The 72,089-nt window shown below is 39.5% G+C and overlaps 2 protein-coding genes across 2 annotated transcripts; one reads left to right on the top strand and one right to left on the bottom strand.

Annotated features, from left to right (window-relative positions):
• The first annotated feature begins 22,071 nt into the window (after positions 1-22,071).
• Positions 22,072-23,677, top strand: LOC114299232 (uncharacterized). Its single transcript, XM_028243922.2, has 2 exons — positions 22,072-22,437; positions 22,933-23,677. The coding sequence occupies exons 1-2, from the start codon at positions 22,249-22,251 to the stop codon at positions 23,236-23,238; spliced, it is 495 nt and encodes a 164-aa protein (XP_028099723.2). The 5' UTR covers positions 22,072-22,248; the 3' UTR covers positions 23,239-23,677.
• A 20,502-nt stretch (positions 23,678-44,179) lies between these two features.
• Positions 44,180-44,521, bottom strand: LOC145802506 (transcription termination factor MTEF1, chloroplastic-like). The gene has a single exon (XM_082895229.1). The coding sequence runs from the start codon at positions 44,519-44,521 to the stop codon at positions 44,180-44,182; it is 342 nt and encodes a 113-aa protein (XP_082751355.1).
• Positions 44,522-72,089: the final 27,568 nt, after the last annotated feature.

The raw sequence follows: 72,089 nt of genomic DNA, 5'->3' as shown, positions 1-72,089 counted from the left end.
TCATAAAAAAATAAAAAATAGTAAGAGTTATTATCAATTGGACCAAATTGAGACAAAATTATAAATTTAAGATTAAAATTGAACTAACTAAAATTATAGAGATTAAAATTATAAAGTAGTTAAAATGTAAAGACTGCTGTCATAATTTGCCCAATATAAAAGGATTGCTGTTGTAATTTACCCAATGTAATAATATGGTATAAAAAATGTGGTAAGTACAGTGTTGGTCCAAACATGTGATATGAACCGATAGGCTGAAGGGTGCAAGTGTGGTCCAAACTAACCTTCAAGTGATCTGGCATCTATATATGCATCATACAATTGCTTATGTGGCTAGGCTCATGGAGCCTATCGCTGGATGCTAATATCCATAACATAATCATTTTGGAGTATTGGTTGCTACGTGGTCAATCGGTGCTTCTCATGGTGAATATTTGGACCGTTGGACCACGTAATATTGTCTTGGAAGGTTTACAAGCTCCACAAATGTCTTTGGAAGGACTCTTGTTACTGTTGGAAAAACACCCTTTGGTTATATGACATGGCATTTTTTAGGGCAATATGATATATTTATAATGTTAATAGTCATTCATCAAGCTAAAATTTGGCAAACTCCTATCATTCCAAATTTGACACAATTGATAGCACTACTGGAGATTTTTTGTACATATCATGCCAAATTTTAACAATAGCTTGATCAATAATGTAAATGTTGATTTTTGACCTCACAACCAAATTAGATCTCCTAATCAAAATCCATGGAACTCAGCCATAGAGTACACAAAAGAATAGAAAAGCCCAACACCTACACACAGGAAGAAAATAAACACTACGGTGACTCATTTACCCAGGATACTCTGACGATCAAGTTAGCCAACTTATCTCTCAAAGATATCAGAACAAGTAAACAATACACAAGCAAAAGCATCCCTTAGACCTACGGAGGTGTCTTACTTTTATAATCGGCAGTGCCCTCGTCCTATAGAAGTACCACTTGCGTAAGACTCTATCCCTTAAGATAACATCTATCTTGGACTCCTCTAATCCAAATTAGAATAAGCTCTTTTACGAGTCTCATCTCTATCCAAACAGAGTTCCTCAAACTATCTAGGACTCTTGTCATCTATTTGAATATCTCGGATTCAGATATGGTAGCACCATATCTTAGTATCTCGATTCATCCACATGGCACCTTGATCAATAACCTCAACAACGTGGACAACCCTAAAAATATGTCTCCACAACTGCCCCATGAGTTCTATCACCTCGGCAACCTAAGGTGACGAAACCTACATTGTCTAACCTCTCAATATGTCAGCTAAACGACATGATGAAAGATATCTCTCCAACCGAGATCAGGACTCATCGACGTCATAGAACAAGGACTCAAGTGTCCACTTATCATGAATCAAGAACCAACATGTTATGTCTCATCCAAGTACAACATCTCAAACGAGATCATGCTACTAGAAGAGGTCACAACCTGCTAGTTCAAGATTCTTGCCTTGGTCAATCAATGTCCTCCTTACTTGACACCCTCTAATCCTGAGGGTAATCACCAAAGCATCATTATGCAAATACTGAACGATTTCCAAGTCCTCATCTATAAAATAAATCATTGGTCCTCGACATCCCTTAGTTTGGGTTTCTTCTATTGAACCTGAAACACGTGCTGTAAATGTTTCACCCTCTGAGTCTCTCCCCTGATCTTGTTTGTGCTCACATTTGAGTGGATGACGTTAATAACTTGAGGTTCTTCAACCCGAGATGTTGTGGGTGGTGGGGGTGGTTCTCTTGCTTGTGCTTGAGCCAACTTGGCTTGTTTTTCTCTTGTTTTCTTTTTATCGATCAAATCTCTCATATGCCCCTATCTAACAAGGTATTCCAAGTGCTACTTCAAAGCCCGACATCCTTGGGTCATATGCCCCGTCTCGTCGTGATATGCATATGACCTAGTGCGAAACCTCCCCATTGATTCCTTTAGGACCCTTTACAGTGGTCTGTAATAGGGTTGGTTCTTGATCCTCTCCAAGATCCTATAAATCGGGATCTTAAAGATAGTGCTAACAGCCTACGTCACCTTTAATCTCAGCTCCCCATTGTCATTGTCAGCTCCATTCTGGTTTCTCTTAGGCGAGTTATTCCTCCTCTTTTTCTTAGATGTACTTCCTCGCTTTGATCTCTTATCCTTCTCTACTCTGGTATACTTCTCAATTCTCACCATAAGACTCTATGATTTTCAAGAGGGTCTTCGTTAAGGATTATTGAAGTAGGCAATCTTCTTCTAGGCCATTTTTGAAAGAAACGACGGTTAACTCCTCGTTAAATCCCAGAATTCAGTTGTAAATCTCGTAATATCTCTTGGCGTAGGCCCTAAGACTTTCGTCATCGTCTATCTTCAAAGCCAGTAGTGAATCCACCCTCTGTGGCTATATGTTATTGCTCACAAATAAAGCCATGAACGTCTCGGCCAAGCCTTCCTAGTTTTTGACTGACCCCTTAGGCAACTTTAGGAACCAGTCTAACGCTATTTGTTCTAACATCGATGGGAACACCTTGCACAACAGCGGGTCGTCCTCGCTCCGCAAAAACATTGCATTTAAATACAAGTTGATATGAAAATTAAAATCGGACTTGCCATCATATACTTGGAATCGCAGCATTGTAAACCTCTTCGGTGCTTTAAAAGCATCTAACTCCACTGAAAACGATGACTTCGGTTGTATAGTAGATGTCTCTTTGGCGGTATTCCACTTTCTCTGAAGATTGTAGCACAAGTCTTCTTTCGATCTCCTTGTTGCCCTATTACTCACCGATTTCAGTCTCTTTAGTGCACTACTCCTTGTACTTGGATGTGTCCTCTTAGACCTATTAAGATCCAACATCTTTTCCATATGGTAATCCTGCTCCTTCACCTGGCATGATCCTCTGATTTGGGATACTCCCATTCTTTGAGGCTCATCTCTCCCAACATATTGAGATCACCCTGGTGAGTTCACAGTCCTTCTCCCATTGTTTTACACCACGATCTTTCCTACTGACTAGGCACCAGTGTCTGTAGCAGTTGACAGTGCTGCCGGTAATGACAATGCTAGATGCATTACCTTGTTTGACATCATAAAGCTCACCATCGTCTGTAAATCCATCAATTTGGGTGCCAAATCTTTCACCTTGTTATCCTTTTATATGCACTAGTCCTTTCAAACCTGGAAATCACTTTCATTGTAGTACTCTTTTAGGGCTTGATCCTGCCTACCCTCGTTGCTCCCCCTCGGGCCTTTGCGGCCCTTGGCGGCATTATGCGCTTCTGGGTTCGCCTCCTATACTTCTTCATAATCTTTCTCATCTCCTCCACCATCAAGACTGGCATGCTTCTTTTCCTCACTATGCACATCGTCTCTGACTTGATCTCCTTATCCGACGTTGGCCATCTACTCTTGCTAAGTTCCCACAGACGGTACCAAATTGTGGGTGTTAATTTTTGACCTCACAACCAAACTAGATTTTCTAGCTGAGATCTAAGGAACTTAGCCGTAGAGCACACGAATGAATAAAAGTTGCACCTAATAAGACAATAAACACTACGGTGGCTCGTCCACCTAGGAGCACTCTAACGATCAAGTCAGTCAACTTATCTCTCAAAGATATTAGAATAAATAAACAATGCACAAGCAAAAGCATACCTTAGATTCATAGGAGTACCTTACTTTTATAGTCAGTAGTGCTCTCGTCCTCTAGAAGCACCACTTCGTAGGACTCTATCCCTTAGGATAGAGTCCTACGAATGACCTCTTTTAAGAGTCTCATCTCTATTTATCTTGGACTCTATCCTTTTATCTTGGACTCCTCTAATCCAGATTTGAATGACCTCTTTTAAGAGTCTCATCTCTATTTAAACAGAGAGCCTCAAACCATCTAAGACTGTTGTCCTCTATCCGAATATCTCGAATTTCGATATGTAGCACCATATCTCAGCATCTCGGTTCATCCACGTGGCACCTTGGCCAATAACCTCGGCCACGCGGACAACCTTAAAAATATGTCTCCACAGATAACGTTTTGCAGTTGATTTAAAGAATGTAAAGTAATAATAGAATATTAAAATGTACATAATGTATTCATCTTATAAGTATTTCAAAACATGTTTAGAGTGTATAAGTTACATTCCAAGGAATACAAAATATTGTTACTATGAGGACATTCATCGAATAGGTTATATTCAGAGGATTCAAGATATGTTTTTGAAGTGTCCACGAGGTGTTAAAAATTGTTCGATATTATGTATTCAAAATTTTAATTAAAAAAAGTGTGGCACAATTTTAGAAGTATTCACAAAATGTAAGTGCCCAACATAGAATGCCTCAAATCCATAGTAGTGTCCGTTCTTCTTGAGGGAAATAGCTATGTCAACGAAGCATCCACTGGAGATTTTTTTTTTTGGTAACAAAAAGAGGAAAATTCAAAGGAAAAAAAAAGAAGAAGAGTGCAAATAGACTTTAGATTGTGGTATAATCCCATGCTAATAAATTACCCACAATGATAGTAAAATGCTATATCTGTTTATTTTGATAAACCATATAAAGTTTAAGATAAATTATATTATTAATAGAAGTGATAGACTGAAGGGTGCAAGTGTTGGTCCAACTAACCTTCAAGTGATCTGACATTTATGCATCATACAATTGCTAATGTGGCTAGGTTGTGGGTAGGGGTGTAAATCTGGCCCGGCCCGACCCATGTCGGGCCTCATGGGCTACCACCAAAATTCAGGCCGGCCCGGCTTGGCCCACAGGCTAAAAAATTAAGCCCAAGCCCAACCCTAGGCCCAGGGGTATTCGGGCCTTAGCGGGCCAGCCTGATGGGCCTAGGTGTGGCCTTGGGCTGGCCAAACCTTTTTTTTTTTTTCTAAATTTTTTCTACTAGAATTTTATTATTTTTCACTAAAAAAAGACACTGGGCCTTGGGCGGGCCGGGCCTTCAGTGGGCCTTAAGCGGGCCGGGCATGGCCCATGGGACAGGTCGAGCTTCAAAATGATGGCTTGGGCCCAGAGGCTTGGGCCTAGGCTCAAACGGGCTGGGCCCATCCTGGGCTGCAGGCAGGTTTCAAGCCACCCATGGGCTGCGGGCCATTTTTACACTCCTAGCTGTGGGGCCTATCGCTGGATGCTAATGTCCATCCATAACATTAGGGATGGCAATTTGAAACCGACCCGACGGGGACCCGACCCCCCGACCCCGAATGGGGCGGTTTTTTCCCGAAAAAAACTCCCCACAAGCCGGGGAGGGTATTAAAAAATAAACTCCCGATCATTTTCGGGCCGGGAACGGGGATAGATTTCCCAACCCCGGCCCCGCCCTGGCCCCGACCCGAGTACACCCCGTATATATCCCCGAATATATATAGTATATGTGTTTAGGTTATTTCATTTTATTTCATTTCATTTCACTCCTCTCTCCCACTCACACTCTCTTCTCTAGGCAATGCTCTCCCTCTCTCTGTTGCGAATCTGCGATGCTCTCCCTCTCTCTGCTGCAATGCTCATGGCGATGGCGCCGGCGTCGGCGTCGGCCGCTCCTTCTCTCTCCCTCACGGCGTCACTCCTCCCTCTCTTCTCTCGGCCTCTCTCCCTCTCTCTGCTGCGATGCTCACGGGTGTGTTTAAATCTGAAGATCTGGGTGTGTTTAGGTATTTGTTATTTGTTATTAAATCTGAAGATCTGAAAATCTGAAGAAGAAGAACAAATCTGTATATATATCTGATGAAGAAGAACAGATCTGATTGTTGTGTATATATATATATCTGTATATATATATCTATGATTAATTTTTTTTGATGATTGTTATATATATATATATCTATGACAGATTTTTTTTTGTTTTTTTTTTTTTTTGATCTTCTTAATGTTGCTTTTTGAGCTCACTGAGATGTTGATGTTGTTGTTTTGGCTGGGGATTTTCGGGGTCGGGGAAACCCGATCCCCGTAGGGGGCGGGGGTGGGGGTGGTGGTGGGTTCCCCGTCGGGGATGGGGACGGGGACGAGAGGGAGTTCTGCCATCGGGGATCGGGGACGGGGAGGGTGATCCCCGGCCCCACCCTGCCCCGTTGCCATTCCTACATAACATGATCATTTTGGAGTGTTGGCTACCACGTGGTCAATCGGTGCATCATACGGTGAATATTTGGACCGTTGGGCCACATGATAGTCTTGGAAGGTTTACAAGCTCCACCAAATGTCTTTGTAAGGACTCTGGTTACAGTTGGAAAAACACCCCTTGGTTACATGATGTGGTATTTTTGGGGACAATATGATAAATTTTATAATGTTAATAATTATCCATCATGTTAAAATTTGACAAACTCCTTCTATCATTCCAAATTTGGCACGATTCAGAGCATGTTTTTGTACTTATCATGTCAAATTTTAACAATAGCATGATGGATAAGGTCTGCAGTAGATTTAAAGAATGTAAAATAATTATAAAATATTAAAATATACATAATGTATTCATCTTATAAATATTTCAAAATATATTTAGAGTGTATAAGTTATATTTCATTAATGATAAGTATAAAAAAAATTTCTTGAAAAGTTAAACACATACTACTATTACCAAAATATTAAACTTTAAAATAATATAACTTTTGATCTACATATTGATTTTTAATAAAATTAATATTTTTAGAATTCTCTCATCAAAATCTATCAAATAAGATCCATCTTGACTATGAAATTCTTAAAAAAAATATTATCGTCGAGATTAATGTAAATAGTAACATATTACTTTGTCTTATTGTAACATGTTATTCTGACAATATCGTCTAACAAAAAAAGGAGGATATTTTATTTTGTACTTATTCAATTATGTTCCTTCTTTTAAAGGAATTTATGAAACAAAATAAATTTGATTGTCCTTTTCACCAAATAAAGACCCAATGAAGAGATTTTGGCTAAATTTCTCTTACATTTCAAAGAACACAAAATATTATTACTATGAAGACATTCATCGAATAAGTTGTTTTGGGAGGGTTCAAGATATGATTTCAAAGTGTCCACAAGGTGTTAAAAATTGTTCAATATTATGAATTAAAAATTTTAATTAAAAAATTGTATGGCACGATTTTATGAGTATCCACAAAATTAATGTAGGTGTCCAACATGAAATGCCTCAAGTCCATAGACGTGTCCGTTCTTCTTGAGGGAAAGAGCTATGTCAACAAACCATCCACTGGAGAATTTTTTTTATTTGGAAACAAAAAAAGGAAAAATCAAAGGGAAAAAAATAGTACAAATAGCCTTTAGATTGTGGTATAATCCCATGCTAAATTACCCACAGTTATATTACTCTTAATTTAGTAAAATGGCGTATCTATTTATTTTGATAATGCATATAAATTTTAGAATAAATTATATTATTAGTCCATGTAATTTAACGGAAGTGCCACTTTAACCTTTATAGTTTTAATTTGAATAATTTGAATATCATATATTTAGTTTTATTGTAATGTCGCCCATGTATCATGTGTTGTTGATATTTTGAACGAAAAAAGGTTACATGCCAAACTAGAGGGGTCAAAGTAAAATTCAAAAGAAACTATAGGAACTACTAGAATAATTTATTCATTACACCAGTGACCCTTGTAGTTTCTTTTGAATTTCAATTTGGTTTCTCTAATTTTACATGTGCTCTTTTTCCATTCAAAATTGTAACAGTAAGTGACAGAGGAACTATATTACAACAAAATTGAATATATAAAGTTCAAATTGAAATTATGAAGAGCAAAGTGATATTTCAGTCAAATTAGAGTAACCAACAGTGTAATCTACCCTAAATTTCTACATAGAAATAGGTGTTCACACGTGGAATGATATATTTTTCAGTTCCGCTTCAAAAGGATCCTTTTGACTTCCAAAGTTTACCGAATGCTACAGAGGACACGGAGAACCCAGTTCAAAGTTCACATGCATCAACAATCCGTTCCTGGATTCAAGTCTCAAAAGACTACTTCTCTGGTTTGTCAGAATTGCTTATCTTCTTGTCTGCTTTTACTTATCGGGCTTGCAAGTATATATAAAGCTACACTCACTAACTTGATTCACAGTGAAATCTAAAGTTAAACAACTAACAAATGCTTCTCAAACTACACATCTTTAGTTTTTATTTTGGATAAAAGACAATTTTGGTTGTTAAAGCATGCGGTTTTTGTCATTTTAGCCCTTTAAGTTTTAATTTTGTCATTTTGGTTCTGAAAATTGTCAATTTGAGTTAATTTAGTTATGTCTCTAACATCCGTTTACATTAATAATGGGAAAAATATTTTATCCTTCGATAAAAGATTATTTTGGTTCCTAAAGTATGAGTTTCTTGTCATTTTAGTCTCTAAAATTTTAAATTTTATCATTTTAGTCTTCAACGTTGTCGATTTGGGATATCAAATTGACTTAAATTGATAATTTTGAGGACTAAAATAACCAAATTTAAAATTTGAGGGACTAAAATGACAATAAATACATACTTTATGGATCAAAATTGTCTTTTATCCATATTTTTGTTATCAATGTAGCATTAGACCTAAGACCAAATTGAATTAAATTGACAACTTTGAAGACCAAAATGATAAAATTAAAACTTAAGATACTAAAATATAAAATTAAAAGAAAAAAAAAAACAACGCATACTCTAGGGAATAAAACTGTCTTCTATCCTTTAGTTTTTTAGATTTGTCAATTTGGTGCCTACAGTGTAAAATGTGATTGTGGGGATATATTTTCTGAGTACCAACACGTGGCATGGTGACGCCGACGTGTCAGCCGAGATGCCACGTGTCGTGGTAGTTATGCCGAGATTATCTTGGCGAAGCTGAGGTTATCTCCGAAGATATCGGAATCCGAGATAAGCGGATAAGGGACAAGTGTCCTAGAGTAAAGAGAAGACTTAGCCAAGATAAGGATAAAACTCTTAGGGAGTTTATCTTTATCTCTTGAAGAGTCCAAAGTCAGTATTGAATTGGAATCCATAGAAGTCATGCTTCTAGTGGGACTTGGATTGAGTTAACTATAAAAGAGAGGCACCCCCGTGGGTCTAAGGTACGCAATTTATGTTTTGAGCAATAAGTTTAGCACTTGATTATCTTTGAGAGATATACTGACTTGATCGTCGGAGTGTCCCCGGGTGGAAGAACCACCGCCGGAGCCTTTTCTTTCTGTTACAGGTTAGTTGAAGCCATCTATTCTGCCGGTGCTCTCCAGTTGATTACTAAGCGGGCAGTGTGGTCGGAAAATCACCCACACAATTTGGCGCCATCTGTGGGAAGAAGGAAGAATAGATGGCCAGTAACGGACAGAAGGAAAAAATCGGGGACGACACTCCTACTGGGAATGGCAGACCAACTGACCTTGACATTGAAGGAGACAACCACAATGCAGAAACCCGTGACCAGGATCACAGAGAGAAAGACGTCGGCCATGAGGGCGACACTTCGAAGAAGGCAGGCTAAGGCTAGTACTACAATGAAGATAACCTCCAGGTATGGAGGGACAGGTGCCTACGGAGGGATGAGGAAGTAAAGGAATTGGCAAACAAGCTGGCAGACCTACAGTCGGTCGTCAACTTCATGATGCAGAACAATGTTATACAGCCACCATACCCGCTGCAAGATACGCCGATGCCAGCAATTAATACCCAGAAGGGAGGAAGGAAAACAATCTCCGAAGCCCCTCGGCACACCAGGAGCGGAAGACACACTCACCGACCTTCCAGGGAAGTCGGACGAGAGGAGCCAAGGCAAGAAGAGTCCCAAAGAACGCATCACACGAAGGATCCAGGGCCCAAAGAACATCGGCATGTTCGAGGGAAGGCATTATGCTTCGACACAACTCATGGGGAGAGATCGAAAAGGGCCCACCATGAGGCCGAGAGTAGTATGCCGAAGAAACTAAAGTCAGTAGATAGCCGAGCTCCTGGACGGAGCAAAGAAGACTTGAGAAACTACCTCAAGAGGAAGCAATAGAACGGAGAAGCCGAGGTTACCTCACCCGACAAGCCGAACACACCATTCTCGGTAGAACTGGACAAATTTGAAGCGCCAAAGAGATTCAGTATGCTGAGGCTTCAACTATACGATGGTAAGTCAGACCCTAACTTCCACGTTGGATTATTCTTGAACTCAATGGCATTATACAGTGGAAACGAGCCGTTGCTCTGCAAAGTGTTCCCCTCATCCTTTGGGGAGATTGCGTCAGATTGGTTCCACAAACTACCAAAGGGAAGCCTGAAGAACTGGGAAGGCCTGGCCGAGATGTTTGTGGCCAGGTTTGTGACGAACAAACTACAGCCCCTGAGGGTTGATGCTCTGATGGCTTTAACAATCACCAAGGATGAAGGCCTGAGGGCCTACGTGAAGAGGTACTACGAGGTATTCAATCGAATACCCGAATGCAACCAAGAAGTGGCGGTCGTATCTGTCAAGAACGGACTGAAAGATGACTGCCCACTACGAAAGTCTTTGGCAAAAACATTGCCAAAAAACATGGAAGAACTCATGGCGAGAATCGAGAAGTACACCAGAGCCGAGGAAGATACGTCGGGAAACAAAGAGATAAACACAGGAAAAGGGAAACGGCTCGCCGAAGCGAGGCTGAGGTAACAACGGGCCGACCAAACAAGAAACAGAATTGAGGGGTAAACAGGCAGTGACGACGGTGTTCCGAATCCCAATCCATAAAGTCCTGGATCAAATACGAAACAAACCCTATTTCAGGGCACCAGCAAGAGCACCAGGAGAATTTATGGGAAGAAACGTTGGTAGGCGCTGTGCTTACCACAATGAAGAAGGGCACCCAACTCAGGGTTGCAGAGCCTTAAAAGCACACCTAGAAGACTTGGTAAGGCAAGGCCTTCTGAGGGACCTGGTCGACGAAGCCAGGACAAGGGAAGAACATGCAAGATTGCCTCAAGCACCAGCAGCTCCACCACCCCCAGCACAGCAACCGCAGGCAGGAGGACCACAGGTGGTTAATGTGATCCATTCAAGGGTCAACGAGAACGAAGTCAGAGGAAAGACCCAGAGGGTAAGGCATTTACAGCATGTCTACTAACTCGGGGAAAAAAGACATCGGCCAGAAGAGTGCCAAGGAACGGTGATAGCCTTTACTGAAGCCGACCTGGAGTTGGTCCAACATCCGCATAATGATGCATTGGTAGTATCCCTCCAGGTTGGGGAGTGCCAAGTGAAACGCATCCTGATAGATCAAGGAAGCTCTTGTAACATCATGTATGTCAGATTACAAGGAATTGGGCTTTCACCCAGACGACATGGAGCAATCGAATGGCCCGATGGTCAGCTTCAACGGAACGCCGACGTGGCCAATTGGCGCAACAAGCTTGGAAGTTCAAGCCGGTACGAAGAAAATCAAGACGGAATTCATTGTGATTGATACACCCTCGCCATACAACATTATCCTGGGAAGGCCATGGTTGCATGCAATAGGGGCAGTTCCCTCAACGTTGCATCAACTACTACGGTTCCCAACAGAACATGGGATTGAAGAAGTCAGAGGAGATCAACTGCAGGCAAAGAATTGCTCCATGGCAGCAATGAAGTCCACCTGCAGCATACGAGAACCAGAGAAGGCAGAAATCGAAGATGAGGACGTAGAAGTCCTAGAAGACGTTGGCAAAGAACCAGCCGAGAAGAGCGAAGAGGCACTGAAGAAAATCCTCGTCCAGGATGGGGATGAAGAACGGTTCTTCCTTCTTGGCTCAGGCTTAGTCGAAGAAGAGGAGAAAGAGTTGGAAACTTTTCTAAGAACCAACATTGAGGTGTTCGCCTGGACACTTTACGAAATGCCTGGCATTGACCCTGAGGTCACTTGCCACAAACTGAATGTCGACAGGTCGGCAAAACTTGTGATTCAACGAGCCAGAAGACCGACGTTGATGCACGTCGAAGCAGTAGAAGAAGAGGTAGACAGACTTCTGGAGGCCAGGGCCATCCGAGAAGTTCACTACCCGACATGGCTGTCCAACACAGTAGTGGTGAAGAAGAAGAACGGCAAATGGAGGGTCTGTGTAGACTTTACCAGTCTCAACAAAGCCTTCCCCAAAGACAGCTTTCCTCTGCCCAAGATTGACCATCTAGTAGATGCTACTTCAGGGCATGAAATGATGAGTTTTCTGGATGCATACAGGGGGTACCACCAGATTGCCATGTACCCTCCAGACGAGGAGAAGACCGCGTTCATCACCCCTAAAGGCCTGTACTGTTACAAGGTAATGCCTTTTGGGTTGAAAAACGCAGGAGCAACTTATCAAAGGTTAGTAACAAAGATGTTCAAGCACCTGATTGGCAAAATGGTAGAAGTCTACATCGATGACATGGTCGTGAAGACCAAGGAATCTAAGGGTCACCTTGCCGACCTAAAAGAGGTCTTTGATATACTCAAAACATACCGGCTCCGACTCAACGCATCAAAGTGCGCGTTTGGAGTTTGATCAGGTAAGTTTTTAGGGTATCTGGTAACAAGAAAGGGCATTGAGGCCAGCCCAGACCAAATCAAAGCCATCCTAGAGCTAAAGAGCTCGATGTCGGCAAAACAAGTTCAGATGCTTACTGGAAGGGCAGCAGCCCTAAACAGATTCATCAGCAGAAGCTCAGATAAGTGCAGACCTTTCTTCAACCTGGTGAAAAAAGCCGCAGACTTCCTGTGGACAGAAGAATGCGAAGACGCTTTGACCGACCTAAAGAAGTACTTGACCACAACTTCGGTTCTTTCCAATCCAGAACTAGAGGAAGAACTGTTTTTGTACTTGGCAGTTTCAGAACACGCAGTCAGTGCAGTACTAATCCGAGAGGAAAAAGGGGAGCAAAAGGTTGTTTATTATGTAAGTAAAACCTTGGCCGATGCAGAAACAAGGTATCTACCACTGGAGAAATTAATGCTAGCCTTAGTAATGGCTTCAAAGAAGTTGAACCATTACTTTCAGGAGCACAAGATTGTGGTCCTAACAGAGCACCCAATGAAGTCCTTGTTGCAACAAGGAGACTTAACAGGAAGGATAGCAAGATGGGCAGTAGCCCTGGGCCAGTATGACCTGGAGTTCAGGCCGAGAAGAGCAATAAAGGGCCAAGTTTTGGCCGACTTCGTGGCAGAATTCACGCCTGAAATCGTCGAACATCGGGCTCCGTTGAGCCAGGATGAGCATTGTCCTAACAAGCAAGGAGAATCCCAGCCCAAGGCAAAAGAACAAATGAAGGAAAAACTCAGACCCTGCAGCATCTACATCGGCGATTCATTCAGACTGTTTGTCGATGGAAGTTCAAACCGACAAGGAGCGGGGGCAGGAGTACTGCTGATATCTCCAGATGGAGAAATAATAGAACAGTCCATCCGTTTGGGGTTCAAGGCCTCAAACAATGAAGCGGAATATGAAGCATTAATTGCAGGGCTAAACCTGGCAGCAGTAGCAGAAACAGATGAGGTAATAGTTTTTTGTGATTCACAACTTATTGTTAACCAGTCAATAGGAGAATTTGCAGCCAGGGACGAAAGGATGTCGGCATATGCAAAAGAGGTCATCAGATTGGCAGCCCTATTTCAGAACTGCCGACTACTCCAAGTTAGCCGAGATGACAACACCCACGCCGACGTGTTGGCTAACCTGGCAAGTTCAATGCAGACTGGAAAAACAAGGATAATTATGATCGACTATATGTCGGGCCCGAGCATAGAACCACAGAGCACCGAGCAAAAAGCAATGTGCGTGGACTTGGGACCAAGCTGGATGGATGCAATCGTTGCATTCCTAAAAGAGGGAAAGCTACCAGAAGACCATAAGGAGGCACATAAAATCAGATTGAAGTCGGCCAGATTCAGTTTGACAGCAGAGGGCCATCTCTACAGAAAGTCCTTCACTGGACCCCTTTTAAGGTGTGTACACCCTTTGCAGGTTGAAGATTTTCTATACGAGATTCATAAAGGGATTTGTGGAAGCCACATTGGGGGCAGATCATTAGCCCACAGGGCCATTACCCAGGGGAATTGGTGGCCCTACATGCAAAAAGACGCAGAAGCATATGTGAAGAAGTGCGAACAATGCCAAAGGTTTGCACCTTTGATACATCAGCCAGCTGCTGACCTAAATCCAGTATCCAGCCCCTGGCCGTTTGCCCAGTGGGGCATGGATCTTGTTGGACAACTTCCCCAGGCAACTGGGCAGAGAAAATACTTGCTGGTAGCAACAGACTACTTCACGAAGTGGATAGAGGCAGAATCTCTTGCCAAAATCCGAGATGTGGACGTCAAGAACTTTATATGGAGAAACATCATCACCAGATTTGGAATTTCAAGAGCAATAGTTGCCGACAACGGCACACAGTTTGACAGCAAACTCATCAAGAACTTTTGTGCAAAATTCAAGATCAAGAATTACTTTTCAACACCAAGTTTTCCCCAAAGTAATGGGCAAACAGAAGCATCCAACAAAGTAATTTTGGATGGAATAAAGAAGAGGCTGCAGGCAGCAAAAGGAAAGTGGGTAGACGAGTTACCCAACGTACTTTGGGCATATCGGACTACGCCGAGAAGATCAACAGGGGAATCCCCGTTTGCTATGGCTTATGGCACAGAAGCAGTCATCCCATTGGAGATCAGCATCCCAGGGATCAAAACCCAGGGAGTAGAGAATGGCACCAATGACATACTTTTAGCCCGAGATCTGGATCTTTTAGAAGAACGAAGAGAGAAAGCCGCAATTCAGCTTGCAGTATACCAGCAACGGCTTGCCAGAGCTTACAACAAGAAGGTCAATCCAAGAGATTTTCAAGTCGGCGACCTAGTCCTGAGAAAAGTCGTCGGCAACAAGAAGAATCCCAGAGAGGGCAAGCTTGGCCCAAACTGGGAAGGACCCTACAGAATTACTTCGGTATTAGGCAATGGAGCTTATCGGCTTGAAGATAACGAGGGCAAAGCACTCCTAAGACCTTGGAACGCTTGTAATTTGAAATTCTTCTATCATTAGATGTGCATTATTTTTGGCCGATGCCATCAATAAAATCTTATCCCTTTTCTTTAAAACGCATATGATTGATAAAGTTACATATTGGTGTTTTTGGAGACATGAACAATGAGAATCCAAGTAGAATTCAGGTTCACACTGGGGGGCAGTGAGAAGACAGAGACACTTAATTCACTTGTTGAAATTTGTAGCAATTTACAAGTTGGAGTTAAGCTGATTTCTTATCTTCACTTGTTGAAATTTGTAGCAATTTACAAGTTGAAGTTAAGCCGAGATTATTCTTTATCTTCACTTTTTGAAATTTGTAGCAATTTACAAGTCGAAGTTAAGCCGAGATTATTCCTTAATTCACTTGTTGAAATTTGTAGCAATTTACAAGTTGGAGTTAAGCTTATTCCTTATCTTCACTTGCTGAAATTTGTAGCAATTTACAAGTCGAAGTTAAGCCGAGATTATTCCTTAATTCACTTGTTGAAATTTGTAACAATTTACAAGTTGGAGTTAAGCTGATTCCTTATCTTCACTTGTTGAAATTTGTAGCAATTTACAAGTCGAAGTTAAGCCGAGATTACTGTTTCTCTTCACTTGTTGAAATTTATAGCAATTTACAAGTCGAAGTGAAGCTGAGGTTATAGTTTGCACACTTATAGCAATCTACAGGTTGGTCCAACCAAAGAAGATGCTTAACACTTGTTGAAATTTGTAGCAATTTACAAGATAATGTTAAGCTGACATGTGATCATCTGTTGAAATCTACAGCAATTTACAGGTTGAGTAAAAAGCTAAGTATGTTATTTAAACACTTGTTGAAACTTGAGAAAAAGTTTGCAAAGATAAACATTGAATAGTATATGTTTCACACTTGTTAGAATTTATGAAAAGTTTACAGGTCAGTATCATGCCGAAGTAAAAGTTTTGTTGCTATTATACCCGAGGTATGTAACCCCGAGAAGATTACACAAGGAAGGAAGAAGTATGTAAATCATGCAAAATATTCTAAGTATAGAAACCATGCAGAAGCAATCAAGAGAAATTAAAGATTAAAGCATCCATAGAAAAACAGTTGCAGTTGTCTACAAAAGAAGGTACTACGGCCTACCAGAAGTAAATTGTTACGAAGTGACAAAGAAAGGCACATCGGCCATAAAAAGAAGCTTACATTATCCAGAAAACAAAACAAAGTACAAGGGTGCAAAACAAAAGACATGAAAGTTAAGACTTTTCAGCATCAACAACTGGCTGGATCTGAACCTTGGAAGTCTCCTAAAGAGATACCTCGGCTTCCTTATCTGCAGTAATCTCGGCGTCGATCTTGGCAAGGGTTTCATCAACACTCTTGCCGACTTGAGGAATGTCGGATGAACCCTGCTTCGGGGTAGCCTATTTGATAACTTCATCACCATTATTATCTTGAGTCAGGTCCAGAACCTGCTCATTCAAAGAAGGAGACTTAGCCCCAACAGTCTCCTTGGATTTTCTTAGTAAACCTTCCTCCTCACCCTCTTCTACATTTTCAGACTCAGATATAGATCCTTCTTTAGGATGACTTGGAGAAGGGGGAGGAGGGAATGGTAGAGGGATATCATCAGCCTTGCGCAATGGCGAGTCATCTGGGATGTTGAGCTTTTTAGCAAGGGCCATCCAACCAAGGGAGAAGCCCCTGTTGCATGCCTGCCTGACTTGAAGTTTGCATTCCTCAGTGACGTCGGCCATGCCTTGGGCGTAACCCTTCTCATCAGCCTCTTTGATTTCGGCTTCTTTGGTTACCAGAGCCTTCTGAAGCTCTTTTTCGGCTTGGGCCTTTTTGACCTCGGCCTCTCTTTTTTCGGCCTCGGCAACTTTTCTGATAGCCTCAGCGGACTCCGCTTTTCTTCGACCATCTGTTGGGCCTTAGTGGCAGCCTCGGCCTGATCTTCCAGCTTTTTCATCTTTGATTCAAGAGTTTTGTTCTCCTTTTTCAGGGTAGAAACCTCCCTCTTCATGTCGGCCAATCTTTGCCGATTTTCAAAAGATTGCATTGAAAACAAATGGGCATGCTGGATGGCCTGAAAGAAAACAGAAGTGTTAGAAAATATTTTAAGCATGAAACAGAAAGAAAGTCAAAAGTTCAAAGCAGGAACACTTACTTGAACGGAGTGCTGGAGCATTAGAGCGTAGTTCTCATACTCACTATACTCAGCATTTCGCTCCAGGTCCCCGGGAAGGAGAAGAGCGGTGCTGAGGGCAACGCTGACATTAATGTCGTCAGTGCTTTCACTAGTCATGATTGGCCTGTCCTCCAAAGTAATCTTTGGGGCCCAGGGGATGTCGGGTTTTTTGGACCCCGAAGCCGTTGCAGAGGACGACCTCGCTTTCTTTGACTTTGAAGATTCTGATGGCTGGGCCTCAGCAGACCTCTTGGCAGAAGCAGAAGCACTCTTTTTACTCTCAGCCAATTGGGAGATGGGCAGAGCATCCTCAACCTCAACCTCAGTGGCTTTGGCCTTGGGCTGAGCCTTTTTTATTCTTTTTGGCTTTGGTGGGGGTACGGATTGAGTTTGAACAGCATCAACGTCGGCAGGTAGATCGGCTAAAAGATCTACAGCAACAGGCTTCGGGCGACCCATCTTAGCTGTTTTGACAAGTCGTCGCCGACGTTTTCTTTCTGGTATTGGGATTAAGTATGGGGCTGAAGTTGATGATTGGTCGGCTGGATCAGAGGTTGACCCTTGGTCAGCCCGAGATGTTGATGCAGTTTGTAGAGTGGTAGCAGAGGGAGGAGATAGGCTCTTCTTCTTTCTTTTCGGGACGTCGGGCAGTGTAGACTTGTACGTCGGAATAAAATTCAGTACCAGTGGAGCCTTGCGCTTTTGGATTGACAGATCTAGGAGTTTCTTTAAACCTTCACCTGGAAAGTAGGATTGGCGGAAGCTTTTCGGTGGCTGATGAAGATCTGCAGGACAAACAAACGGACATTACAAACAGAAAGTATTGAAGACTTGAAAATAAACAACTAAGTATTGACGCTGGGCTCTTACCCTTGCCATCTTTTACTGTTCGAGGAAGAGGGTAAATATGGACATCTTCATCTGGGCCGAACTCCCAATTTCCCGAAGCAATAACATAGTCATCCCCAGCCCCCTTGTTGGAGTCTGGGAGGTCGGCTATAATTTTGAATTCGGTGGACCTCGGCTTGAGGTAATAGACGTAACCTTTTTCCTTCAGGTTGAGGGGGCACATGGTATAACAATATTGGATATCAGCAAGGGTGATCCTGACATTTTCCTGCCTAGCTAGGGTTATGATACCATTAATCACTCGATAGGAGTTGATGGTAAGTTGCATGGGGTTTAACCTATAGTAGTGGAGAACTTCGCGAAAAAGGGGATTAAGCGGAAGCCGGGGTCTACGTTCAGTAAAGGCTACAATAGGAAAAGGTATCGTACTATCTGTAGGCATAATGGAATCGTCATCCCCAGCTAGCCTAAGGTGAACATCGGCAGGGATGGAGAACTCCTGCCTAAAGTATTCGAGTTTGGTTGGGGTATTTACCCTATGCCTCCACATACCCATAATTTCGGCGCAAAGGAATTTGATTACCAAGGGAAGATGTTCTTAAAGGGTTATAGGAACCTCGGCAAAAACCTATGTAAGTATTGGTACGGATTGTTTCAGTTTTTCCTAAAAATTGAAGGTTCTACAAACAAATCCCAAGCCTAAGAGCTATGAAGATGAAGATCAAAGGCACAGATCTGGAAAGGAAAAACAGAAAATAAGAAACAAAAGAACGACGTTTCAGAATCAAAGAACAGATGTATGGTTCTCAAAAGCGAAAGAAATACAGAAGTAAAAGGTCAAGAACAGTGGCAAGAAAAGTGTTAAAACAGTATAAGTGTTCAAGACATAAGCAAAATCATGGAATAGACGCATCCAGATGAATATTTCAGCAAATCAAAGGTTTAAACAAAGCAATAATGGCAGCAAGTAAACGAAAGCACATAGAAGAAATTGAGAATAAGAAGAACAGAGGCTTACCAGAACAAATGAAGCCGGAATGAAAGTCGCCGAGGTAAGGCAACGGTTGCAGACACGACGGAGCGGCGAAAGCTTCGCTGGAATGGAGGAATGAAGACGGTTGCAGAGCTTGGAGCTAGAGCAATGGCGGATTTGAGAAAGTTTAGAGAGAGAGAGAGAGCCAGAAGATCGAGTGCAAAAGTAAAGAAGTAAAGAGGGAAAGAAAAGTTTTATCAAAAACTTAAAATGGCGGCAAAACACGGCATTTATTGCGCCTGGAAGAACGCATGCGTCAGACGGCGCGGACGGATGAAAGACGACTTACAAGCGCGTCACAGACACGGGCCAATGAAGATAGAACACGTAAGGGGAACGGTTGAGAAAAGGTGCATGACAGCTCATGCGCGTGGGGGAGTTCGTTTGTGTTCTTGTTCTCTGACGAAGGCATGTCGGCCTAACGTGAATGATCTCGGCCGAGAGGTTCTTACGCCGACGTACTGGAAAGAGGAACGATATAGGTTCCATCACCTCAGAATGCCGAGGTAATAAAACCTAGGGGGTAGTTGTGGGGATATATTTTCTGAGTACCAACACGTGGCATGGTGACGCCGACATGTCAGCCGAGATGCCACGTGTCGTGGTAGTTATGCCGAGGTTATCTTGGCGAAGCCGAGATTATCTCCGAAGATATTGGAATCCGAGATAAGCGGATAAGGGACAAGGGTCCTAGAGTAAAGAGAAGACTTAGCCAAGATAAGGATAAAACTCTTAGGAAGTTTATCTTTATCTCTTGAAGAGTCCAAAGTCAGTATTGAATAGGAATCCATAGAAGTCATGCTTCTAGTGGGACTTGGATTGAGTTAACTATAAGAGAGAGGCACCCCCGTGGGTCTAAGGTACGCAATTTATGTTTTGAGCAATAAGTTTAGCACTTGATTATCTTTGAGAGATATACTGACTTGATTGTCGGAGTGCCCCCGGGTGGAAGAACCACCGCCGGAGCCTTTTCTTTCTGTTACAGGTTAGCTGAAGCCATCTATTCTGCCGATGCTCTCCAGTTGATTACTAAGCGGGCAGTGTGGTCGGAAAATCACCCATACAGTGATTTTAAATGATCCCACAGTTCACACTGTCCACATTAATTAACTGGAGCTAGAATATTTTCAAAATTTCCCATAAAACCTTAACAAAATTAAAAATGAAAAACATATATGATTCTCAAAGTATATACTTGATTGTATTTTGCTCCCTAACCACAACTATTAAAAACAAGCATAACCGAGTCATAACCAAGTTAACATGCCATAATCAATATTACAATTAGTCATAACTAACACCACAATTAGTCAAAATCGAGTCATAACCAAGTTATAAATAAAACCACAATGTCATAACCAAAAATCACAAGTGGGTATATTATAAAACTTTCCTGTATATATTAAGAGAATAACTTATTTACTACTATTCTGTAAACTAAACAGTTTATGGGTAGCCAATCATAATGTTGCACGTCAATTATAATAGCGCTCGACATATGTGTGATTAGTGGAAGAGATCAATTTTACGATTTTATGTTAGGTTATTAAAAAATATAAGGGGTATGCGAGTTTGTGATTACCTAGAGTATAACAGTGCCCCCAACTAACCAATAATTTTTCGTTTACCTCACCTCACCTCTGTACCTTTTCATTTATCCCGTCTCTCGCTCTCTCTAGCGAATTCAGCAATGGTGAGTTTGATACTGGTAATGGTGGGTTTGGGTTTAGGCTTGGGATAACTATTGATGAATGATTTATCAATTTGACGAAGAATATAAATCAATAATAGATACAGTGAGTATATGTTTGGGTTTGGGTTTGGGTTTGAGTTTGGGATCCAACAATGTAGTCTGTTGGTGGCAGTAATGGTCGGTTTGGGGTATTGGTGTGGGTTTAGATTTGGTGTTGACGAAGGGTTTGTCGTGGTGGTGTTGATCTCTGGCGGTGATAGTGGTTGGGGTAGAGCTAAGGCGGAGAGGGGGGATGTAGGTAGATAGCGATGGATAAGGCAAAGAGAAAGGTAGGGAGATGATCCAGTGTAAGCGAGGGTATGTTTGTCTATCAAATTTTCTCTTCTTGAGATATTGAAAGCTAATATGGCAATCAGTAATTGGTTGTCCATAAACTACCGTCTTTATGGGATAGTCGTGTATAAGGCAACCTTATATATTAATGCAGGTAGCATTCCTAAGTCTGACCCATTTAATAAACCAAACTAAAAAGTCAATCCGGCCTAGCCTTATGAGCCTATATATCAATCGCAAACCCATGAAAAAGCATACTAGAATGGAATGGGTGATTAACAAGGCGGTGATCACACTTAATGTTTAGGGAAGAAATTGATAAAATTAAAATTTTGAAGATTAAAGTGACACAAAACAGATATTTGAGGAACTATATATGTAATTTAGATGGCACAATTGAAACTGGACCAATTTAACTCAAATATGAAAGTTTCGAGACAAAATTGACAAAAAAAAAAAATATAACTTGGAAAACCAAAATGACATAAAACACATATTTTTAAGAGTAATAACAAAACCAAAAACAAAGAACAAAGAACAAAAATTACAAAAACAAAGGGCATAACAATTTAAGATAGAAAACAATCATTATTCAATTGAATTTACATGTACACTTGCTGACAGTTGTATTATGTCCAATTAGTATGAACTCCACTATCACTATCACCTTGGCACAGTCCTCTAATTCTCAACAGGTTTGACACTGTCCTCTAATTCTTAACTGGTTTGGATTGCTTATATATATATATATATATATATTAGTGAAAGTCAGTTATTAGTTCTTAACTAGTTTGGATTGCTTCTTTCACAGTTCGCCGTAAATTACAAGCAACTGACACTCAAAAAATGGTTCAAAAGATAGTTGAAATTCTGCGATAGCTACTTACAACTAACTGCACACAAAACTTGATTATTAACTTACTTTATTCTAATTGTAGTGCCACTTGTCAAGCACATTCAAGAGATAAAATCAATGCATGATCGCACAAAATTTTTTGTGAGAATGTTTTGCTGGGAACTTCAGGATAAATCAGATTATTCATCAATCCTTAAAAAAGGCCTTTCTATTAGGGGCAAAAAATGGGATTCAAGAAATAGTAGAAGAGATCTTAGTGGTATTTCCAGATGCAATTTCTTGTGTAGACGAAGAGGAGCATTCTGCTCTCCATCTTGCAGTCATGTACCGTCGTGAAAATGTTTTCAATTTCATTATTCAACAAGTGGGAGTGCGTAAAAAATTATTGTTGAAAGTAGACAATGGAGGCAACAATATCTTGCACTTGGTTGGACGAATGCCATATCAGCCACAACTTGAAGTTATTTCTAGTGCAGTTTTACAAATGCAACGTGAAGTGCAGTGGTACAAGGTAATACATTTGTTTTGTGTCTAGGCAAAACATTCTCGAGTTTATATTACATCTTGATTTTTTTTTCTTGAATTCCCTACAAACAAGAGTTGTTATTTATCTCCTACTATTTGACATAAGAAAATGACAAAATGAGGAAAAAAAACTATAGGGAAGCTCAAGACATAACAAATAAGAAATTATTGATTTGCAGCGAAATAAAGGATATGGAACAAAATTTGTCTAGTTTTTATGGGGACACAAATGAATCATAGAAGCATGCAATTATTTCGTTTCATTATGTGTCATTTGCTTTTATAGAATTTCGTCAACTATTTTAGCTTTCAGTACCCAGTAATGTTACATGCATAGGAAAGTATAAATACTAGTGCTCCAAATAAATCTGAACATTTTTTGTGCACTTTTTAATGATATTTTTCTGTGCATGCATGATTATTATTTATTGGAATGCACCATGAACTTGCTTTCTCATTCCAAACTAACTTGACGGCATAGGAACTAGAAAAGCTTGTGCCGGTGCAGGCAACAACAACAATGAACCACGATGGAAAGACACCTATGATGGTATTTGAAGAGGACCATCGTCGTATGATCCAATCTGAACAACAATGGATTGTAAGCCTAGCAAGTGCATGCACTGTTTCAACAACAATCATTGGCACAATAGCATTTTCAGCAGCCATTCAAGTGCCAGGGGGAAACAATCCTGAAGGCCACCCAATCTTATATGAGGGAACCAACTTCACAATATTTGCCATATCAAATGCAGTTGCTCTATACTCGCCATCTCCACATTCTTAATCTTTTTATCCATCTTCACTACACGCTATGCAGCAATTGATTTTCTATATTCCCTGCCCCATAGATTAATGATTGGCCTAATTTCCCTGTTTGTCTCTATAACATCCACTATTATAGCTTTCGGTTCTGCCCTATATCTCATGTTTTTCCAAGAAAGCAAACCTCTGATTCTTACTCCAATGGTCATAATGTCCTTTGGACCAGTGACTCTATTTGCTTTCTTACAATTTCCTCTCCTCCTAAATATGATGAAAACCACATATGGCCAAAGCATGTTCAACCTTTCGGATGGAAGAAATCGTCAAAAAAAGCATAAGATTTTGAGCTTCTTTACATGTACGTTGTATCAAAATTGAAATGCAACATTGCTCATTTCATCGATGCCATAGCGAAATACATAAGACGAATAAAACTCTCCCTTTCCCCTTTTCTCCCTCTATAATATTAAATGTGTGCTTATGGGTAATAATTGTAAGCACTCTAATTGAGTGGTTAGTGAATGTGATTACTAAACTGTCTCTAATGTATCAAGTCTTAAGTTGTGTTCAGTGGTGGGTTGCTTTAGTTTGTTATTGGAGCATTCTCGTACAAGCGTTTTGTTACATTACAACAATAGCCTCTTGTGTGTGCTGAAATCTAACCAATTCCACAACCTCGGCCAATACTATCATGCCACATGGCACCTTGACCCGAATTCATACCATGTACCCAAAATCTTGGACCCACATTGTCTTACTAAAAAATACATCTCTACAATTGTCCCTGAGTTCTCCTTGCACTTGAGAACTCTAGAGGAATGCAAATTCTTCATTTTGACTGAACTCAACCACTTCGAAAACACAATTGTCTTCATGATTTGCCCCTAACAGAGATTGTTTTCCTTCATCTTTTGAATTCTCATGCCCCTCAACGTGAGCATGTCATGATACCATGCTGCCCAATGTGAACATTACTCCAATCAATGCCCTCAAAGGGTATATTATCTCAACTCAAGAACCTAACTTCATTCGTGTCAATTCGGCTTGTCCGAATATTGAGCATCCTTATGTTCCTTCGAATGCACACTACAAGAAAAAACACTTTCTGTGACCAACATTTTGGACGCGAAAAGTATCATATTTGGTCGCTAAAACCTTTTCGTGACCAAAATATGTTGGTCGCGAGTTGGTCGCTAAAGCCTCGTCACAGATAGTTTTCTGCGACCAAAAAAGCCTTTGGTCGCTAAAAGTGACCATTTGCGACCAACTTTTTTGGTCGCGGAAAGTCCAATTCATATTACCGAAAAGTAAACTTTTAGCGACCAAATGTAAGTTGGTCACCAAAAGTCAGCGCCTTGACCCAAAAAATGTAATTCTTTTGTGCTGCCTGGTACTTGAACTCTTGACCAAAGAGTCACCATGCACCAATCCACTCTGCCAATAACATGCTTCTTGTTCATGTTTGGAAATAAAAATATATAACCCATAAAAATTGGGTTATTTATTATTTTATAAAATTTTTAATGCCTAAACAAAAAAATAGCATGTAATTATAGTAGTATCCTTTTTTTTAAAATTTATCCCGCCATAACTTTTCGCGACCAACTCTTCTTTTTGGTCGCTAAAGGGTAATCTTCCCCGACCAAAAAAGCCTTTTGGTCGCCAATAGTATACTTTCTGCGACCAACTTTTCTTTTTGGTCGCCAAAAGGTGATCTTTCGCGACCAAAAAAGCCTTTTGGTCGCCAATAGTATACTTTCTGCAACCAACTTTTCTTTTTGGTTGCCAAAAGGTGATCTTTCGCGACCAAAAAAGCCTTTTGGTCGCCAATAGTATACTTTCCGCGACCAACTTTTTTTTTTTGGTCGCCAAAGGGTATACTTTCCGCGACCAACTTTTTTTTTGGTCGCCAAAAGGTGATCTTCCGCGACCAAAAAAAGCCTTTGGTCGCCAATAGTATACTTTCCGTAACCAACTTTTTTTTTTTGGTCGCCAAAGGGTGATTTTCCGCGACTAAAAAATTGTGGTCGCCAAAAGTTAAATTTTAGTCGCAGAAAGTGGACTATTTGTGACCAAAAAAAATAGGTGGTCGCCAAAATTGTTTTTTCTTGTAGTGGCACTGAAACATGTATTCGTTACCTCGGTTTTGACTTTTACCATTTACTTAAAAACATCACTTGCCATCAAGATTTTCTAACCTCGGGTAGACTCTACTCATTTCAGCTCTTCTCACCTCGGGTGAGCTCTTCTCTTTCTGAGTTCTACTCAACTAGGGTGAGCTCTTCTCATCTTGAATCTGCTTACCTATCAAGTGAGTTCTTCTCTGCAACCTTCTTTGCATGTTCTTTAACATCAACATCACCATTACTTTTGTTCTTCGCTCTTCGGGACTAGTTCCCCATCTTGACAGGTTTTTTTTGCATCATCATTGACTTTTTTCTCTTGTTTCCCACAAACATCCAAATTGTGTGTTAAAATCTGACCACACAATCAAATTTGAGAAGATTACCTCCTCCAGAATATTTGGAAAGGTTGTAATTGGTATTTGAGAGATGAATCTGCAAGATAGAACTGTCAGTGTCTCATCCGACCTGAGACTAAGTTAGTGACTTTCTCTCTCTAGAGAATACTCAATAGTACAAATACTGAAAATTATAATCAATTACTAGAACATACGTATCTCAATCCATAGGATTGTGCTCTTTATATAGGAGTGACTTGGCTAACCTTAGGATTCATTTTTCATCTAGGACTCTATTTGCTTAGCAAATATTTTTTGCACAATGTTTCAGACCCCCACTGGGGGGTGACCCCTAAGAACCCCAGTGGGGTCTGATTGGCAACAAATTTTTTTTTTTTTTTTTTTTCCAATAACCAACCCCCATGTGTGTGTGGGGGGTGGGGAAAACTGGGGGTACCAATCATTGTTGATATTTTTTATCTAGAACTCCTCTTTCTAATTAGGTTAGGTTTAATCTCCTCAAAATCTCATACTTACTCAACTTAGGAGCCACATCCCTTTTGAGATTTTACAACCTAGGAGTCATACTCTAATTGAGGTTTGACCAATACCACAATCTCGGCCAATATTATCGCGCCACATGGCACCTTGCCTTGAGGTCATGGCATATATCCAAGATCCTAGACCCATGTGGTCCTACTCAAAATTACATCCCCAAACCTCCTATGTTAGAAGGCTTCCCCCTTCGTTTTTGGGTACAATGTCAATTGTTGAAATAAATATTTATAATAGTGATATGACTACTCACACGGTAATAAATTTATGGGCGGTGATCGAGGGCCCGAAATGGAGAGCCCCGAATGGCTCGAAATTCCATTTCGGGTAAAAAGAAAGAAAAAAAAAAAAAGAAAAAAGAAAGAAAAAAAAAACAGTTTCCAAAATTGGAAATTAGGGGTATTAGGGGCAACTTTTTTAGGGCTCTCAATCATTTTCCTAAATTTATATGGTAAGGTTAGTGGAAACAATGATTGTATAAATTTATATTGGCCAATGACACTGCATAATATAATATTACCGTTGCAATCAATATGTGTTCAGATTGTTGGTATCATGGACCAATTTCAAATAATACTAGTTTTCTTCCTATGCTATGCACGAATTGCGTTTGAAACTTTCTTTATGTAAATGTGGCATAATTATATAGTGAAAGTATAAATGTACATTTAAGTAAAAATGGGAAGGAAAAAAAATTTGTAAAAGAATAAAAACCCATAAACTAATTTAAAAATATATTTTTAATTCAAAAAGAAGTTACAAAAAAATAATAATTTTGATGAGTAACTGTACAAATTTAAGTAAACACTTCGAAGTATTTTTGTACCCTTTTAAGATATATATATATATATATATATATATATATATATATATATTTTTGCAAATTGCTTTAAAAATTAGATGTTAGACACAATTAACTTGAGTTCGCAATATTGTATTAGCATCATATTCTCTTTTGTAATTGTATTTCGATGGTCAGTTTGTAATTCAAAGTGATTAGTATAGATTTTGAAAAATTAAATTCATTATAACAAAATTTTGATAACTATTTTTGTTTTCAATCATAATAATTTTGAAAAAAAGAAATTTTTGATCCCATAGAATAATTCATGCTCTTAAAGACAACAAAACGATCCCATTTAAAATGGTATAAAACTTAAGTAAATGTTGATCCAATAAGTTTGTCTCATTGCCTAATTCAGCTGATTTCTTAATTTATCTAGTTTGATTATACATATATTATATCACTTAGAAGATTAATTCTCACTTAAAAAATGACTAAAATTTTCAGTCAAAAACAATCCACTTATTACTTAACACTTGATGCGCTCATTGATTTAGAAAACTTATTTTACTTCTGATTTCGTTCCGAAATAACTCAGAGCATCGTTACCCATCTTTGCTTTTCTCATCAAAACTATCTCACCGTGTCTTGGCTTTTCTTGTTTGGTTCATAGATTTGAATCTGTTTGGTTTAATTTTAAAATTATAATTTGAGTGTGGAATTGAATTTTGAATTTTAAATTTTTAGATCATGATTTAAAAATATAAAATTTGTTCCGTTATGAGTTTTAAAGGCAGTTTTGAGATATTTCCTACTATTTTTTTGTAAAAAAAAAATGTATTTATAGAATGTGAGAGAAGAGATGAAAGAGAAAAAGTGATTGATTGATTGAATAATAATAATAAATAAAAATAAAAAAAAGTGGAGAGGTTTTGAAAGTAATTTTGAGTTGAATTTTAAAAATATGTTTGGTTAACATATTTCATTCAAATCATGATTTAAAAATAGAGTAAAGTTTTGAAAAACAAACCAAACGCTAACATAGATGAACTCTAAAATCAAATATAACTACATTTCATTTACGTTTCACACATTGTTTTCTTTTCATTTTCTAAATCCCTCCCCAAATGTATGAACCAAACACAACTTTACGGAATCCAATTTCATCTATTGGGAATCCAGTTTCGTCTATTGAAGCATCCAAAGGTAAGTCTAGAACACCACTAAATTTTGAAATATAACGTTTATAATTGTGATTAAAATATTTTTTTACCAATTTTATTAGTGTGATAAAAATATCTAATTAAATATTTCAACATAAAAAGTTAAAATTTTAATTATTTTCAGACTCCAACAGCTTTTATACATCAAATAACTTAATTGAATCAGTATTTAAATTTCAGTACATATCAAACAATTTTTTAAAGGGCGCTCACGCCAATAGTCCAAAATTGAAATGTTTTTGTCCAAAGGTCCAAGCGTTGATTTTCTTTGTCCATAAGGACAAACTCTCGCAAAATGACCAAAATACCCATAATATATATATATATCTATGATTCTCTCTCAATTCTCATTTCCCAAACTCTCTCTCTCTCTCTCTCTCTCTCTCTCTCTCTCTCTCACCAGCGGTCTTACAGTTGTCATTCCTCCTCTTTGGCGTCACCATGGCTAAAAATCTCAAATCAGCCGCAAATCCTCTTCCTCTATCGTCGTCGTCGGTGTCCTGGGCTCGTTTCTCTTCTTCATCGGCTGGTTTGTTCACCTAATTTGCGTCCCCCCCACACAAGTCAACCTTCGTAGATTCGGCTCATCCTCGTCGTTCATTCGATTCCCGATCCTTCTTCATTTCTTGGTCCTCTCTTTTTTTGCTTGAATGTCGCCTCGCCGCCACGCTGCCTCGCATTTGATCAGATCGCCACCATGAAGTGGGTTTCAGAGTGAAACTAGAGATCTAGCGAAGATTTGGCGCCACCATCTTCGCGACTCCAACTCCACCGTCCATTTTAGACCTCCTCACAATGTCGACTGTGCGTGCATACATATACATATATATACACACACACACACACACACATGCTGATATGAATTATATGAACAGATTCACTCCTCTAAAATCCTTGTCGTCTACCGCCACAAATCTGGATCTATGAATGATGATGATGATGATAATGATGATGATGATGATGATGATGCTGTTGATGATGAACAGATTCACTTCTCTTTATGTTTTGTGTGTATATGGTGTTGAGAGGGTAATTTTTGGGAAAAATTGGGCCGAGCTCCGAGTTTGGCTTCGAGGCCCAAAACGCGAAGGACTAAGTAAAAAGGCCGTAATGGCTACTTCGGCCTAGGGGCAAGGTTACTCCGGCCTTAAGGAGACAAAGTTACTTCGGCCCGAGGAGGTGAGATTACTCCGGTCCAAGGAAGAGTAAAGCCACTCCGGTCCGGAGACAACTCGGAGTTAGGCCGGTCTCAGAGATAGTCCGGCCGCAGTACGTTCTGGGAAGACCGGTTTCAGAATTAGTCCGGTCGCGACATACAGCGGTTGGGACGGTCAGAACTTGCTACTTGGGAGTTTGAACTAAGCACATCAAGGTCAAACAGGGCAGCCGAAGTAATCAATTGGAGGAGCAGACCGAGCTAAGTATAGTTCGGCCCTCTGTGGCTCGGTATAGCCAATTTTACTTCGGTCACGTGGAAGTTCGGTCATATAAAAAACCATCCCACTTGGTTTAAGCAGTGGGGGAGGGTGCAAAAGGATAAGCATTATCCTTAGGAGAATGAATCCTAGGAGGACTCTGCATGGAGAAGTACAAGTCCTACTAGGATTGTGCCGTACGAAACTTATAAAAGCTCACAAGCAACACCTTGGAGGAGGTAATTGAACACAATCTTTCTGAGAACTTAGAACTTTGTCTATTTGTCAAGTTTTCTGACTTAGGCATCGGAGAGGTTTCCGGCACACACCCGCCGGCTAGCTCACGTTTGTGTTTTCAGGTGACAAAGCGACGTCGTACGGAGGAGCGTGGACTTGGTCAACAGGATTATACGAGGAGAATTATTTCCTCCCCGTACAATTGGCGCCGTCTGTGGGAAGAACAGACAAGAACAAAACCTCTTGACTAAGCTTCTCCTTTTTTCTCAAGTCAATGGCACACATTGAAGAACTACCGCAGTCCGCCGTCGACGGACTAACTCCAGAGGGGGGCGCAAGGCGAGAAGGATTACCTTCCGTCCCTCCCATGGCGGAGTTGGAACTCCAACAACATAACTCCAGGAGGAGTGGCAGGGGAAGGCGGAATAGCAGCCCTCGACACTCTCAGAGTCCTGACAGACAAAGAAGGAGGATTGATCCTCAAGCCCTGGAAGATCGCGTGAAGGAACAAGATGAACTAATTCGAAGGATGGCGGCGGACATGGAGGCCTTGAAACGCCAGATGAAGAATAAAGATGTGGCGACAGGAGAGGGGCGCAAGCATAAAACGCCCCCTCGCCACTCAGAGAATCGTAGTAGGAATACTACGCCCTCCCAAGGAGAGAGCAGAAGCCTCAGGACAGGCGACACTCACTCCTTATCTTCAAGAACTCGTCACTCCAGGTCTGAGAGGACGAGATCCGAAAGATCATATACTGAAGGAAGTACGTATTGGCCTTCACATTCACACCAAACCAGATCCAGACAAACCGAGCTACCCAGGTCATCCGACTTACGAACCGTGCTAGAAGAAAAAGCACGATGCAAGGAGGATGCCAGGGCAAGGGATCCACACCGAATTTCGGCCCTACAACGGTTGGCTCCTCGAACGCATGGAAGCGTCGAGGTTGGAATGCCAATACCGCGACCGGCCTACGAACCAGCGGACAAAGCATTGGCAAGACTACAGACTTCGCCGTTTGTCCCAGCGATCGAAAACGCTCCCCTACCATCAGGCTTTCTTCAGCCGAAGTTCAATACATATGAAGGGAAGACGGACCCGTATTCACACTTGAGCCACTTTCGCCAAGTCATGGCCGTGTACAGGCGAAACGAGGCCTTAATGTGCATACTTTTCCCATCAAGTCTGGGCGACCTGGGCTTGACTTGGTTCGAAAAGCTCCCAGAAGGTAGCATAGCCTCCTGGGCCCAATTGGCAGAAGCATTCGTAACAAGGTTTCGGACAAATACTAAAACACCGGTGGAGATAGACCAGCTACTCTCCATCGACATGGGTGAGAAAGAAACTCTCAGATCTTACAACAGTCGCTACTGGGAGACATTCAACCAGATTGGAGACTGCCCCACCAATCTAGCCATTGCGCAATATAAAAGAGGCCTACCAGTAGGGAACCGACTAAGGGATTCAATTACCATGACGCCACCCCTCACCATGGAAGCCCTGATGGAGAGAGTGCATCAGCACATCAGGGTAGAAGAAGATGGCGCACGTTCTAAAGCCAAAACAAGTGCGGCCACGGTACCAGAAAAGAAAACCTCAGCAAAGGTTAATACGGTGGACCGAAGTAACAAAAATGGACGTGGCAGACGAGATAACGGAGAAGACCCAGACAAAAGATGGCTAAGAATTCGCACTGCCATAACCACGGTGTTCAAGAAACCAATATATCGGATTCTGAGCGAAATAAGAGATGAGCCTTTCGTCAAGTGGCCAGCCAAGCTAGGAGAAGCCCAGAAAGACTACGACGACAGATCACGGTGCACCTTCCACCAAGAAAAAGGGCACCGAACTGAGAATTGCACGCCACTGAGACAGCACTTGGAAGAATTGGTGGCAGCAGGACACTTGGATAAGTACATTGAAGGAGGGACGCAGCCAGCCCCCCAGGACCATAATAACCACCCCAATGGAATGCCAATAGACGCCCCGCCTCAAGGCGTCATCAATGTCATACATGGAGTCTTTGAACCTGAGCGTGTATGCGAGCTCAGGGGATCGATCAAAAAGGCAGAACACTTTAGAGAAGTACTAAGTGCCCAACCAGCCACCAAGAAAGGGAAGACGGAGGCAACAAACGTCATGACTTTTTCTGACAAAGACTTGGAACGAATTTACTGCCCCCACAATGATGCCCTGGTCGTCACTCTCCGAGTCAAGGATTTTGACGTCAAGCGGATTCTGATTGACCAGGGTAGTTCATGTGAAATCATGTACTACGAGACATTCAAGCAATTGAAGCTGCAAGACAAAGACTTGGCACCTGCCGTATCTCCCCTAATTGGGTTCAACTCCATGCCAGAATGGCCCGTCGGCAAAATCATTCTTCCAGTCAGAGCAGGAACCGTGACAACACAAGTGGAGTTCTGGGTATTGAAGGTCCCCTCCACTTACAACATCATCTTAGGCAGAACATGGCTGCATGCCATGCGATCAGTGGCGTCATCCTACCACCAAGTAATGCGGTTCCCCAACAACACCGGCATAATTGAAGAAGTCTATGGAGATCAGATCATGTCAAAGCAATGCTTCGTCACGGCAAATGGCAGCCGCGCCGCCAAAGGATATGTTCATTCGGTGGAAGAACCGGAGAGTAATGAGCTATTCGCAGATGTCGGAAAAGCGGCGGATCGGAAAGCAGTGGAGGACCAGGAGATGGCAGGTTAAGGCCAAACTGGGACGGTCCTTACAAAGTGGTTTGGTTAACAGACAAAGGGGCATACCACCAAGACAAGGACGGCAAAGCAATCCCTAGGCCATGGAACACGGCCAATCTCAAGTTATTTTATTCTTTCTTTTTCAAAGACGTGTAATTTTTTCTTTCTTCAAATAAAACAAGCGATTCTTTTCAGCATGAGTTGTTCTCTATAAGAGTTAGCTTTAGTGAAGATTAGGTACATAGTAAGCATTTTATTCTAAGTTGGCTGGAAAAACTAACTTAGAGGTTGGCTGGAATAAACCAACACCCCTCCTAAGCCCAGGATAAGGATCCAGGCTGCAGGACGTTTGGTCGGAATAACCAAACTTTATTCTAAGTTAGCTGGAAAAACTAACTTAGAGGTTGGCTGGAATAAACCAACACCCCTCCTAAGCCCAGGATAAGGATCCAGGCTGCAGGACGTTTGGTCGGAATAACCAAACTTTATTCTAAGTTAGCTGGAAAAACTAACTTAGAGGTTGGCTGGAATAAACCAACACCCCTCCTAAGCCCAGGATAAGGATCCAGGCTGCAGGACGTTTGGTCGGAATAACCAAACTTTATTATAAGTTAGCTGGAAAAACTAACTTCAAAGGTTGGCTGGAATAAACCAACACTTGTTACTCTTCAGCCGAAGTTAGTGTGAGGCTGAAGAATGGTTGGCTGGAATAAACCAACTCTTGTTACTCTTCAGCCGAAGTAAGTGTATGGCTGAAGAGTGGTTGGCTGGAATAAACCAACACTTGTTACTCTTCAGCCGAAGTAAGTGTAAGGCTGAAGGGTGGTTGGCTGGAATAAACCAACTCTTGTTACTCTTCAGCCGAAGTAAGTGTAAGGCTGAAGGGTGGATGGCTGGAATAAACCAACTCTTGTTACTCTTCAGCCGAAGTAAGTGTATGGCTAAAGAGTGGTTGGCTGGAATAAACCAACTCTTGTTACTCTTCAGCCGAAGTAAGTGTATGGCTGAAGAGTGGTTGGCTGGAATAAACCAACTCTTGTTACTCTTCAGCCGAAGTAAGTGTATGGCTGAAGAGTGGTTGGCTGGAATAAACCAACACTTGTTACTCTTCAGCCGAAGTAAGTGTATGGCTAAAGAGTGGTTGGCTGGAATAAACCAACACTTGTTACTCTTCAGCCGAAGTAAGTGTAAGGCTGAAGGGTGGTTGGCTGGAATAAACCAACTCTTGTTACTCTTCAGCCGAAGTAAGTGTATGGCTGAAGGGTGGTTGGCTGGAATAAACCAACTCTTGTTACTCTTCAGCCGAAGTAAGTGTATGGCTGAAGAGTGGTTGGCTGGAATAAACCAACACTTGTTACTCTTCAGCCGAAGTAAGTATAAGGCTGAAGAGTGGTTGGCTGGAATAAACCAACTCTTGTTTCTCTTCAGCCGAAGTAAGTGTAAGGCTGAAGAGTGGTTGGCTGGATTAAACCAAACACTTAATACTCCTCAGCCGAAGTAATTATGTCGGCTAAGGAGTGGTTGGCTGGTAAGTATAGTTTAACCAACCAAAAACCGAAATAACACTTGGAGTAATAGAAGACATTACAAACGCAAGCATACACACAATAACCGGAATAAAAGAAGTAAAATTTTCATTCAAAGAGAAGTCAATACAAGGGGGCTTAGTTCGGTTACAAAGGAGAAAAAGTAAAAAAGTCAAGAGAAAAGTTCATCAATTTCAGCGTCGAAAACCGCATCGGCATCAACTTGAAGACCGGTCTCAGGAGGGAGCTCATTCACACTAGGGTGAGCCACTTCGGCTACGGTTCCACTGGGAGGATCAACAGTTAGGTCTTCAGCAGTGGGCACCGACCGAACTGGCTGGTCCACATTTTCGGCCGGAGTATCTTCATCAGAGGCATCATCAGAGTCAGAGCCTTCCAAAAACTGTTGTTGCAGAGCAGCCGCGTACTCCGCCAGGGACTTCGGTATAAAATAATCTGGAGGGTTGAAGACCTCGGTCTGTTGATCTTGACCGAGCTTCTCCACTGCCGCCCTCCAGCCGCATTTGAAGAACAGCTCCTTTGCAGCGTCACATTGTTGGGCGTAAGCATCCTCTGCCCTCTTGAAGCCTTGTTTGTCGGCTTCCTTCACCTTCTCTTTTATTTCGGCATCCTTCTTTCTTTCAAGTTTTAGCAACTCGCGCAAGTACTTGTCCTTCAGCACGATGGCAGTCTTTTGCTTTTCGGCCTCGGCCGAACTAACCATTCCGGTCAGACGACCGACCTCACCTCGGAGTTCGGCCATTTCCTTTCTGGCCTCCTCTAGTTCGGCCGATTTCGCCTCCGCCTCTGCCGCAGCTTGCCTTGTCACTTTCCTCAGCTCCAGCACCTTCCTATGGGTGATTTGATTTTTCTGGATAGCCTGACAAAGCAAACAACTTCCCTTTAACCGAAGAAAGAGTTAAAAAGAACGATAAACATAAACAGAAAAGCAACCGAAGTTACTTACCAGAATCATTGATTTAGTGGCTGACCGGATGGACTTCAGCTCGGTGGTTAACTGTTTTTGGTGATGTTCCATGTCTTTGGGCAGACACACGCTCTTGGCCAGGTTGATGGCCAACAGGTGGTCTTTCTCAGCAACGACCGAGTCTGTGTCTAGAATGTCTCGGTCGTTGAAGGTTAATTTCGGTGCCCAGCAGCCGATGGTTCGGTCGGAAGACTCCGGTTGGGGGCTCGGTGGCAAGCTCGGCTGAATAGGAGTTTCTTCATCAATCAAAACCCGTTCGGGTTCGGAAGTTCGGGCACGTTTGGTTCGGCGGGAAGAGGATGGCTGTTGGGAAGGAAGGGCGACAACAGCAGGCTGCGGTTGGCTGGAAGGCGCCACTTCGGGCCTAGCTGTTTCGGTGAGAAGGGCCCTGACTCTACTCCTTTTCGCCATCTCTTCTTCTGCGGATAAAGGGACAAGTCTTATCTCGGGCAGAGTTGGGTCCGGTTCCGGTGCCTCTTCGAGAAGGAAGTCAGTCACCTTTGCTTTTCGTCGACCGCTGTATCGGTACGTCGGTTCGAAATTTAGAAGCTTGGCCCAATCCCTTTCTTTAACCCGAAAAGCGGCTCGCAAGACTCCGAGGTTAGGATAGCTATACAGGGAATGGAGATGGGCAAAATCTGCAAAAAAGAGAGAAGTGTTAGTTCGGCTAACAGACTAAACAACCGAGATAACTTACAAAGCAGAAGACCGAAGTAAAATTACCAGGCTCCCCCATTTTCCAATTTATAGGTCGGCCAGGAATTTGAGCTTGAAAATCCTCAAAGTTCCCAGAGACCCAAAAGAAATCGTCATCGTTAAGATCTTTGTCCGGAGTGTGCTTGATTATCTTCTCTCGGCGGCGGCGAATTCTAAGGTAGTAGACCCACCCAGCATTCTTTGAGCCGATAGAGTATTGATGAAAGATCTCGGCTAGACCAAGATTCAGTCCGGTTTGGTGGTTTAATGCGGCTATCCCCATGATAATACGGTACGTATTGGTGGATAGTTGGGTGGGACATAACCTAGTCTGTCTAAGAAATTCACAGATTAGCGGTTGGACAGGAAACCGTAGTCCGGTCTCTATTATGGATTGAAGGGTAAAAGGCACAAAGCCTTCATTGTTCCAGGGGGTAGCATCTTTTTTGGCCAGCGCCAGATGGACATCATCAGGAATCTGGTAATCTTGCCTAAATTCGGCCAGGCCACCAGGGGTTTCGACTAAATATCTATACTTACCCATTTATTGTATAATTTATGAATAAATTATTTCGGTACCAAAACTAGGCTCAGTAGCTCGGTTGAGCACACGCGGGAGTGCCTGGGCAACCTAAGTCTGCAAAGTAGAAAACAAAGGGGTTAAGCACAGATCGTTGGACCGCGCTACAAATTATAAGCAAGATATACAAATCCTACTTCGGCTCAGTGGGCTGGTTCTACCTCGGTTCATCAGAAGGTTTGTTAACTCGGTTTTGAGCAGGTTAGACCGGTTTTAACGTCTAGGGGCAGCTTTCTGAGTTCGGTCTAAAAAATTCAGAAAGCTGGTTTAGTCCCAAGGCCTAAATCGGTTGCAGTTTGAGGAAAATTACTTCGGTCGAAGCCCCTAGGGGCGGCTTTCTGAGTTCGGTTTAAGAACTAAGAAAGCCGGCTGGGCCCCGAAAGCCTTAGCTCGGTTATTGACCGAAGTACCTAGTTCGGTACGTGCACGTTTTTCCGGTGAGTTTATCTTGGCTACAGTGGTTGAGAAGAAACTACTGCTATTCCTTTGAGTCCTAGTCCGGTTGTTCTCTGAAATCTATCTACATACACAACACAAACAGTATCCTAGTTCGGTTGGGATGTGATTCTGGATCGAAATCGAGTTTTTCTCTAGGGTATATGACATATACTCTTGGGTTCTATGGTTTCTTCATCAAAGTACGAAGAGCAAAGCAGACAAATGAAGAAAAATGTTTGCAAAAAGCATACAAAGCAAAAACAGATGGAAAAACAAGTAACAAAAGCGAGAAGGGTAGACCTGCTTACCAGATTGAAGAAGAAGAAGCTGAAGATGGAGCAGTAGCAGCAACAGAAGCACGAACACAGTAAGCTCAGAACTCGAGCAGCAAGAGAACAGAGAGAGAAGACGAAGGAATAGCAAAAGTGTAGAGACCCTAGCCTCGGGAATTACTTTTGTTAGAAAGCCCAAAATTTGGGCGGGAACCGTTTCAAGATCACAAAGCACGAAGACGGCGTGACAGCCGTCCTTAACCAATCAGAGCCTGCCACGTGTCATTGGAATGAGAAGCGTTACAGTCGCTGTGATTGAAGAGACGTTTTTGACCGGACATAGTGATATCCGAGGTAAAGTTAGATCGGCTAGAGAGGCTAAAGGGTTCTTAGATCGGCTGAAAAAGCCTAATGAAACTCTAGCTCGGCCAGTAGACTGGTAATCCCAATCTTGTTGCACAGATGGAATTAAGGGGCAATTGAGAGGGTAATTTTTGGGAAAAATTGGGCCGAGCTCCGAGTTTGGCTTCGAGGCCCAAAACGCGAAGGACTAAGTAAAAAGGCCGTAATGGCTACTTCGGCCTAGGGGCAAGGTTACTCCGGCCTTAAGGAGACAAAGTTACTTCGGCCCGAGGAGGTGAGATTACTCCGGTCCAAGGAAGAGTAAAGCCACTCCGGTCCGGAGACAACTCGGAGTTAGGCCGGTCTCAGAGATAGTCCGGCCGCAGTACGTTCTGGGAAGACCGGTTTCAGAATTAGTCCGGTCGCGACATACAGCGGTTGGGACGGTCAGAACTTGCTACTTGGGAGTTTGAACTAAGCACATCAAGGTCAAACAGGGCAGCCGAAGTAATCAATTGGAGGAGCAGACCGAGCTAAGTATAGTTCGGCCCTCTGTGGCTCGGTATAGCCAATTTTACTTCGGTCACGTGGAAGTTCGGTCATATAAAAAACCATCCCACTTGGTTTAAGCAGTGGGGGAGGGTGCAAAAGGATAAGCATTATCCTTAGGAGAATGAATCCTAGGAGGACTCTGCATGGAGAAGTACAAGTCCTACTAGGATTGTGCCGTACGAAACTTATAAAAGCTCACAAGCAACACCTTGGAGGAGGTAATTGAACACAATCTTTCTGAGAACTTAGAGCTTTGTCTATTTGTCAAGTTTTCTGACTTAGGCATCGGAGAGGTTTCCGGCACACACCCGCCGGCTAGCTCACGTTTGTGTTTTCAGGTGACAAAGCGACGTCGTACGGAGGAGCGTGGACTTGGTCAACAGGATTATACGAGGAGAATTATTTCCTCCCCGTACAGGTGTGATTAGAGTTTTTGTTTTTGGTTTTTTTTTTCTTTATTTATTTACTTATTTATTTTTTGTTGTTGTTGTTGAACATATAGAACAAACAAATAAAATCTGTGTGCGAATTTGAATAGATCTATGTTGAATTTGAACCGATCTTAGATAAAAAAATTGAACAAAGAAATTTGTACAAATAAAAAATAGAACAAGAATTAAAACATTTCAACAGATAAGAACAAAGAGAAACCCACAGAATTTGAATAGATAGGGAAAAAAAGTGAACAGATCAAGAAAAAAATTCAACAGACAAATATAAATTTGAAATAGTCAAAAAAAATTTAAACATATAGAAAATAATTTGAACAATAATTTAAAAAAGAAGAAGAAGAAAGTCGGCATATTAAAAAAAAGTCGACAGATAAATTACGAGATAAAATTAAAAACAAAATATCCTTCAAAACAAACAAAAAGACTTCTCACCAAACTATTTCACAAAGGGTCGACTCCTCACCAACAAAAAATATTCACTGAACCTAATGCTTTATACCCTTCTTAATTTGGATTTATCACCAATTTACTCCTTTTTAAATTAAAAAAATTTAACATTAAATTTTCAATACTTGATTTTTAATTTTTAATTTTTAATTTTCAATTTTGTCAAATACTAGCTTAATCGAAGTACTTTGAAATGTGAGATTTTTTTATAGTTTATTTTTTCAAATGAGTTGAAAAACACCATAGTATCTCACAAAATGACATCCACTAAAATTTAGTAAGTTTTGTTACTCGATCCAAAGGTAAAATGATAATAAGCACCATTGACCACTAAAATTTTTCTTTATCCAAAAGTGATCTGGGAAAATAATAATTTTTTTTTTATTTTTTTTTTAAAGACTTTGTCAATTGCTGAAGCCTACTTCTGTAAAAACATTCCAAAACCAGAATTTTCTTCTACATGTCTTTAGAAAGAATGAACAAATATACATGGATTTGAATAATTTAGAAACATAACTACAAATTTATAATGACCTGGGAAAATTTAAACTTTTTATTATTATAATTCAACCCTAATTGAATTTAAACAATTATAATAAAGCTCACAAGTTTTTGCATTTCTTTTTTAGCATCCTACTAGCTAGGGCTTAAATCAACTGTGTTGACACTGAGAATCTAAAAGCCTTGGGCATAAATAGTATGCAATTGCAACTTGGATCTGATACACTTATACAATGTATTACAATTCCATTAAAGACTACCTCAGGTAATAGAGAAGTGAGTCAACAATGTCTTACATACAGTGGGGTATTTATTGTTCCATAAAAGTAGCAAAAGGCAAAATCAGTTTCAAACAGATGGGATGCAAAAGTCAAGTGGAGCATCACAGTACCACCTCTAGATGTTTGGGCCCCATTATGATCTATATCCTATAGCCAGACCAGGGATGTTAATGCCTAATGTTTTCTACATTGGACTTCAATGTAGGGTGAGGGCAACTTGATGCTTTTGGGGGGCTAAAACTGAAACTTCAAATACATAACATTAATAGCATAGGGATGCTTTTCGTAATTCTACTTGCACAACAAAATTTCTCATTACACTCTATTTCTTGTTACACCATGTACAAAAATTTAAATTTATGATTTTATCTTTTCACAATCAGCATAATACCAATCACAACCATCATCCTTGCATTCCAAACCTAACAAACTCCAACTCTACCCGACCCCCCAATCATCACCTCCAGCAGCCACGACCACCATCCTCGACCACAAACATCTAGCCCTGCTCCCACCGGTGACCTCCTCGACACTGCCACCCCCTCACGGTCGCCACCTCTGACCATCGCGATGCTCCCCTCCCCAATGCTCCTCCACACTCTCTAGATTTGACACCTACCCTTCATTGTCGTCACCTTCCACCTCTTTGATCATCACGATCTCCCCCCCCCCCCCATCACTCCACTCTTTCATCAACCCCCCTTTTAGCCTGTCCCTCGTCGCCAATCCTCCTCCCCAACTCCCTAAATTCAACCCCTACCCTTCATCGTTGTCACCTCCCACCTCTTCCATCTTATTTTTCTTCTTCTACCCTGAATCTCTCTTTCTCTCTAGTACACAGTGTTGGTTTGGGGGGATGAACTAGGTCACGCAAGGTGGTGGATTGGGAAAGTCTAGATTGTGCTAGTCAAGGGTGCTAGATCATCAACAGTAGGAGACCTAAATTCAAAAAAAAAAAAAAAAAAAAACTTAACTGTCTACAAATTTTGCTTCCCTAACTAAATTCGAGTTTCATTGTCTCTTTATTCCACTAAATTTAAGCCCCAAAAATTTAAGATTTAAGTCATCAGATTTAGACCCACCATCAGCCACCTACAAAAAGTTTCCTTTCTTGATTCGAATTTGGTTCAGAATTTTACAAATGAACAAACTTAATTTGTTTGGACTTTTCTGGCTGAATGCCTAAAAGTTGAACAAATTAGTTTTGTTCAGCAGAAAAAATACAAATATTTCAAATTTGATCGACCATGTAAGTTTAAAAATTTTACGTTTATTTTGCACTGGAAGTTTGAACAAGGTTTCAAGCTAATGTGTCATATAATGAAAGTGTGGGAGAGGGTGATAGAACGTCGATTGCGAGACATAACAGAGGTGTCAGAGAATCAATTTGGGTTTATGCCTGGTAGGTCAACAATGGAAGCGATCTATCTTTTGAGGAGAGTAATAGAAAAGTATAAAGAAAAGAAAAGAGACATTCATATGGTGTTTATCGACCTTGAGAAAGCATATGACAGAGTGCCCCGAGATATAATATGGTGGGCGTTAGAGAAGAAAGGGGTGACCAAAGGCTACATTGACGTGATTAGGGACATGTATGAAGGGGTGGTGACCATTATTAGATCGCCAGCTGGAGAAACGAATGAATTTCCTATCACTGTAGGGTTACACCAAGGATCTACCTTAAGTCCTTATCTTTTTGCTTTAGTTATGGACGAGTTGACGATAAATATTCAGGATGACGTGCCATGGTGTATGCTTTTTGCAGACGATATTGTGTTAGTGGATGAGACTAGAGAAGGAGTTAACACAAAGTTGGAGATCTGGAGAAAAGCTCTTGAATCTAAAGGATTTCGGATAAGCAGAACTAAAACAGAGTACATGGAGTGTAAATTTAGTAACAGTAACAATGAAAACAGAGGAGAAGTGAAGATTGAGAACCAAGAACTGCCTAAGAGTGAACATTTTCGTTATTTAGGGTCGATTATCACAACAGCGGGAGAGATTGATGCAGATGTGGCCCATAGGATTAAGGCGGGATGGTGTAAGTGGAGAAGTGCGTCTGGGGTATTGTGCGATAAACGAATACCCACTAAACTAAAAGGTAAGTTTTATAGAACGGCTATTAGACCAGCTATGTTGTATGGGACGGAGTGTTGGGCAACTAAGAAACAACATGTAGATAAGATGAGTGTGGCTGAGATGAGGATGCTAAGGTGGATGTGTGGTAAGACTAGACAGGACAGGATTAGGAATGAGTGTATTCGGGAATGGGTAGGAGTAGCACCGATAGAAGATAAGTTGAGAGAGAATCGTTTGAGATGGTTTGGTCATATTCAACGGAGACCAACAGAGGCAGTAGTGAAGAGATGCGATGCTGTAACGGTAAATGGAAGTGTTAGGGGACGGGGTAGGCCTAGATTAACGTTGACTAGCGTTATAAATAGAGATATGAATCTACTTAATTTGACTAATGAAATGGCTTTTGATAGGGCCGCGTGGAGAAGAAGGATTCATGTAGCTGACCCCATTTGATGGGACTTAAGGCTTCGTTTGGTTTGGTTTGGTTTGGTTATTGGCACCGGGATGTCCGGATCAAAGTCCAACTAATTCCCAGGGGTGCCCAGGCCCTCGACAAGGAGTTTCCTGCAAATGCATTGCGGTTAATTCAATGGTTTTCCCCCAATCCAATGGGCCTTAAAGAATTGTTAGCACCTAAGAGGTTCCGATCCTTGAACCTTGGAGGGAGCACACCCTAAGACCCAAGCCCTTGCCACCAAGCCAACCCCTTGGAGTTAAAATTTTGATGGATTATATCTCAAACCACTTTTACATAAATTTCAATCAATTACAAAACTAATTAAATGCTAAATAAACCATTTTTACAACTAAAGAAAAATAAAAGGTTAGCAATGGATATATATATCTATTCTATTATATATGTAAAGGGCTAAGTTGGCATTGACACTTCTGTGTCACACTATTTTATTCCCAAATCACCCTTCTGTAACTAAGAATTGAAGTACAAGTTTTCTGTAACTACCTATTCAATCTATAACAACCAATTTCAACCCACAATGAAAATTTTAAGCACATCCATGCGAGTGTGCACAACCTCTAGTATATATATGTGGGATTATGGAGGGCGTAATGAGATAAAATGATAGTTTTTTAATTTTGGATGAGTGGAATTTTAGAAAACTGAGTGCAAGGAGATAACATTGTTGTGTAAGTGGAACTCCAATGACATAGTTTAGTACGCAAATCTGGGATAAAACACCCTTCTTGCATCCTCAACAATCGCCAACAAGTTGACGGCTCATACAAGTAGGTATATCAGTGAACCAAACAGAACCTTCCTCCCTGTTTAAGTCTTTGCTAGCTAGCTTATGCCGCTGAGGATTGCCCAAAAAGGAAGAGTGCAGCGCGAGCAGGATGGACCATTACTTGAAATTTAGAAAAAGCTATAGGCTTGAATAAACAACATTGTGTTCTGTTTTCCAGGCAAAAACCATGACAGGGCCCTTACATAAAGTGGCCACATTATGCATACATCTATCAAGTACAAGAGACCAATATGGTGACAATTGATTACTGACGAAGGTTCAGGTATGTGGAAAGATTGGCCATTCTAGTTAGATCAGACTATAGGAGTTTGAGTGACAAATAGTGGATACTTTTAGATTAATTATTCTTTGGAGAGAGGAAACATGCATATAGAAATTCTAGCTATCCTATCATCAAAAACAGAGTGCAAATATTATTTGAACAAGAACCATAGAATTGGGCTTTAAGCTTCTAAACATTTGATTACATAAATGATATCTCCCATCAATCACTGCCAATACATGCCCTCACAATTATTCAACTCCCTAATAACTGAAGCCCAGATTTCAAGCATCAAAGAAGCAAATGATTTTAAGTCCATAACTTGAGGACAATCCACTATGGCAGTTTCCTCTTAACAAAATGAATATTAGCGTTGAATAAATTGCAGAATCAGGTTCAAACCTTCTGAAAGTCTCAAAACAGAGGGTTTACTATAAGACTGAATAACTGATAAACAAAGGCTTTTTTCCTGTCCCACTATCTTACATTATCACCCCCAAATTTAGCAGTAATGCTTGATCATTAGTGTTCTGGTTTCCATCAGCACTAGGAATTTAAATTTTACTTGAATGGTAAAGAATTTACTGATTTCATTTCAAGCTTGCCAGGAACACCAACTCATGTTTGGATATTTATGATAGTTCTAACCAAGTGCAAAATGGAAATTATGACCAATTTAATTTTGTTAACTAGGTTTCTTACTACAGCTTCTAACTTCCACTTCATGTCTAGAGAACAATTGAGGGAATCAAATAATTGTCTCTTATGAATAAATAAAGATGCTATATTGCACAAAAAATGAACATTTGACCATCAAACACATATAAGTCGTGAACTTTCACTATCGAAGCAAAGTATACTTAATATAAGTTGCAACTTGCAAGGAAACTTACTATGACTGTCTCTCATCAACTAATCGCAATTGCATCTCAATCAACCGCGCATTGAACTCCCCATCACTGACCTTCAACATCTGCGGCAGCGGAAGAGACAACCCATCCTCCACCAAGAGCTGGTGCCGAGGCTTTATCTTCCCCTCCAAACTAAACGAAAAATACTGCGGAAACCTCTTTAGCCCTGCCAAATCCCCATTCATCTCCTTCAAGAAATACTCCACTTTCGGCCCAAAATTATTGGAAATAGTAAACGTCAACAACCCCGGCGACCTCAGCACCATCATCAACACCTCCTCATACGAAAAACCCAAATCTTGCAAGTAATTCAGCTTGGTCATAAGCGTGTGTGGTCTGGCAAGTTAATGCGTGTTTCCCCATGTTAATTGTTAATTGTATAGCTTTCTCTTTTCCTTTATGCTTTCGGTGGTAGTGGGTCATTTGGTATCCAATGTACCATTCTTCTCTCTATAAAGAGAGAGTTCATTACTCTTTGTAATTAATACAAACAAATCAATAATACATCATTTATAACATGGTATTTATAACATGGTATCAGAGCTAGGTTAACAACCTAGTCATTCTGCTTCACCGGCGGGCGGCAGTCTCACCTTGGCCGCCCGCCGGACCTCTACACATACCTTCTCTCCCGCTGTTTTGATTCGGAGTTAGCAGAAGCATCACATATTGATCCACACACTGCCATACACACAGACACCACAACACACACATGGGCTGAGGGCTCTGGCTCTCTTTCTCTTCAGAAGGAAGCTAGGGCATAGAAAAACACTGCGATTTTCTGTGGGGAAGATCAGCGTCTGCTTCACCGGCCATGATGGAGTTCTTTGTCCATCGTCATTTCCGACCCACTCGACGATCTGGGTCACTCCTTCTGCTACGTCAGACCCGACCCGAATCATCTTTCTTCCTCCACAGTCCACTCGGAGGAGACCACACTTTCCGATCAATCTCCGGCGCCTCCGTCAGCGCCAACACTTCAACCCCTCTCTCCACAGCCTTCGTCGATCTCTACAGCTACAACAGCTTCGATCGAGCCTCGGCTTTCGAGAGCCGGCAAAAAGGCAACACTGAAAGTACCTCCCAAGCACGGGCCATGCTCTCACCTGAGTCTAGACAAAGCCCATGCCCCAAATGTGACTCAGATCCTCTCCGAAGACCAATCCCGAGTCAACATAATTCACTTTCGCCTTAGCTCCAACTCAGCACAAAACAATATACTGAACTCCTCCAAGGCCACTCTCCCAGTAAACTCCGGCGCCTCAATCGGCACCGGTAACTTCATCGTCACCGTCGGACTCACCCTCCTCTTCAACACCGGCAGTGACCTCACTTGGACTCAGTGCCAGCCATGTCTCGTCTCGTTCCGATGATCGTCGTAACCCATCATCAGTCTCACCCTCATGCGGACCACCTCAGGCATCGATGGCCTCTGATCCGGTACAGTCGATACACCCGCCATCGCGATCTGCCAGCGTTGCACCATCTCTTCCTCGATGTTTTGGTATCTCATCAGCTCCACATCAAAAACCTTAGCCGAGACCATCAACTCACACACCCAGCATCAACAACTCACGGCAGTCCAGCAACCTGGCCAATCATGGCCATCTCTCTCTCTCTCTAGAAATTTCTTCGGTGAGGATTAGTGTGCCTAACGTGGAGGGGGCAAGTCTCATCAAAATGTGAAACCCTAAAAAGAAGTTCCCACTATACCACTCTCTAATTATTTTTCTTTCTTTGCTTTTTCGTGGGCCAGAGAGTACACCACTTTCTTTGTTTTTTTTTTTTTTTTTTTGCTTTTTCGTAGAACTCAACAAACCACACCACGTTCCCACCACACCATTTTACCTTTTTTTTTATTTTATTTTATCTTCCATTTTACTTTAAAAAAAAAAAAAAAAAAAAAAAAAAAACAGACGAAGAAGAACTGCTACCACACTCATTTTATTCATGTTGGGGCTCACCCCGATCACCATTTTACAACAACACACAAAAAAAAAAACAAAAAAAAACACAAAAACACAAACCAAAACAAAACACCCACATCCACAGTGGGATTTTTCTTCTCTACTCTACTGCAGGTCTCTTCTTTTTGCCTCCGTCCTGGGCGGCTCTTGCCGATGTTGCCTCCGTGTTTCCCACTCCACTGGGCACGATCACTCCACCCTGCTCCTCCACTGCAGCATATGGCGGCCCTCCAAATCGGAACATCACGGTGGCCTTCCGCTTCAGCTCCTTGTTTTCTGCCCTTAGCACGCTTATCTCTGCTCGCGCATCCTTATACATGCGTTGGAGCAGAGCCAGCTGGGAGTTTAACTGCTGCACCTCATTTGTCCTACTCTGCAGCCGGTGCGACAGGTTTGTGACCGCCGTCATGGACTCCACACATGCCTTCAAAGTATACTGATTAGCCTCCACATCCGTTTGCACTGCCATTTTTTGCTCCACTGACTGCATCGGGAAGTTCAACGGAGCAAACCCAGTGGTGTTTGGTTGAGGTTCACGGGACACCGCCCCAGTTCTCTCTCCTGTGGACTCGTTGAGGTCGGGAAAGAGGGTAAGCAGCCTGCGGGAAGACGAAGCCATTTTTTCTGGGCAACAGAGTGTTATAGAGAGTGTTACAGAGTATCTTCTCAGCAAAACGAAGAGTTTTTCAGAGGATTTTCGCCAATTGTTTGTCTTCGCCTCTGCCTCAGCTCTGTCTTGGTTAAATAGCCGAGGCAGCCACGCGCATCGCGCGCCTCTTCTCGCCGACAAACTGGCACGCCTTTTCATGGCACGCCTTTTGATGCATTCGGGCAAGCCTTTTGATGACACGCCTTTTGAGGGTGCGGGCACACCTTTTGAGGGCACGTCTTTTGAGGGCTCGATATCTACATCCATGTATATCTTTTGGGCAGCCTATCTACACACTCATACAGTGTCTTCTACACCAGTCAGCTTTATCAATCCCTTTGTTTCAACCTCAAATAGGTTTCTATCTTCACACCTATTTGAGTTTGAGGGGGGGTTATACACAGTATCATGTTCAAGCCACCTCATGGCGCACTCCCTAAGTCGCCCCCTTGGTGCACCACCACAATCTTCTACAACGGTCGGACATGACCCCGTAAACTGTCCTGCTACATCGGTCCGACATGACCCCGTAAACTGTCTTCTACAACGGTCCGACATGACCCCATAAACTGTCCCGACATTGATTCCGGTCAGCTTCTACATCGGTCCGACATGACCCCATAAACTGTCTTCTACAACGGTCCGACATGACCCCATAAACTATCCCGACATTGATTCCGGTCAGCTTCTACATCGGTCCGACATGACCCCATAAACTGTCTTCTCCAACGGTCCGACATGACCCCATAAACTGTCTTCTACATCGGTCTGACACGACCACACAGTGTCTGCTACAACGGTCCGACATGACCCCGTAAACTGTCTGCTACAACGGTCCGACACGACCATATAGTGTCTCCTATCCCATTTTTAATTGTCAGCTTATTTTTCTGTTTTGTTACTCTCTCCAAACTCAAGTTGGCTAGTACCTATCCTCCTTGAGTTTGAGGGGGGCTGTTAATTGTTAATTGTATAGCTTTCTCTTTTCCTTTATGCTTTCGGTGGTAGTGGGTCATTTGGTATCCAATGTACCATTCTTCTCTCTATAAAGAGAGAGTTCATTACTCTTTGTAATTAATACAAACAAATCAATAATACATCATTTATAACATGGGATTTTATAACACCCCACAAACCCCAATTTTTCTAGGAAACGTAATGCGGGTCTCAATTGGTGATCTACACTGCAAATTAAGAGTCTGGGGCAGCGAATGATCGATATTCGGATATCGGGGAAAGGGATATTGACGTGGTTCAATAGGAAGTCGAAAACAGGGTAGAGATCAGAGTAGGGATCGCAGTTGAGGAGCTGGGGGTACATGTCGAAGATGCGGCCCAAGGCAGAGCGGTCGATGCCCATGAAGTAGAGGCATTTCTCTACTGATTTGAGGGAGTCGAGTGGGGCTGATCGGAAATTAGGGTTCTTGTGGAGGGCTTTGGAGGGATTGACTTTGAGGGTTTGGAGGTAGAGGAGCTTCTCGCGGAAGCAGAGGCCAGAGTCGGAGGTTGGTTGCGGCCGATCGGTGGCGGTGGTGGTGAAGGTGAGGTGGGGAGTGAGTACAGAGGGAGTTTGGAGAGGAGTGAGGCAGTGGAGGAGGGTTTTGGGATGGGGTTTTGGGGAAGGGTTGAGTGAGGGGAGAAGGGCTAGGGTTTGGGTTTGGGTTTGGGGAGGAAGGAGTTGCAGTGGAATTATCATTTCTTGTTCAATTGATTTGAGGCAGAGATAAAACAGAGAATACGGGCATCGCTTCGTTCCGTTATCAATTCTCGCTTGGCAATATCCAATTGGCAAAGAGAGATGCTGGAGACCTCCCGCTCCGAGGCACCCCAGCACCACACCCCCCACCCCCGTGAGGGGCTGTCAATGGCTGAAAAAAAAAAAAAAAAAAAAAAAAAAAAAAAAACAAACAAATAAACAATTTTTGGGGCCGATCAGAAGGGATCCAGCACAGGAATCCAGCACCCCTACTGGGGTCTCATGCATTTTCCATTGGCAAATTGTTAAATAACAATGCACTATGCATGGAATTTGGGTATAAGAACAATTGGTAATAACGTTATGTTTGATTTAGTTTTGAAAACAATTTTAAAAAAGTACTTGATCCATAAATTCAATTATAAATGTTTTTTGTCCAAAGGTTTACGTTTCAAAAAATGTTGTTCATAAGAATAAACTCACGTAAAATGATCCAACTATCTATGTACATATATACTATATAGTGAAATCAAATCAAAACTCTCTCTTCTCTCTCTCTCTCTCTGTTCATTCCAATACCACCGTTCTCTTTCTCTTCCCTTCCCTTCTCTATTTGCCTCTTTTTCTTCTCTACAAACCCACTATCATTCTCTCTCTATCATGGACGCTTTCACTCTCTTTTACACTGCCACTCTCCTCGTCGACGACCTCTATTGGTTAGTCTCCGTCCTCAACCTCTCTCTTCCCACTCTCTCTCTCTCTTTTGCAACTAAGAACTTGGATCTAAGTTCGCTAATGGTGTCTCAAATCTGAGAAAGATTAACACTTGGCATCTCAGATCCAAGTTCGTTTGAGAAGCTATAACTAAGGTTGAAATCGCTGACGTTTGAAATCGTCGTCGTGGTGCCGAGTCAAGGTTGGCGGTGAAGTAGTTGTCCAGAATGACAACGATGTTCTGGATTTCCTCTAATACGCCGTTGTTCCTGAACTCGAAAGGTTTAACCATATGGGTTCAGAGCTCTGTCTCGATCGAGATTTGTCGTTAGGGTTTCACCACTACCAATCTCCATCGAGAACTACCTTGTTTTCTCTAGAGGCAGTGGTGAAGGTCACAACGCCATCCCCAATGCCCTTCTCCTCGTAGGCTCCGATCTGTCTTGAATCTTTCGGATCTATGTTGGAAAGGCACGATTTGTCATGCCCTGTATTTTATTACTCGGATAACATTACCAATATTCATTAATTAAGTCTATTTACAAATGTCAATTCATCATTTGATTAAAATGATGAATAATTAAATATACATATTCCCTCTTGTGATACAATAATGGCATTTTTTACATACAAACAAAAGAAATGCCCTAAGGCTTGCAATAAATAAGAGTGCGTTGTCCATTACAAATCATAGAGCTCAACTAAAGAAACAATTAAAGGCATTACAACTCATCACCACTTTATAACCATGCCAAGTGTTTGATCCTCAAATTCGAAAATATTCCCTGTACATATATACAAGTAGGGGGTGAACAACCACTAACTCATCAAACAATCTCATATTATAACATTAGAAGATATGAGGGTACCAAAATACTCATACATATATGTGAAATCATATCATGTCAAAACCATATGATTTTATTACATAACTTCTTAAATCTAATTTATTTTAATTAACTACAACTAGTTAATTTAAATAAATAAACATGCTTCAATAGCAACATGACATCCTTTTCAATTCATTCAATCCATTTGTCAATTAAATCAAATAGTTAAACAATTCATAATGACATTTAACAAAGCATTAAATACATTTTATATAGTCTTATAAGATGAATGCGTATGCCATGTCATGCTCAAAATATTTTTCTCATCTTTTGAAAATCTTATCCTCAATGTCAATTTGAAAACACATTAATCCAACAATTTCAATAAAATTTCAAGGTGGTAAATACGACTCAGGTAATCCCTAAGTTGGTGTTTGCAAGTAGGTATATCGAGTACTACCAAATCCCTACTTTACTGGTCTCTCATCGGAAGGCACAAGGTATCTCCTCTGCGCGTGTTTTCGGTTTTTCACCATAGACACTCAGGCCAACTTAAACTAATATCAAACTACACCCTCTATCCGGACTTACCAACATATTTATCCAAAACAAATCCAAATGATCTTGTTTCACAAAAACAATTCCTTTCTCAAAACAATAGTTTTCAATTGCAATTCGAAATCCATAATAATAATGAAATAGAATTGCAACAAAATATGTAACAATGCATTAGAAGAGTTCCAATTTCAATTCCACCACACAATGCTCCATTGTGATCAATTTCCATATCTCTATCAATTTAATACCATGATATAATCCCAAGAGATAATATAATAATGTCAATGTTCATATATTTATCACATATAAATCAACAATTTCCAACTTAGTCTTTTCAAGACAATTCCACAATATTCTTTATGTAAAACAAACTTCCAAAATCAAACATTTTCTTATCTTTTTAAGAATCTTCTCATTTAAATATCAACATGGAAATCCTCTACCGGTTACCAAAATCAAAACTTTTAAATGATAGGTTTATCAATAGCAATAACATATAACACCAAGGTAGTTTCAAGGTTTCATCAATTTTTAACTCACATACTTTATTAATGAAAGGTAGTTACAATCTTTCCAAAACCCATCCCATCCCAAACATTAAATAGAATCAAATTTCCATTTTTCTCATGCAAGTGAAATCTCGGGGTCTTCAAGTTCAATCATAATTTTCAATAAGCATATGTGAATATTTCAACACTTAATCAATTATATCAAAATTTTCTCTTGACTATAATTATAAAATATACTACGAGTGTTCACTTTCCAATTATCAATATCAACCCCATCGATTTAAACTAAGGAAAATAAATAAATAATTAAAAGTTTTGATGACTCATTCATATTTTAACCAATTCACCCCTTTGCTCCAAACGAGCTAAAATCACATTATTTTCTTTTCTTGTCAAAGACTACCAAAACCATTCAAATATCTCATAAAATTTTTGAAGTACGAAATTATTATTATAACATTACTCAACTAGTAAAACTAGGAGCCCAATACTAAAACACCTGAACTTAATTAATAATCTTAGTTCAACTTTGTTTCACACCCGAATAACTTCATCTCACTTATTTTCTCCAAAATCTCATACTTATGAAATATTAACATTCCATCCTACTATATTAAAAGTTATAGTATAATTTCAATAACACACTTTTAACCAAACTAATTTAATCCACTAAATTATTAATTTTATTATCTTCACATTTTTCCAAAAGAAATAATACCAAACATAACTTAACCCAACTCATCTTTCAAACATAATCACATTTCATGCCAAGCTACTCAAATAGCCAATCTTTCTCAAATTCTCTTCAAATAACAATTTTCATAACCTTTCTAAAGTTAACTAATTAATATGATATTTACATAAAAAATTATGAAATATGCCTAAGAGTAACAATTTTAAAGTTATGAGTTTGAAAGTCCACATTTTGCATTTCACATTTTTATTTTCACAAAAATGAATACAACTAAATCATCAACATATCATCTTTCATAAAATATCATGAATACAACACTTTTAGAGTTTTTAATCCCAAAACAACTCTATAATTCCAACTTAAGCATTTACTCAATATTCATCAACATTAATTTATTTTTCTCAAAAATAAATTCCAAATCAAAGATAAAAATATATATATATATATATATATATATATATATATATATATATATATATATTTCAACTTTATGTTTCTCAAATTAAATTTTCTAATCAAAATATGTACACACAATCCATACACTTTTAATTTTATTTTCAGATTTTTTTTTAACAAAATTACCAATACAAGATGATTTTCCCAAATCAAGTTCAAGATATCAACATTCTTAACATTTCAACATAATTTTCTTCCAAAAATTAACCAAACAAAAATCTAAGAAATATATATATGTAATACCTCATATAATGATATATTTTCTCAAAATAACACTAACATACCTTTAATGTAATAATATGAAGAAAGTTCCTACCTCAAATATGAAGAAAAGAAAATCCGAAATGCAAACATCGCCCAATCATAGATCCAAGACCACCATTGCGAAGATCATGACGAGCTCTCCAACTTTCATTTACAACACTTGTAAAATCTCACTCTAAAGACTCTCATTTCAAGCTCAAAGATTGAACATCAATGGAGAACAGAGAGAGAGAGAGTGCTGAGCTCTCTACCAAACCAGCCCAAGAAAAGAAAAGAAAAAGAAAGGAAAAGAAAGAAGGGAGAAGGGAGAAGGGTGAAGGCGTGGGGAACAACCCCACGTGGGTTCACTTCTCCAAAATCGGTTTTTCAAATAAATACAATATAATTTTGTAATAATACCTCAAAATTTTTTGATATAAATTATAAAATGATATAATTTTTTTCACCACAAAATATAACATTTTTGTATATCACAAAATGTAATATTTTGCTTACTACGAAATATACACCCATTTTATTTACTATAAAAATATATAATTTTTCACCATATAGTACACACTATAAAATCAACTATCAAATATTTATTATAATCCTATATAATAAATGATAACAACTCCCAAGGTGGTTATTACCAATCACATAATTAAAAAGGACCAAATAGTTAAACATGAGTTATTAAACAAACTCAATTTAAATTAAATCAAAGTCATAGGTCTCACCCATAAGCCAAACATGGTCCAATTATATACCAAAATAGACCCAATAATTTATCTCAAATCATGGTCCAAACACCCAAAACTCAAATTTCAAATTCTATTATAAATTAAACTGAACACCAATCAGTCTGTAAATTCTCATAAAATAAATACTCACTATTAAATTTTGAAATTCTTATCCAACATGCTAGACTCTTATAAGAACAACATAATAAAAAATTTCATAATTTCTGAGATTGAAAATTATATTTAAAAAAAAAATTATTACAAAATTAAATCATTTTCACATATAATTTTACATAACACTCCAATCCAAATATTACTCAATTAATTTATGCATTGACTATTTAAAAGAAAATATTTTGGGGACATTGCATGAGTAAAGTCTTCTCTAGCTCGAATCTAGTTTGAAATTAGTCTTCATCGATGTCTTCTTCGTTTGACCAGTCTTCTTAGTTTTTGAATTGAAGGAATTGACGGTGAGATCGATTGAATTTACAACTACTTGGGGCTTTCCAGACCTAGCAATTTCGCTATTCTAGCGGCTAATTGGGAGGCTCACAAGACTCACTCTTCTTTCGATCATTGTCCGAGCTCTAGGTTTGGGAATCATCATGATTCTGAGAAGACTGAGGTTGATTTCCCTCAGAAGAGAAAGATTTTGAACTTTTTTTTTTTTTTGCAGATCTCTATAAAAGATATGGAGATGCGATCATCTTGTACCTTACTCTACCTCTACTTTTCTGGAAAAAATGAACAAATAGATTGGAAAATATAGGAGATAGTAGGGTTTGTTGAGGAAGTTGACTCCAAAAAGGCTCAAATCTATTCAAAAAAATGAACATATAGGTTCATTTTGTACAGATAATGGATCATTGTGTGTGGGTGTGTGGGTGAGGATGAATATTTTTAACAGATAATAGATCATTTATGTGTGTGGGTGTGTGTTCGGTCTTCTTTGACTTGGAAAACAATGTGAACAGATTACTTCGAAAGAATTAAACAGATAAAAAAAATATTTAAATAGATAGTCATAGAAAATTAAACACAAAAAAATATTCGAACAGATAGTTAAAAAATTAAATAGATAAAAATAATTGAGCAGTTAATTAAAAAAAATTAAACAAATAGAGAGAAACCCACAAAATTTGAATATATAGGGAAAAAAATTAAATAGATAAGGAAAAAATTTCAACAGATAAATATAATTTTGAACATAAACCAAATTTTCAAGATGCTACAAATCATAAACCAAGACAATCTTCCAAATAAAGCTTAGGCAACATCGTTTTCTTGATCATCATATATAAGGGAGAGGGGTGAGCTAAAACTCAATGAATGATATAAGTAATAAAGGTTTGAATTAATGATATCCGAGATTTCATCAAAACATTTGTAACATACACGAGAGGTACCCGCTCGCGTTAAACAGTTCGGACTCCCGAGATCTCTTTGATCTAGTCTCACAAGTGCAATATAAAACATAGACGAGAGTCCACATTTGGCAAATTTTAGAAAATCCATTTTATTGCAAAAAGAAAAGAAAATATTTTGTCAGAAATGGACTGCGCCATTAGATCTCAGAGTTGTTACCTAATATTTTGGAAAATTAGGAAACTTATGATTCATGCCAAGGCCACTGTTCGTTATAACCAAAATTGTCTTGGTTCGGAACCTTAGGTATGAGAGAGGAAGGTCATTAATTGAGCACCCCCGCTCACCCGATCAAAAGATCGGCCTTTACTAAACCATGATATGAATTTTATTTATTTTATATGTTCATATTCTGATTATTTAATAAATCCTAAAAAAATTACTATGTGAAACATACAAGTATAGACTATGTCACCCACTTTGGAATAACTTGATTTCATATAGTTTTGAAAGAGTTTTGAAGATGTACAACCCAAATAAATTGAGTGTACAAATATGAAAATCAACATCATTCCAAATTAAGCGACACAACCTTCATCCACTGGCATTCATAGAGTTATATCACATAAGCAAATAGCTTCATGGTAGAATGCTAAACATAGTAAGAAAAACACACACAAACGGGATGCTAAAGCATAAAAACTTACATGTTTGACGTCCTGTGAACAAACGACAAAACAAAGTTAGTAAAACATGCATGATCTTATATACAAAATCCTAATACAATTCACTCATAGATGCAACTGAAGATTTGGCTTCTAAGATATGACATGTGAATCATCTCAAGAACATGAGGTAGCACACATAATCACATAGGAATTGATTAAATCCACGAATGCAAAATTAGCCGAATCAAGATGCATGAAACATGGATACAAAGTAGGATATAACGAAAAAAAAATAAAGTAAATAAATATGATGCATATCCACAAATAAGGAAAGCAAGTAAAAGAACGGGATAGAAAGAAGTGGGGCATGAAATTATTACAACACTTTGAATAAATTGTTACAAACCAAATTAGAATGGGGTGAGGAAAATATTATAACAAAATAAAAACCTCACAATACACTCAAAGTAAAATAAACAAAAGAAAAAAAAAAAAGGTTTCATGTGCCTTTGAAACTACTGAAAGTTGGTTAACATCGGAAGACAACGCCGTTTTATCCAAAAGAAGCTAACCAGCTGGCCAACTAGGCCTAGCAAAACCTGTCTTATTGCAAAACCAAGAAAATGAACAAACAAGAAATATGTAAGTGGCTCAACTAACCACTACCGGTTAGATTAAAAACAAGAAAACAAATATAAAATGAAAAAAAGTGCAAACTTATAACAAAACTAACATGAACCTAAAACAAGAAAACAAGTATAAGATAGAACATGCAAGATTACAACAAAACTAATATGAGACTAATACAAGAAAAATATAAGTTAGGAAATGCAAGATTACAAGAAAACAAATAGAAGATAGAACATGCAAGATTACAACAATGAACCTAAAACAAGAAAGCAAATATGAGGTAGAACATGCAAGATTATAATAAAACCAATATGAGACTAATACAAGAAAAATACAACCTAGGAAATGCAAGATTACAACATAATTACTATGAAACTAAAACAAGAAAATAAATATAAGATAAAACATGCAAGATTACAACAAAACTAATATGAAATTAAAGCAAGCGAATAAAAATAAATAAATAAATAAATAATTATGAGCAAAACAAATCACTAGGATTACAACAATACACTATGAAATATAAAGTAAGAAAATAAATATGAGATAAACAAATCACTCGGATTATAACAAAACACTATGAAATAAGAAGTAAGAAAATAAATATGAGATAGAAAATATAAGAAAATGAAAGACTAGAAATTCACCTTCCAAAGAAAGATTGAACTTCCTGATTTCCAAACTTCCTGTTGATCACCCTCAAGTTTAGGAAGTGTGTTCTCAATCCTCAATTTAAAAACTTGGAATCCTTGCTAAAATGATGGCTTGGAGGTGCATGTGGGGAAAAGTGATTATCTCTCTTGTTTTTGCTCACTTTTACCAACACCCACTCTCCCTCTTGATCAAATCTATTGAAATTCAAGTATTTCAGAATTTTTGGAGGAGTTTTGGGTGTAGAAAAGATGGAATTTCAGTTGGTATGGAAGGTATGAGGTGTATATGGAAGATAAGAGTATTTTTAGCTTAAAAACTCAATTTTTCTCTCTTTTTTTTCCACTCTTTTCTCACTCTTTTCTCTTCAATTTCGTGGTCCTCCCTCTCTTTTACAATATGATCATTCTACATAGGCAATGAGGGAGAGTGAAGGTCAAACGGAAGGTGGGAGACAAGAATGTGATAGGAGGACAAATTTTCAATGTGGTTGCATGGGATACTCTTTTATAGATGCAAACAAAACCTCTTTTTGACAATGGAGAATGATTCGATATGTATTTGGTGATATATGGGTCGGCCAATGGGGTAGGTGAGTGTCTTACACACAAGAAAAAAATGCAAAAAATACACCTTCTCTACCTGTTGGTTTGAAATGATCAAATATTATTTGAGGGAAAATATAACACAAGGCAAAGCTTAGGTTGTGGGTTCAAACCCCTTCACCAGCATTCCTTAAATTCATTTTTTTGGGTACTGACAAGTCAGCGCCACATCATCAGCAAGGATCAATCCAGTCATGCCACGTCAGCAAGATCGCCAAGTCAGCATTGATAGAATATTCCCTCACATAACATAATATTCCCTAAGTTTTGAAAATTACAATTTGGCCCAAAAGTTTTAAATATTGTGTTGTAACCCGGATTTCAGGAGAATTTTTCAGTCAGGCCCGTAGAAGTGCAGCGAAGGTTGATCCTAGCTAAACGAACCATTCTGGATGCAATCGTGAGGTCAGAATATTCCCTCAGAAAGGTAATTTTGTAGCTATTTAGGGTTAGAAATAGGGCTCAAATTCTAAGTTTTCTTATTGAGAATTCTGTGAGATACACCTTTTTGTTTTCATCATCGGGTAATTAAAAAAAAAACGCCCAAGTCTTAGGGCCGGTCAAAATAGGGTGTCTACAGTTGCCCCTCTTTGATAGAGCTCAAAGTCATTTCTTGACATGAGTGAATGTCAAAGCCCAAAGACGACTCTTTTGACAAGGCCATAAGACTTGGGCAAACAAACAAGATGTAGATGCAATTGGTTGAACCCGAAGGTTGCCTATGTATCTCTTTGCAAGGAATCAAACCAGTGTAGTCCATGGGCAGAATACAAATGACATGCTCAAAATGTAGTTTGAAAGTTGGACTTACACGTTTCGTGAAGCCAGTTGTTTGAAAATTCATGATTATGCAATGCAATGCAATGTCATGGAGTGATGATAAAGATATGAAGATGGCAACATGAGAGGCAAGCTTCGTGCAAATGATATAAAATAAAACAGGGGGTGCATCGCATTAAATGCGCCACAAGATCACATACAAATGTGCCATAACACAAATGACAGGTGAACTTGAAATCCAAACGCATCTTACGTGAGAAGAGAAAATAATGAACTCGAAATCCAAATGTGTTTCACGCTGGAGGAGGTATAGTGGTGTAACCAACAGATGCTCCTAGTCATATTTCCATATGGAGAGAGGGAAGGTTTTAACTAGGTAAACATCTAATCTTAATACGTTTCACGTGAAAGGAGCAAAGGTTATGTAACCAATAGGCATATCTAATCGTATCTCATACGGAGAGGCGGAAGGAAAACATCAAATCCTAACACGTTTCATGTGAAAGGAACAAAGGTGATGAAACCAACAGTGTACCTAACCGTATCTCATACGGAGAGGGAGAAGGCTTTAATCGTGTAAACATCAAATCCTAACACGTTTTAAGTGAAAGGAACAAACGTGGTGTAACCAACAAATGTACCTAACCATATCTCATGCGAAAATGGGAAAGGTTTTAACGAGGTAAACATCAAATCCAAACACGTTTCACGTGAATGGAACAAAGGTAGTGTAACCAATAGACGTACCTAACTGTATCTCATACGGAAATGGGAAGGTTTTAACTAGGTAAGCATCAAATCCTAACATGTTTCACGTGAAAGGTGCAAAAGGTAGTGTAACCAACAGGCATACCTAACTGTATCTCATATGGAAAGGGGGAAGGTTTTAACCAGGCAAACTGCAAATCCTGACACGTTTCACGTGAAAGGAGTAAATGTGGTGTAACCAACATGTGCACCTAATCGTATCTCATCCGGAGAGGGGGAAGGTTTTAACCAGGTAAACTTCAATCCTAACACGTCTCATGTGAAAGGTGGTGTAACCAACAGGCATACTTGACCGTATCTCATACGGAGATGGGGAAGGTTTTAGCCAGGCAAACGTCAAATCCTAACACATTTCACGTGAAAAGAGCAAGGGTCGTGTAACCAACAGGCGTACCTAACCGTATCTCATACGGAGAGGGATAAGGTTTTGACTAGGTAAACTTCAAATCCTAACACGTCTCACGTGAAAGGTGAAAAGGTGGTGTAACCAACAGACATATTTGACCGTATTTTATACGGAGAGGGGGAATGTTTTAACCAGGTAATTGTCAAATCCTAACATGTTTCAAGTGAAAGGAACAAAGGTGGTGTAACCAACAGGCATACCTAACCGTATCTGATATGGAGAAGGGAAGGTTTTAACCAGGTAAACATCAAATCCTAAAATGTTTCACGTGAAAGGAGAAAAGTTGGTGTAACCAACAGGTATACCTAACCGTATCTCATACGGAGAGGGGGAATGTTACATATACACACGAACGATATACAAAATACGTATTACATACGTATACACATACACACAGGAAAATTATATACGTATGCGGATGCACACATATACATATACGGAGAAAATATATACATAGTTACATGTACACAGACATATACGTACATAATATAATACACACAAACATACGTATACATACATATACATATCTCTCTCCTCCTCTGTTTTTGTCTCTCTCTCTCTTTTCGTTCATCTTCTTCAATCTCTGTTTAAACTCTTGGAAGCTACGCTCACAATCATCATTCCACTCAAATTTTACCCCTTTCCTGGTGAGATTGGTAAGTGGCAAAGCAATACGGGAGAATCCTTCTACAAACCGTCTGTAATAACCAGCAAGCCCTAAAAAGCTACGTACATCTGTCACAGAAGTAGGTCGTGGCCAATCAACAATTGTTGTCACCTTCGTGCTATCCACAGATACCCCATCTTTACTCACTACATGACCTAAAAAAGATACACTGCTCAACCAGAATTTACACTTCTTAAATTTTGCATACAGTCTCTCCTCCCTAAGGATCTGCAGTACTACCCTCAAATGCTTCTCATGCTCCTCCTTACTCCTAGAATAAATTAGGATGTCATCAATAAACACTACCACAAATTTATCCACTTGGGGTTTAAATACTCTGTTCATCAAATCTATGAATGTGGCTGGTGCATTTGTGAGACCAAAAGGCATCACCAAGAACTCATAATGCCCATAACGAGTTCTAAAAGTGGTCTTAGGAACATCTTCATCCCTTACCTTCAATTGGTGATAGCCTGACCTCAAGTCAATTTTAGAGAATCCTTGAGCTCCCTGCAACTGGTCAAATAGGTCATCAATGCGTGGCAAAGGATATATATTCTTCACTGTGACTTTGTTCAGTTCTTTATAATTAATACACAATCTCATAGACCCATCATTCTTTTTCACAAACAACACATGTGCTCCCTAAGGTGAAACACTAGGCCTAATAAAACCTTTGTCTAGCAACTCCTGTAACTGAGTTTGTCACTCCCTCAACTCCAATGGTGCCATTATATAGGGCGCTTTAGAGATAGGTGTTGTATTGGAGACCAAGTCAATAGAAAATTCTACCTCACGATCTAGAGGAAGTCCAGGTAGATCCTCTAGAAAAAAAACATCAACACATTCACTCACTACAGGCAACTCCTCTAACTTCTGCTCTCGTTGTTCAGTACTCACCACACAAGCTAAATAACCATGACACTCTTTTCTCAACATTCGATTAGCCTGAAGGAAAGAAATAAAACATATAGAAGACCCTTTCCATCTCCCTGAAAGAAAAACTCAAGTTGTCTTGGCATAGCAAAAACTAACCTCTTTCTAAAACAATCAACAGAGGTATGATGCTTCGTTAACAAATCCATACCCAAAATCACATCAAAATCCTTCATCTCTAAGGAAATCAAATCCACTAGAACAATCCTACCATCCAAGTTTACTTCACAAGATCTACAAACATCTCCCAATACTACCGTTTCTCCTAATGGAGTAGACACAACAACATAAACATCAAAAGGCTCACAAGGAATAGACAATCCAAATAGATATCTAGATACTAACTCTTAACCTTCAAAATTAAATCAAGAAAGATTCAACATAAGTTTAAACAAAACTAATTCAACCACACACTACTAAGGACTATAAGGACTCAGACCTCGTCTAAATGATGCAATGCAAGCTATGTAACTTAATAAACTATAGCTCTAATACCACAATTGTCACACCCCAATATTGTCACACCCCAAATCTGGGCATGATTGGTTGTGGCCCGTAAGGACTCAGCCCAAGGCACACGTAAGCCTAAACATGAACCCAAAATCATGAAGAATAAATGTGATGATAGCCCATAAATAAATAAATCAAAACCCAATCCAGTGACAAGTCACAAGTATAAACGGCAAAACCAACCGTAATCAATACCATCCAAACTTATGGGATATAAACAGCCCACATATCAAAATAATCCTAAATGAACCTCAATAAAAATAAAAATAAATATGCACAAACTAGACATGACAATCTAAAACAAAATAAATGAATGTCCTAGAGCTCCATGCAATTGAGTCCCCACTACACCATGAGTCCACTCTAAGTCCTTCTAACACCTAGAAATGATAAACAACTAAGTCAGCTGATAGCTCAGTGAGTAGCAACATGGATAATATATATAGTTTTGAAAACAGGGATCAATTCCAAAATAAGACATATATCACAGAAACTAGATTTGCATACAGTTTGGTAAAGAGAATCTGTTTCAAAAATAAAGTTCCACAGTTTAATAATTAAAATACTCATGTCTCTCAGGAACTTGATAAATGACATTTTTCACTTAAAACAGATTACAACACGAACACCAATAATTTTCTGGGTACCACGAAATAACAACTAACATGCCACACAGTTCTCAAGGCTATAAGCCCCGTCGGATCCAATACCGAACTAAGAATCATCCTCAGGGTGGCAACTCGGGCCTTTTCTCTAAGACAATCTGATTGAAGGTCACCTAGCTTAACCTAGGTCTTTTCCTTACAATTGTTGAGCACTAGAGTCATCACGACCCAACTCGGATCTATTCCCTAGTGGCCAGAGTCACCACACACAGTGGAATAACTTCCCTGGACTAAAATATATAGATGGTCCCAATAATTAATACACATTAGTTTCACAAAACATGGTAGTTCACCATTATAAACATGAGACCAAAACAAATAGTTTACAGTATGTCAAGTTCACACATGTTTCAGAAATAATTTGATTCCATTGATAATATAATAATTTATCAAAACAGTTTAGTCCTGAAACAACAATTAAATTTTCCAATAGTTCAGGGTAGGGGAACATTTATAAAAATATGTAGCATGAAACTACTCACCCAAAAATGAAATAATATAATCCTCAAATAGAGTTTGAAAGTCCAACTAGTGCCCTGAACCAAGTATGAAGACTACACGTCACTACTAATTTAAAAAATACTAAAGAGAATAATAAACTAAGTACCCCACACTAAAGCGCACTAACACAACTCAACCCCACTTATCGTTACTTTTAAATAATACCTAAGTTAATGTTCTTTAAGGTCTAAAACTACCCAAGACATGGGTTCCAATCGAAACTTAACTAAAAGTAAGTTTAAGATAAAACAGAGTTTTAAACAAGTTTTTCCAATATATTCGCTAACTTTGAAAATTACAAAACCCACTCCACACTGCTCAAAAAATTTCAAAACCCTCCAGATATCAACTAATATATCCTAAGTTTCAAACCCAATTGGTTTTACTTGATTTGCTTATCAAAATAATTATTTACAATTAATTACACCCAAATAGGTTGTTTTCTGCAGCACTTTATAGAAATTAATGGTTCTCTTAGTATACACAAACAATCAATGCAAGGCCAAAAGTAAGAAAATAGACTCGTAACCGGTTCTAATGACGCTGATTTGATAATTTTCGGACTTATACCCAAAGAGAACAACACTTCTGAAGTTACTGCTTTAAACCAGTTTTCTGGACAGATTTGAACACACTAGTTAATATAGATTTCGACTCCCAAAAATTATGAGAAAAATCAGATATGCAATCCAATATGTAATTAATATACTGTAAAAATTTCAGTTTAAAATTCATTCGTTTGATATGGTTTCCTGATTTTTAAAGTTTGTGATTTTGTGTAGAATTTTTGGACTAAGATTTACACCAATTTTTTATACATGAATTTAACTCCTCAGATTTCTTAACAGTATATATATATATACAAATACATAAACCTACAACCTCTCCATCAATGAACTAAATAATAATGGAGTAAGGATAAAGAACAAAAACAAAGAGAAGAAGAAAGATAAAGACCTACCACACACCCACAAGTTCTTCCTTGTTTGCAATCCCTTTTTGTTCTTCTTCTCTCTCAACCTCTCTCTCCCCGTGGCTGCTGTTGCTGTTGTTATATATTGTATTAGGCAACCTAGGGTTACTTTATATATCTAAACAAAATGCTTTAAATTATTATCTCTTTATATTATTTTATTTTCTAACCCATTAATTTAAATAAAATATGACTATTATTATGACAAAATATACTTACTAACTTGGCCTCTATTTTTTTTTAAATAATAAATCTTGCCTCTAAATTAAATACTTTCACCATAAATTTATTTTAAGTTTAAAATTAATTAAAAGATCATTCAATAATAATTAATTTGCACTTTAGGATTCACCATCAAAATATTTGAAATTGTGAAATTATTATTATTTAATTATTTACTTGATTTGTATATTCGGGTTCTCACAGCAGGTGTTAGATGGGTATTCATGGGCTTGGGACTAGAATGAGGATGGGTGTTTTTGGTAAAACATCTCTCCTCATTGTTTGATCTTCCCATGTTTGGCAACCTGTGATTCAAAATACCCACCACCTGGCTTTTCTCATTGAATTCATTCATAGCAACCCCTATCAAAGTACCTGTAACCTGGCTTTTTGTTGAATTCATCCATTGTAACCCCCACTTGACCATTGATGTGTTGAGCGGCGAAAGTTTCATCTACAACCCTTTCAACAATTGCAAGGACTTGCCATTTGTTCAGGCTTTTGGTCTTCAGAGCTTCGACAACCCATCAGAGATGTGCACAAGGATCAATAGCCACCCTAGGCTCATTCTTGCTACTTGTTTCGGTCCCGTCTAAGAGTCGGACGGCTATATCTGGGCAAGGCTGATTTGCTTTTGACATGGTATCTCCTAGGCTTGAGATGTCTTTGAACATTGTGCCTAACTGGGTTACCCTTCTATTATCACCACCAATCTTCATCTCAGTTTCAATTTTGGGTTGGCCCATTTCTCTTTTAGCTTGTCCCAAGATTGGAGAATTCTTTGGTACAAAATCCCCAACATGAGGTGGGCTAAATAATGGGGTCAAAACCCTAAATGTTAAATCTGCCACTGTTCCTTGAAGGTCTTCAATCATTATCAACATCTCAGTAGTAGTAGGTTCGGCCATTTGGCGCTCTTGGTGCATCCAAACCAGATTGGGTGCATCCATCATGCACAAATCGGTGTTTTAAAAAATGAGTACCTCTGGCTTGGGCAGATAAGACAAAGTAATATATATACTACAGTCGAAGGTAAGAGGTAGTGTATGGATGAGGTTAAGGTGAGGAGGAGGTACTTAGTCATGGACGAGAAGTGGATTAGTGGTAACATTAGGTTCTTGAGGTGGAGCTATCGTCTAGTTCATGATGAAATTCTAAACCTCATGACGAAGGCAATAGCAGCTATCGGTGTCATGACTGCACTGCTGATGGTACGCACAGTATTTGGTGGGGTTATATCTAGCAGGGAGCGGGTCAAAAAGAGATTGGGGATCAAGAGATTTGAGATACCCTTTTTCCATCAGGACTTTTAGTGCGCAGGTTAGGTTCATATTGAGGGGGGTGAAGGTTCTGCCTTGAGCTCGGGTCGGGCTGGTTGTTTGTGGGCTAGTATTGGCAAAGGGGTTGGCTTTTTAGTATTGATGGCGATGGTATTGATTTCAGTGGGTTTGGGAATAGTGTTACTAGCATTGATACTTCTGGTAAATGCCCTTTGGAAAGATCCCTTTGTTCAATGCACTCTCAATCTGTACCTTCAATTCATGCAAATCTTTGAAAGTGAACAGTGGAGCGACTATTAACTTTTGTAACATATCAGGCTCAAGATTCTGTACCACTATCTGAACTTGGTCTCTCTCAGAAGGTCAATCAATCATTTGTGCTGCCTTTACTCTCCACCTTGTAACAAATTCCACAAAAGTTTCTTTAGGATTCTGGTGGGTTATTTCAAGCTCTCGGGTCGTCATTTCAATTTGTGTGTTATAAGAATACTGATTAACAAACGCCTGAGCCAAGTCTTCCCAAATCTGCTTCACTTTATCCTCCAACTTGGCATACTAAGTGGCTGCTATACCTGATAGGTTCTTCCATATAGAGAGAGTTTCTGAGGCCTAGTCAGACCCATCAATTTCAGGACGTCCGAGAAAAGTCAAATATATACCATAGGATCTCCAGACCCGTCGAAACGGTCAATATTTGGCATTTGAATCTATCTGGGAAACTTACGGAAGCCTCTGTGTACATATCCTCAATGTCTGGAATGGAGTTGATCCTTTGTGCCTTTTTGAATTGCTTCTCAGGTTTGGCAATTTTTACCAAGGCCGGGTCGAGATCATTAATATAAAGGGGGAAAAGTCCCTTATTAGGCTGCACCAGGGGTCTAAAAACTCGAGCTTGAGCCAACCCTTCTTGAGGATTTGGATCCTGTAAATATTTAGCTGGCGAAGGTGGATCAAGGTTCAACTGGGTAGCCGAGACTGGATGTGCGGTAAATGCCCCAGATGGGCATTGCATTTCAGCAATGGTGTCCTCATGAGCAGTGATTCTGTTGTTCATCGTATCCATGGCTTTTTGAAATGACGTCATCATGGCCACAACTTCTTTTGGACTCTATGCCATCACGGGTTTGTTGAATTGGTAATTGGGGAAATGGATGGATGTAACCTGAGAGATGACTAATAAGGATTTTGAACCAGTTATGCTTGACGTATCTAAATTAGATAGATGGATTTGACTGAATTGGGCCTTGTATCTTTTGGGATTGGATGGACTGTGATGGGTTAAGCTCTTCCGAATTGGATTAGGCTGGGCCTTTTCTGGATTGGTTACTACTTCTTCTTGGCGACCTACCAAAAATGTAGGATCAAACTCTTTTGGCTTAGACGAACCTAGCATTTAAAAGCAAATGCCCCATCAGATCAGGGTACCGTGTATGCCAGCCAAAACAAAGCAAGATACAATTTTTGGCCTTGGTTCTGGTCTTGCTAAAAATTCACCCGCTCAGATACAATCCCCAGATCCTTATATTTTTCCCTCTTTATCAATCACAAACACTTGGATTTTGACCCAAATTCTGATTCTGATATGACCCTCAAGTTTGAAAGGAATCGTCTCAAGATTAAGACTCTCCAAGGATTGCATCATACATTTCCAAAGATTTCATATTTTGTACAAAAGCATTTACAACACCCCTATGAGAGGTTAGGGTTTCCCTGTCCTAGCTTTGGAGTGATCTATAACTTTACTATTCAAACAAGCGGTATCACAATATCCTGAATATGGGAGAGTATTATGTCCTAATTTGAAAGTTCACTAGAGTTTTACTACATGCACTAGCCTAATTGGTCAAAAAGGGTACCTCAAAAAGATTACCTAATATACCTCTCACTCCTAACATCGAAAGGTGAAAGGAGGATCAAATAGTATGGCGGTAACCTAGATCCAAGGGTAGTATTCCCAATGTGACATTGCCTACGTCCGTACAGCCTTTTGGCAAGCTTTTGGTAAGCCTCTGGCAAGCCGTCCAAGATATCAAATGGTAAACACAGTGACTTATGAGCACCAGGCAAATGCAATGCAAAGAACATACATATGTAGATAAAAGTTCACATCATGAAGTTCAAGTCAAGTTCTCTAAGATCCCCAGTAGAGTCGCCAAAAATTGTAGCCGGTTTTTTGCGCTCCTCGGAGGGGTTTAGTCTCCTCGAATGCGATTCCCTACAGTTCGGACTCCCGTGGCTCTAAATCTAGCTTCTCAAGTGCAATATGAAATAGAAAAATGAATGAGAGTCCTGATCCTTTAAATCCTTAGAAAATCTATTAATCACAAGAGATGCCAAAAATGGACTACATTGCCAGATTTTAGAATCGCCACCTAACATTTTTGAGAGAATTAGGAAACCTGTGACTCGTGCCAAAGGCCACTTGTCCATCATAACCAAAGTGTCTCGGTTCATGAACTTACGTATGAGAGGGAAAGGTCATGAATTGAGCACCCCACTCACCCAATCAAAGATCAGCCTCTACTAAATCATGATGAGAATCTTATAGACATTATATGCTCATATTCTGATTATTAATGTGCTAACATTACTAAGCGAGGAAAACAAGTATAGACCACGTCACTTACTTTGGAATGCTTTGATTTCATGTTTTTTTGAAAGAGTTTAGAATGTGTGCAACTCTATGAAAAAAATGAGCTCATATGTACAATAATCAAAGTCATTCCAATTTAAGAAAAATAGCCTTCATCCACAGGCATTCATAGAGATATTTCAAGTAAGTAAGTAGTCTCATGGTAGTATGCTCAACATGGTAACACAAACACACATATGATATGTTAAAGCAAAAATGCTCACCTAGTACTCCACTGTGGCAAGCAAAAGAAAAAAAGATAGTTAGAAAAAAATGCATGATCCTAATATGCAAAATGGCTAATGTAATGCAAACAAAAACACAACTACTAGATTCGGCTACTAACATGATGTGTGAATCAACTCCAAGCATGAGGTAGCGCACATAATCAAGTAGGATTTGATAACGACATCAAGTATGATGAGCCAAACCTTTAATGCATGGAAATGATATGAAACGAAAACATGATATTTTGTACAACCACGGTAAGCATATAAATAAAAGGGAGAAAGAAATGGAGGTTGGAAGGCATACATCAAGTGTTACAAATTTGCTCTCTTACAAGAGGGTTTGAATGTCCTAATTAACTAATTATTACATACCCAAATGAATTAACTAATTATTACAAATATGAATTTCAAAGCAACTAATCTAAAGGAATTGAAAGAGAGTCGAGGAATCGCGTGCTCATAAGCAAGGATATCATTTGGAAAACCTCTCTGCTTACTGCCAGAAATTGCCCTGTTCGCAGCCAGAAAACAGTTCTATTTTAGCCTCAGGATCTGCTCTGCTTTGTTGAAAAACCAACAATGCCATACAAAAGGTTTGATCGGCCAACTTAATTAACTGGTCGGCCTTACAGGAGAATGGACGGCCGGCCACTATTTTTTGAGGAAAACCTGCTACAATAGAACTGGGACAGAGCAAGACAAAAGATTTTCAAAGGATGTTTATCTCTTCTGCCCTTTCCTATCATGAAGATGTTCAAGGGAGGGATAGATTTGTTTCTCAAATCATCAACTATCGCAGAGTTGTTGCATGATGATCTTAGAAGCGACAGGAAAAGGCTTTACTAAACACAATGAAAAACAAACTATTCTACCTACCTCTTTCCTATCATGAACTTCAAGGAAGAGATGGACACACTTTATAAATCATCAAACATTACAAGATAGTATGTGATGATCATAGAAACATCTAAGATTAAAAAAATAAATAAAAATAAAAATAACTCAAAAATTGTTGTAAACCCTTCTTTCTAGTCATGGAATAAAGATGAAAAATCCATTTCCATATCTCAAAAATGGAACCAGAAGAGAGCTTACAACATTTTTGACACGAAAGCTACTACCTAGCTTCAATGTGTATAACAATAGTATGAAAGCAAGAAATTTATAGCTAGTTAATCAAACTTGGGGCGAGGTGGCTAAGTTTTAACCCTCCCACAACAACAAGGTTCCAATATACATAAAGAAAGCTAGAAATTTATAGCTAGTTAATCAAACTTGTGGCAGGGTGGCTAAGTTTAACCCTCCCACAACCAGAAGGTTCCAATATACATAAAGAGAGCTATAAGGATCAAAGTAAAGTGATCAACTCAAATGGATTGGCCGCTATATCCTAAGCACGCCAAATCTATGAGGACTTATAAAAATACAATTTATAAATTCAAAGCATAAGTTAAACATTAAACAACCCATAAACACCCCCCCCCAAAAAAAGTGTTAAAACTAAGAGAAGCAATAATAATTAAAAAAAAAGAAGAGTAAAGAATAAGTTATAGTAATCAAACCTAAGGAAAGGTGCCTAATCCATCTACTCTTTGTAACTTTTAATCACATATTTTAGCCCCTCAAAACAACTCAGAAACAGTGTGTAAAAAAAAAAAAAAAAAACAAAGGAGAAAGAGAGGAAAGAGAAGTAAATAAGAAGATGCGATGTTATACCTCTTGAAAAGAGAGGTAAGTTCTTAGTTAACAAACTTGATTCCAAACAACCTCAAATATCTGAAATAAGGTTCCAAACTTTAGCAAAGAGCTTAAAGTTTGGACTTCAATGTTGTATCTATAGTATATCTATATTCAAGAGGGTAAAGAATGCTTTGTATGCCTTTGCAAATGCATGCTCGCTAAGTTTTTCTAACCCTAAACTCAAAGGGAAGGTGCTGTATTTATAGAATTTCAACTTCTCACGTCAGAAATATCTTCAAAAGAGAATAGGTGGCCAAATCCTGTGCATGGGAGCAGTCTGCTACTGCAAAAATATCTTCTGCTCTAAACATGGCTGGCCGGCCAAGAGGATGTACGGCCAACCCAAAAATGTGCCATGCCCATCAACTTTTGGTCTTGCTGCTCTTTGAGTGGTCAGGCTAGAAAAACAAGTTTTGGTCCAAATGGGATGCAAGGTTTGGGTTTGAAGCTCAAAACTAAATTCCTTTGCTGAAGATTCAAAAAAATTGCACGGTGTAATGTTTCATCATCTGGTGTTCAGAATGAAGCTCCCAAGTCTTAGGAGTGGTCAAAAATTGAGTGTCTACAACGCTGATTATTCTCATCAAGCAATTTTCATATTGCGACCTTATCTTGATACAAAACCCTTTCAAGTGGTTTTGGTTAGCTTAGAGGCAAGTTCTCAACATAAATCATTTCATTTGATATCATTTCAATTTGTTGTTTTGTGGTCTTTTTTTTGTTTGTCTTTCTTGTCTCATATTCAAAATTGTACATCTTTTTTTTCTTCCTCGCCTTGATTTTGATTTTCTTGACCATGGATGTTTGCAATGGTTCTATGACTAGAGATGTTTCTTTCAATGTAGCCTAAATCCCAATGCTTTGCTCTTGTTGCACTTCTTTAGCTTATGGCATTTCTTTAGAAACAAAAGCTTGGGTAACCGCATGAACTGCATTTTCTTTAATCTGTTCAACCAACTCCTTATTTTTAGATTTGAGTACTTCAAACTCATTTATCAGTTTCTCTATTTCTTTCTCAGTATTGCTCATCTTTTCCATCATTTCTTTTGTTTTTCCCTCTTGATCCTCCTGTATTGTTTCATTCATTTTCTTTAGTTCTTCGACCAATGCCACGTTCTCACTTTTCAGCCTTTTTTTTTTTTTTTTTTTTTGAACTCATTCTAATTTCCCATGATCAATGAAGTCTTTTAGAGGTTGATCATCTCCTATAACTTCAGGTTCATGCTCTTTTGTTTGATTATTTTGATCACTTTCCTCCTCACCATTCCTATTATCATCTCTATCATTTTGGTCTTCATCATTACTTTCTCCTTTACACTCATCTTCTTAAGTCTCCAAATTTTCCTCTATGTCCATTGCATCTTCTTCCTCATGATTGCAAGTGAGGTTCATTTATTTCTGGAAATGGGGTTCAGTTGATTATGATTCACCTGCATTTGAAAAAAAAAAGAAAAAGAAAAAAAGTCAGCAATGAAACAAGCTTCACTCGATAGAGTAAAATTTTACTCTGTTTGAAAGTAAAAGTTTACTCTGATTATAAGTAAACTTTTACTCTGTTCAAGAGTAACATTTTATTATGTAAGTATAATTTTAAACAAAGTGAACTAATGAGGCTGAGATTGAAAAAATGATACCTCTTCCGGCTTCAGTTTTTGCAATGACCCCTTCATCAACTTTTCCGTTAACTATGATAAGTTCCATCGAAGGAGCCTTCGACACAAATTTTTTCCTTCAGGTTGAATGAGGGTAGTGTGCTTGCATAACCAATATTGTAAAATAAAAAATCAAAACTAGTTAATTCTTTAAAGATGGATTGCGTAATATTTCAAGTAGTTCAATTTACTTTCCAAAAGAAGAAATACACATCAATCTAGTTACATTTTTAGGACTTCCTAATGAAGACTGGATTGAAGTAGTCAACGTGGATGCAACTGCTGTCGACCATGCATATGAATTCATCATTTCCAAATCTTCTACAAGGGCGACAAAAGCCCATCCAACTATTGGACCGATTGTTTGGACTAACAAAGTTACCAAAATGAATAAGGACATTATTCGTGTAACATCTTCAATATCAACTGTCATTGTGCCTTGCAATACATCTCCTAAAGCCTCTCACAAAATCTTCACGTATATTCTTGACATCTTATGAAACCATCTCTGCGCAAAAGGTGTTTCTTGTTTATTCCCATATGAGACATTTACTTTTTCCATTCCCAATTATATCCCAAAAATGAAAGCAACGTCACCATCCCGTATGTCACACATTTCCCCCCCAAGCTTGAATTCCTTCGCATAAAAATCGTAAGACTTGATCACATCTATGACATTATCGTTAACTTTCTCGAACTTTTTCAACATCACTTCCAAAAAGATTTGAATAGCATTCCAAAAGGTGTTGTCTCGAGGGCAGTAATGTGTATTTTAGTGAACTTTGTGTCTCGCATTAGGTTTGTCAATGAAACAATATTCGACCTATATTGTTTCATATAGTTCTCCCCCTCCCGTACTCCACGTACAATCTTCAACTTTGAAGGTTTTGCTGTTGAAGGCATTGGATTGCTTTCACGAGAGCCTTCATCCTCATTAGGGGAGCCCTT

This window comes from Camellia sinensis, chromosome 11 (assembly GCF_055761805.1).
Source record: "Camellia sinensis isolate YWXY chromosome 11, ASM5576180v1, whole genome shotgun sequence".
Classification (NCBI taxonomy): Eukaryota; Viridiplantae; Streptophyta; class Magnoliopsida; order Ericales; family Theaceae; genus Camellia; species Camellia sinensis.
The sequence above is the reverse complement of the archived record's forward strand: the minus strand, read 5'-3'. Positions and strand labels throughout refer to the sequence as shown.

Excerpts from the sequence above, each read along its gene's own strand:
- LOC114299232 (XM_028243922.2), top strand. The coding sequence starts at position 22,249 with ATGTACCGTCGTGAAAATGTTTTCAATTTCATTATTCAACAAGTGGGA. Across the intron at positions 22,438-22,932 it reads GTGAAGTGCAGTGGTACAAG|GAACTAGAAAAGCTTGTGCC; the intron begins GTAATACATTTG and ends TTGACGGCATAG.
- LOC145802506 (XM_082895229.1), bottom strand. The coding sequence starts at position 44,521 with ATGACCAAGCTGAATTACTTGCAAGATTTGGGTTTTTCGTATGAGGAG.